Below are 72,089 nucleotides of genomic sequence, written 5' to 3'. Positions count from 1 at the left end.
ATCTAGCACAGTGACCAAAAAACTGTCATCAAACAACTGCTTGCAAACTGCAAGGTACAAGTTAGTGACATGCTTTTTTTCAGTCTTTCAGTATCCTGATGCTTCTAAAAAGGTTTCTTTGGGTGGAAATACATTTTTATTGTTGAAGTCAATGTTAACCACTATGTTGTGTTCTGAATCCTGAGTTTGTGCTTCTCCAGACCAGCACTCCTTAAGTTTATGCTTCTCCAGACCAGCCTCCTTGGCTTAACAACACACTCTACTACTTCAGAAACGCCCTGCATTTCCCCTGCACTGGCGCTACATTTAATAGGGTACGATTGTTTATGTGCAGAAAGGTCCCCTTCCTGCACATAAACAATATTGAAATGTCATTTTCTCGCTTCTATGTGTACTGCTTAATGCATCACACATGGAAGTTACAAAATGTCTTTTTTTTTAAGATTGTTTATGTGCAGAATGGGTCGCCTTCCTGAACATAAACAATCCAAGGCGTTTTACAAAAACGAGGAGAAATGAAGCATTTCTCATTGTTTCGCCAAGTTAAGACTAGGTTTTCCCTGGCCTTAATTTTGGCCCTTCTTCCCATTTACGCTACTCTTGTAAATAGGCGGCAGCGTCAAAATCAATGGGTGTCACAGAGGAAACGCGCATCACAACACGCACTGCCCACCACTTTCACGCTAAGAATTGTTTCAAAGGGAGTTTTATTTACAAGGGACCGTTAAGCCACGTTAAGTGGCTTAACGTTGTCATGTAAATAAGACAAAGCCCCTATCGCCACAGAAAACTCTCACAAAGTGATGTTCCCATGGTGATAGGGGCTTGTAAATATGCCACTAAAATCATTAGTAATTTGAGTATTTGTTTTGTGTACACATATGTGTTAATTTTTTCCGAATTACGGTTTTAATGTTTGAAATTTAAATCCCACCAATTGCTTGGGGGTCCCCAGCTTCCAGTGGTGACTTTATGGGGGGGGTCCTCACGAGTCACAAGTTTGGGAACCACTCCCCTACAACAAAAACACCAATGACTAGTCAACCCAGAACATGCCACTTAGATTACATGAAGTAACGTGGATGACAATAGCACTCTTTCAGTATACTCTTACACCAGTCCAATACAAGATGTAAATAAAGAATGTGCAACTTTGAAATGTTTATTTCCAACGCCAAAATCTCATGCACAGTCCCTTATATAATACAACCAAACATATTATCACAAATAAGACTATCAGCATTGTTACTATTCTATAGGATACAAACGGGAAAAGCATCCTATAATAATGAAGGTAAACAAATTTAAAATATACCTACATTTCACCCTCCCTCCCTTTCAGATTAGTTTATAACTACAGAAAGTCTCATAGGATTACATGGTCAGACCATACCTCGGATACTCAGCAGTAATACGTCACATTCAGTGCTCCACAAACTATCAAGTTATGAATGTTCTCCAACTGTGTGTAACTTTGCCTCCACAATGCATTATGAAAAGCGCAGGTATCAAAGGTGGACACAACTACATATGTATTATAGCTCGAACTTCCGAGGATCTTTCTGAACAGACACAGTATTCAAGCTAACTTTGATGTTCCATGCTCTCACTATACTCACAAAACTAGCGAGGCACTTTACAAATCTAGCATACCAAATTATTCTCATATAAAACAAAATACTCAGCCTTCTCTAAACAATATCACAAGTGTGTGTCACGTGCAAAGCAGAGCAGGAAAGCAAAAATAGCGTGTAAGCTTCTAATAAACCCATGCTAACTTAACAGGGTGTGAGTGAAAGCCTCAGCCCCACGGCACCCTTTCCTCATCAAAGCACATGATATAAACATGTGCCACTTAGAAACGCATACTCCAAGACTAAAAACCAGAGTCATGTTCACATTTTCCCAAAAAAGTTATTCGCTCTTTGATAGAAAGCAGTAGCTAAAAAATAAAGAATACGCAGAAAAATCAAAGAGTCTTAATCCAACAGCATGTAAGCACAGTATGTAGCAACAGCCTCCATCAGGAAGTCATTGTTCTCATCTGAAAACATTTCAGCCATCCAATTCAATAGTGAGAATGAACATACATGTTCCTCAACCACCGGAGCCTCTATCACCATTGGAGGAAAACTCAGGTCATCTTCAATGTAACTGCGTGCCAAGAACTCAAGCACCGCTGCAAAAACATTCCAACGTACCATTATTTCATGTGTCGCTGCTAAGGCCATAATCCTGCCACCAGAACAGAGCACGTCATGAACCACTAAAGGACTCATTAACTTGTCGTAATCTGCGTTGGGAGACAACGTACTGCAGAGATTCGAATCCAGGGCCCAGTCGAAATCACAGCTCAGGCAGTGGAAGACAGGCTGTACGCATGTGAAAAAGGAGAATCGAAACGATAATCCATAAGCTGCACTCAACGTTGCAAGAGGCAGTGCGCCATAGTAACTAAGCATTCGGTTTCGTACCAGCAACAACCGAGAAATATTGTCGTCTGCTGCAAGATGTGCATCTATTTTTAAGTAAACAAATTAATACAAGCACACTGGCAACTAATGTGACCATTAAGCACAATTCACCAAAGGTGCTGCAAAAAATGCAATGAAAAAACACTGATAAGACACCAAATATACTTTCTACAGAAGTCACAAGACCAATTCTTATAATTTTAAAAAAGTAAGCTAAACCCCTACTCGAGGACGCATTAAAGAGAGTCTAAATTAACTCCCTAAAATTCCACGGCATGTCTGTATTTAACAAAGCATAAACTTCTATGCAGGTGTTTGCTACATGAAGGACAAATGTTTCTCTAGCAGATGTAAGAGCAACCTCTTTTTGAGACAATAGCGCTCTTATACGACTCATTTGGTTGACTCTTTTTTCAAGGTCGAAATCGACAGCCAGATGGAAACATCCAGCTTCACATGCAGAGGAGTTAACACAACTTTTTTTTATCAAACCACACGCTCAGTTAACGTAATCATGTAAGCATTGCCTAACATCGCACAATAAGACACACAGCTGAATCAGATCACCAATAACTGACTACTTCTAACTATTCTCATAGCTCGCCCTGTGCTCTCATTTGACAGTGAGAGAGTGATTGCACCATAGTTTCTACTGCTAATCATTGTCAGCATACGCTACGAATACGATAAAACGTCGATAATTTTAACACAAGTCCTTGATAATATGCCCTGAATTTTGTAACGCGCCTGCATCGCAAAATGCCATGCAGGGCACGTAACGAAGCGGGCATAATATGAACAACATAAGGCGATACATTATCGCCGCTTTTATCGACAGAAAACTGCCGATAAAGCGGCAATAATGGGCTTGATAATAGGCCCTTATAAATTCCCATAGCAGCCCAGGTTCTGGTGTTAACCTGGGCTGCCATGGAAATTCACAGGGGCATAATATCAAGACCATTCTAGCTGCTTTATCGGCAGTTTCCTGGAGAGCATATTTTTTTTAAAAAGACCCGAGGGGTGCCGCTCCCCAAGACTGCGGGAAGTAGGACCATAACCCCCCTGCATACTTCAAAATAAAACCAGAGACGTGCCGTTCCCCAGTGCTCGGAGCACCTTACAAGCCCCCATTTTTGCTGAAAAATTGTCCCCGTAATTTTCCCCCCGGGACCTAAAGAATAAAACGGACTTCTACTTTTTTTTCTCACCTTTTCCACTGTGTACAAGTACTGCAGGAGTATCCCACTATTGTTTATTAAAAAAAAAAAAAATGTACACTAAAGAACCATGTACCACCCCCTGACCAAGACTATAGGCTCAGAAAGTTTCTACCCTGCCCCCTTTCCTTATTTCTCAACTTTGTTTTACTGTTTTCTTGTGACTCTGCTCTCCCGACAAACAACATGACGGCCAACACTTCCTGGTTTGGAGTATTGACAGCCAATCAGCATGCAGCTCCTGCTCGTAATTGTAGGTATTTACATGCGCGTACGCCGCGATTTTTCTTTAAACGAAAGAAAATAAAAAATAGAGCCTGAACACCCATGTACGACCCCCTGAGCAAGCCTAGAGGGTTAGAATGTCTCTACCCTACCCCCTTCCCTTATTTCTCAACTTTGTTTTACTGTTTTCTTGTGACTCTGTTCTAGCGAGGCACAAGATGGCCACCAACACTTCTTGGTTTCAAGTGTTGACAGACAGTTCACAGCCAATCAGCATGCAGCTCGCGCTCGTAATTCAACAGATTTCAGTACGCGTACTGAACTCCGACTCTAGATGTTGCTATGATTTTACTCAGAAACTACTGAACGGATTTACACCATTTATCTAAAAGCACAATCTGCGAACAGAACTCTACCTCTCTGCAAAATTTTGTGTCATTCCGTTCAGCCGTTTGGGCTGTAGCCCAGGCTAAAGGTTCCTATGGAAAATTGCATGGGGAAAACACGTTTTGAGACCCCCATTTGTTCTCAACCCCCGCTTGATGAATCACCCCCAAACTTTTAGAGAAGGAGCGGAACTGAGCAGGCCATTTTCTTGGAGAAATTCGCGAAGATTCGTTTACCGGCGCCAAAGTTATTCCAAATAGAATGTTTTGGATTACCTATGGAAACTAGGTCCTAACTATAACTACCTACTGGCGACCGCCAGTAGAAAATATATATTTATATATATACATTTACAGATATATATATATTCACTGAAAAAAACACATGTTTCAGGGACGTTATGGTTAGGAATTAGCATTTAAAAAATCTTGGAAATTCATGAAAAAACCACAGTGTACGGGAACGTTATAGTTAGGCTGATATTTCACTTGTACAAAACCTGTGAAATTCAGCTGTTACAGTTAAATGAGCTAACTATAACTCACATCCCCGGAATGCACTGCTGATGATGTCACATACTACATCACTCATGACATGGTCAGTGACATTACTGATAACATCACTGATGACATCTCAAATGGCAACACTGATGACATCATCCAGAGACTGTTTCTAAAAAGTTTATGAATTTTATATATATACACCAAGGTGTATTGAGGAACACTAAGTTCTGATATCAGGCCACGCCCCCTTTCTCCAGCACTATAATCTGCGCAACTGTGAAACACGTAAACAGCCTGATACATATCAAGTCAAGTCAAATAGTGCTTTATTCAAGTAATTACTCATAAAAGCAAGACATACACAAAATGTTAAAATACAATTAAATTTACAGTCAATCACAGACACAGTGCACTATTAAATCCATAAAATACGCTCAATTAAAAAGTTTCCCACAGTACTTGTTTAGCAAGTAAAAGAGATTAATACATTGATAAAAATAGCAAAGTTGTAAAAACATTAATGGTCTAAAAACAATAATAACAATTTCATGGAGACAGATTTTACAGACAGAGAATAGTTAATTAACTAGCAGTCTCTGTCTGATCGCCTATGCCCATCCAATATATTTTGCTGTGGCTATTAATATCCATGTAAGTGGGATCAAACATATAATACGCAGGGCAACAGAGCTACAGGTGGTCCCAAGGTTCCTGCACATAGGTGCTAACCAGACACGTCTTGGAGCACAGTAAGCTTTACAGGAAAACAAAAAATGTCCAAGTGTTTCCTTCCCTATTCCACAGGCTGGGCAGGTGTCACACCCCCCTGCTCCCCATTTTGCTGACAGAGATCTTACGGGGAGGGCTCCAGCTCTCAGTTGGAATAGGAGCTTTCTGTCTCCCGGCTTGGATATAATATCCCAGTACGACTCCAAAGCGGGATACAGTTTAACCTCAAGAAAACCCGCAGTCATGGACCCATTGCTAGATCTACTCAGATTCCTACTAGCAACGTTTTCCCAAAATATATTTTTTAGGACAGACTTAGTGGGAAATGTTGCACCTGCTGGATCTAACCATATCGAGCTTAGCCCAAGCTCAAACAATATTGCTTGCAGCGATTTGAACCAGCTAATTTTATGAAAACAGTCCGCCTTAATGACATCAATAAAACCTTCAGCGTAGTGAGAAAGCTCGGGAGTAGTCCAGAGCCTTCGCCAATACAGGATTGGTCGTAGTCTAGCTAGATCCATAATTTGTTTCCTACCAAGATCATATCTTAAAGGCAACAATGGAGTGCTTTTCGGGGTACCAGTGAGTAACCGTAAAACCTTGTTCTCTGAGGCTTGTAGGGTACTCAACTTTTCAAATCCCCACATCTCCGCACCATAAAGTGCAGACCCAATTGCCTTCGCTTCGTAAACCAGCAATGCTGGCTTGACGGGTTTGGTCAAAGACTTTCTGTGTTCCGAATTGATAGCACCAGCTAATTGCTTGTGTCGCAGAGTAGCAATGTTTATGTGCTGACACCACCTGTTGTTATCTGCAATATGAATACCCAAATACGTAAATGAATTTACCACCTCAAGAGGCCGACCACTCATGACAATTTTAGACTTAAAATAACAGTGTGCTTAAAAATCATGAGTTTCGTTTTGGTCGCATTCACCTCTAGACCGTGTTCCCCACAAAAATTTTGAAAAATGGACAGAACACGCTACAAGCCACTGTGAGTTTTAGATAGAAAAAGTGTATCATCCGCAAACATTAAAATAGGGATTTTTAGACCTGAAAGAGAGGGAGCATCTACTGACGCTGATACCATATGGGAGACAACACCATTAATGTATAAAGTGAACAAGGTTGGGGCCATTGAACACCCTAGTCAAACCCCACGCTCAACGGGAAAGTCGGCTGTGACCATCCCATGACCGCCCCACTGAATTTTAGCAAAGGTAAGATCGTGGAGACGCATTATCAAAGTCAATAGTTCCACAGGGACCCCCAAACTCTGTAAGACTTGCCACAATTTACCCCGTGGCACCAGGTCGAAGGCAGCCCGTAAATAGACAAAATCCGCATAGGCTACCTCCTCCCAGCACCACAGTCTTCCATTGCAGCAGTTGAAAGTGGAATACTTGATCCACCGTGCTTGTTGCCCTTCGGAATCTCGCTTGAAAGGGTGATAAGATGTTGTTGTCCTCTGCCCAGTCAAGGAGCCTATTTACGACCACACGGCCAATTATTTTTTGCACAGTGTCGATAAGGCTTATTGGCCTATAATTGCCTGGCTGCGCATGATCTCCCTTTTTACATATTAGTACACTGACACACATTCTTCTTCTTCCTTTCAGGAGTCATCTGAAATAACAGTCAGAGAGAGGAGGACAATCAGAGAGCAGGATGGAGGAGTATGTGAAACTAATGAAGGAGTTAAAATGCTCTTCAGATTTCATTGTAAAAAATGGAGAAAAACATCTATAAAAAAGCCCCAATTTAAAGAGAAGATGGTGGGAAGTATTTTGATTATACATCCATGAATACTGAATACCTAAAATGGAGTAGGATCTTACTCTGCGAAACAGCACTGCAGGGGTATCGATAGTGCACCAGAATCTTCAAGAGTTTCTGGTGGGGAGAGCAACTGATGAATTTGTTAAGGTGGAAACACTAGATCAGAGACTCAGCTCTCCAAGCAGATTATTTGGTTTGCAACTTCAAATTGAAGGTGATAACGTTTTGGGAGATCCTGAGATTTGGCTATAACATTCTATTGGCTGAAAAAGATTGGCCACCTGAGTTTTTAAGAGAAGCCCCACAATGGGAAACTGTGATACATCTGGCTTACTCCTGCCTTGTTATACAATCAGTTAAACACGTGTATGCTCTTGCACAAGCCCCGGCATAATATTGCAATCAGTTTGGCTAGGATAGCGATTCACTTTATCACTTAATACCCATAAGGTCTAGCCCATAAGTTCAAGCTCAGTATCCCATTAAACAGGGAGGCCAAAAGAGGAGGTAGAGAAATATTAGCACAACTTGAATATCAATGTGTCATTGAGTCTTGTAACTCACCAATGAACAATCCTTTTTTTCCGGTATGAAAACCAGATCACTCATCCAGATTAGTTTTAGACTGTAGACAATTAAACAGTCATACTCACACATTTGTAGTACGAAATGAGCACAGAACAGCACTAATGAATGACATAGTGTGCAAAAAATATAAAATCACATTAGACATTCCAAGTGGCATTTTCTTCCAAAACAAGCACCTGAAAGCAGTTATTTGATAGCATTTACTGTACTAGGGTCACAAAAACAATTCTGCCATTTGGCTCAAGGGTTAAAGAACAGCCCAGGTTTGTTCTCAGCTGTGTAACTGAACTGTTAAAAAGATTTACAATGAAGCACTGTCCTATGTCGATGACACATACGTTATGGAGGATGACTTAGATGCTAATCTGGTCAGAACAGATTGCATAATCCTGGGATTTGCTATGATTGAATACAAATTCAAAAATTTTAAATAAAAAAATGCTCATTTCAGTGTCCTATTCATCAGATGCAAATTGTCAAATGAAGGCAAAAGTGCTACACTTCTTAGAGAAATTTGTGCTTTTGCAGCCACCAACCGCAATAAAAAGGCTACAATTGCTTTTAGTTGTTCAAAATGTTGGTAGAACCAGATTATACAAAATGGGTAAAGCCATTTAATAAACAGACTTCTCATGCACATATTGGACATCAGAACACAGAGAGTTTGTGTACAGTAAAAGCTGATTTGCTAGCTGCAAAACACGTATACACACATGTAAACACAACAAAACAGGTTATCCATATCATTTGCGGGTATCAGAGGATACACATATGTCATTTTCAACAAGGTGTCACTGTATCAATAGCGTATAAATTGCAACTGTACTCCAATGCACCCAGTGACTTATTCCTTCATACACTCATTTGCCCACTCACAGACCTACTCACAAACTCACGCACCCAATCACAGTCCAACTGAGAGTCTCACAGACCTACTGACAGACACACTCAGACACTCTTTCACCTGCTCACAAATCCATTCAAACACTCATTCTCGTACTCACAAACCCACTGAAAGACTCACACACTCCCAGATCCACTCAGAGACTCACTGACCCACCCACTAATGCATCCACTCAGAGACCCATTCAAAGACACAAACACTCACTCACAGGCTCACTGAGTCACTCACATACCAACTCACAGATCTACTCAGACACTCACGCACCCACTCAAAGACCCACTCATTTCCCATTCATAGACCAACTAAAAGACTCATGCACCAACTCACATATTCACTCAGAGGAAATGTAATCTCTGATGTCGTGAGTGATGTCACTGACCAAGTCATGATTGAAGTAATATGTGAGGTCATAAGCAGTGCATTGCGGCCGTAAGTTAAAGTTAGTTCAGCTAACTATAACTTCTGAATTTCACATGTTGTGTATGAGTGAAATCTGAGCCTAGCTATAATGCCCCTGCAACCTTTGTTTTTTTCAATGAATATATATATATACACCACATGTAAATACATATACAAGCTTCTTGGCAAGCTGATGTGACAGACCATCAAGGTATTTTAATATTTGCATAATGACTGCCTATCAAATACTATTATCACAGACTAAAAAAGCATCGTAAATTGAAAGCACTTGTGCTCAATCATATTTTCTTGACAAGGCTTCATGTTGTTAAACAGCAAATTACCTATCATTGTCTCACGGCAACATTGTATAAGAGTTCCATTTTGGTCTGCATGTGGATTCAATAAATTTCCTTTGTAAGATTGCTGCTTCACACTCAGCTGCTCCCTAACAAAAAGTGCTCTCCTACACACAGACTGCACATAGTTGTTGAGCCTCAAGTCCGATGTAAATCTACCATTGGTTAACTCTCTTTTATGTCCCCACCACTTGGAGTCCTTATACAAGTTTCCTGCACAGTGACCAGCTCCGAACACTGGGTATAACCTGGGAGAAAGGGCTTACCTCAAGAAGTAAGAATGTGCCACATGGATCTTGAAACTCGAAATACATTATGATAAATTTTGACTTTTTGGTGAGGATTTCCTACAGGGCTCTATTTTAAGTTCCTGCATCCAATATATTCTATTGGAGGTTGATGCAGTACCAGTGGTTGGCTAGGAGTGGTGCCTGTTTACTTCAGGTCTGAGTTGGAGCACATTTACTACTGCTTTGGGCCATTTTTGCCTCTATTAATTTTAGGATTGCAGTTTGTGAATAGCAATGGCCTACCCGCCAGCCAGAATTCCGACACCTTAGGGCACAACCACACAAGATGAGTAAAATCTGCGGCAGGGGCAGAGCAGCTCATTCAACTATTGTCAGGTATGAGTCCCAGTTTATGTAGCTGAACAGGGGTGCGGTATAGTTTATACCCACCCCAGGAACCAACAACTTGGAGGAAGGGCTACATGGTTAGGAATGGGACCTATCCAGTGAGGGCATGGCTAGGCTCTGAGTCCTCTCCTACAGTGAAGCAGGGTGGCCAAGCTGTAGGGACAACAGACAGCATTCAGGTCAGAATTTACCAAAAAAGAAGGACACAACAGATCAGTTATTGTCACTGAGGTGGTCGACTGTAGCAAGCTGAGAGCCAGATGGTGACAGGTGGGATGATTTATCAAGTTCTTGGCAAATGGGAGGGCGTCTCTGGGATCGGGAAACAACAACGTTTTTGCGCCCTGTCGGACTCTCAGCTTTGCTGGGTAGGCCAATGAGTAAGCGACATCATGTTTTTGGAGGATCCCCTTAGCTGGGAGAAATTCTTGGACAGGGGCCTGGACTGCTAGAGTTTAATCAGGGTAAAATGACAGTGAGTTTCCTTGATGATTGATTTTGCCCTTCTTGCGTGCTGCACGAAGGATAGCGTCTTGATCTCGAAAATTTAATATTTTCACAATGATGGGGCGAGGAGGTAGTCCGGGACCAGGTCGTTGACAAAGAGAGCGATGGGCACGCTCAACAATAAAGACTGAGGAGAGGATGTCACTGAAAAGTTCCCCGACACGCTTTTCCACGAAATCCTCCATGCCGGTAATATTGGTTAAATCTGGTACGCCCGGGATGCAGAGGTTGTTCCGATGGTAGCGTGCTTCCAAATCCTCATTTTTATTTCGGATAATGTCCAAGATTTTGTCCATTGGCAATAATTTCTGATGATCCTGAGTGGCGGTGTCCTCAACGTCCAAGATCCTGGACTCTGCGTGGAGGAGGTGATGGTCGTGGGAGTCCACCCGGGCTTTGACCGAGTCCAAGCATGTGGAGAGTTGGTCAAGTTGTTTCACAATTCTGGTGACTGTAGACTTTACGTCGAGCATAATCACCTTCAGATAATCGTCACGAGCTGGAGGGGCCTCCATGTTAGCCGCAGAGTCGCCCCTGTTTGCTCCCAGACCGTCCTGGCGGGTCGATCTGCGCTTGTCGAAGGCGATTTTAGGCTGTTTAAGGTCAGACCTCCCCACGGCGAAAGGACACAGGCAGAAGGCGTTTTCAAAGGAGCAGCAGAGCTGAATATTGGTCAAGAGTGTCAGCAGCACAGGGCATGGCAGGCAGGCCCGCACTTCACAGCTGGTACAGAACAGTGTAGAAGAGCTGGCAAAGACCCCAACTCCAGGCAACAGCAGAAGCCGACAACCACAGGCAATGAGCACAGTGGGGCACTGGAGGGAAGCGGGACTGGGCACTCGGGTGACACAAAATAACACTGCAGCGTGGCTCTACAGAAGTGACCCCACAAGGTGCCAGAAAGCTGTCCAGGGGCCACACTGGGGCACAAGTCTGCAGGCGTAAAGCAGTCCACAGGGCCGGAGCAACACCAGACTATGGAGTAGGGGGAGCACCAAAAGCAGGGTGTTGAGGTTGCTGTGGCCTAGGTCTAATGGAAAAACAACAATTGATGGACAGAATGTTGCACAATGGCAAAACATTCACCCCCAGTCACAGATCTGGGTTTAATCTTTCGTTATTTTGCTCACCACACCACCTTTCAGACATGGCCATATGCAAATCGGTCTGACCCTGTGCCTCATGGGAACAGTCCACCCCGAACTGCCAAGCCATGTCTTCCCTGGACCGGAATCAAGCATCCTAGCACCGGTTTCTGGATATCAGCCATCATCAGCCAGGATAGCTTGATTCCAGTGGTATGGAGAGCACAGGCCTCATGTCTGAGAATACCCATTCCACTCGGGGTGACAAATGCAAAATAAACAATTGATGGACGGAATGTTGCACAATTTCAAAACATTCACCCCCAGTCACAGATCTGGTTTGAATCCATCGTTATTTTGCTCACCACACCACCCCAGTTCAGACATAGCCATATGCAAATCAGTCTGACCCTGTGCCTCATGGGAACAGTCCAGCCCGAACTGCCAAGCCATGTCTTCCCTGGACCGGAATAGCTTAATTCCAGTGCCACGTCTGAGCATACCCGTCCCACTCGGGGTGACAAATGTAAAAACAGCAATTGATGGATGGAATGTTGCACAATGGCAAAACATTCCCCCCCAGTCACAAATCTGGGTTTAATCTATTGTTACTTTGCTCACCACACCACCCAGTTCAGACATGGCCATATGCAAGTCAGTCTGACCCTGTGCCTTATGGGAACAGTCCAGCCCGAACTGCCAAGCCATGTCTTCCCTGGACCGGAATCAAGCATCCTAGGACCAGTTTCAGGCTATCACCTGTCATCAGCCAGGATAGCTTGATTCCAGTGGCACGGAGAGCACAGGACTCACGTCTGAGCATACCCGTCCCACTTGAGGTGACAAATGCAAAAACAGCAATTGATGAATGGAATGTTGCACAATGGCAAAACATTCACCCCCAGTCACAAATCTGGGTTTAATCCATCGTTACTTTGCTCACCACACCACCCAGTTCAGACATGGCCATATGCAAGTCAGTCTGACCCTGTGCCTCATGGGAACAGTCCAGCCCGAACTGCCAAGCCATGTCTTCCGTGGACCAGAATCATGCATTCCAGGACCGGTTTCTGGCTATCAGCTGTCATCAGCCGGGATAGCTTGATTCAAGTGGCATGGAGAGCACAGGACTCACGTCTGAGCATACCCATCCCACTCGGGGTGACAAATACAAAAACAACAAGTGTTCAATTCACTAATATGTATATATAATAATGATAATATCTATTGTTGTTATACATATAAAAATATTACACACAAAATTATTTAAAATATTTTAAAAAGTAATTTAATACAGTCAAATATTTTTGAAATTGCTTATATAAAACGTATACATTTTTTAATGATTTTAAAAGATATTATAATTAAAATATGTTTTACATTGTTTCTGCTGATAATTATAATGTAATTGTCATTTTTCCATACATTTTTATTATATTTAAAAATAAAAATTGGTGTTACTTTTTTAATTTTATGATTTTTAATTTTTAATTTCTGTTTTATTTGTTGTTTTATGTTTCCAAGTTTATGAATGATAGTTCCTAATTTAGAAATACACAAATTATTAATGAGGTTAAAAAACTATTTTATATTTTAATGTTTAAATATGAATATATAGGTTTTCAGTTTTGGTAAGTATGTTTTGTGAAGTACATTTTAGTTTTTTTTATATATCCTACATTGTGTGTGTGTATAGAATTTTTGTTTGTAGCACCTTGCTTAAAATTGTTCAACTTGGATTGGCAATTGTAAATTGAACCTCTTTAGTGTTCAACACAAATCCCTAAAATGGCTTAGATTGGAGTGGAAACAGTAAATGTCACTCCTTGAGTGTCCAAGACTTTCCCCAATTTGTTTTAGAATGGAGTGGTAATAGTACATGTCACTCCTTTACTGTTTAACACTTTCCTCAAATTGTTATTTATTGGACTTTGTATTGGAAACGTAAGCCCTTTAATTTCCAATGGCTTGCCCAAATTGTTTAAGATTAGAGTGGGGATAGTATATGTCAACCGTTAGTGTTCAACAATTTCTCCAAGTTGGTCTAAATTGGTGTGGGACTAGTAAATATTTCTGCTTTAATTGTCTTCCCTAAGTCAATACAGATTGAAGTGGGAATAGTAAATGTCACCCCTTTAGTGCCCAACCCTTTGTTCAAAATTATTTATTGGTTGAATGCGAGTTTGGTAGTCCATAGGACCGGCAAACCTGTGGTGTTGCCATGGCTACAGCCGCACCAGGAGTCTGACTGACCGTTTTTGCATTTGGCAGTCATACCACTGCAGGCCCACAGCAACCCTCATTCCCTGACAGTATTGCAGCAGTGTGAGGCACCATCAAGTATATTAGGAATTTCCTGACTGCCAGCCTTTTCATAGTGGTAAAGCCACCATGAAAAGGCTGGCAGTAGGTCAACCAGGGAAGCCCTACAAAGCCCCCTGTTGCTTCAGGCCATGAGGATGCATGTAGGGGGGCACATGTTGTACCCCCCTGTGTGCATGCACTCCCTTTCCTGCATGGCATGGGCCACAGTGTCCATGCCATGCAGGAACCACCTTTGGCACTCCCATTGCTGTGCCTTTTTTAAAGGCTTTGCTGTAGGATCGCCAAAAGACCGCCTGCCAGACAAGAAAACTAGTAATCTGGAGGGCAGCTAGCGGGGGACTTTGGCGGGGGACTTTGGCAGAGTGGGAGCAGGGTGACAGCTTAACAGCCTCGCTCAAACACCACCAAAGTCATATTCAGGCCCCTAGGTAAGAGCAGGGGTAGCTTATCCGATATAGTAGAGGTGAGTCACCCCCCCTGCCAGCTGGGTAAAAACAAAACAATATTAACCACAGGTGTATTATTGTTTTATTTTTCTCCCTGGAGTCTATGGGGTGGGGCCAGGGAGATAACAGGCACCCACGGGAAGTGGTACGCACTGTTATCAGTGTGCATGAAGGTTTGGCCGGCCATCTCAGGGAGGCCAAACTGCCATGGGCACTGAATCTCTCTCCCACCCAGCTGCATTGCTGGGTTGGATACAGCAAAACACAGGCTAGCAGTCTCCCTGGGAGCGCAAATCATCGGCACTCGGGCCTAGCCTGAAGTTGCTCTCAAGTATGAGATCAGCTTCAGGATTGGCCATCCGGGAGTCTGGGAGCCTCTGCCTGCAGTGGAGCCATGAGAGGAGCAGTAGACGGCGATGGGGCAGGCTACATGCACTTTTTTTTTCTCCTTTTCCTTGTTGTTTGTCATCTCTCTCCTCCCCCTCCGTCCTGCCCCTCTTATCTTCTCTGATACCGGCCACTACTCGATTGGAGTGAGATTATTTAATTTTTATAGTTTTAGTGTGCTATCCTTCATTTTAATTATATTTGTATGTAGTAGAAATACTTCGTGTTATTTAATATTTTGTTGGTGTTCGGCAGTATAATTAAGAATAGTTGTATGTTTGTAATAAATAATATTATGAATTACATATTTTTACATATAAAACATGTCTGTAAAATTTATATATGTTTTGAAAGTTTATTTAATTTATGTTTTCATATCTCTAAACATTTCTATTTCAAATTAAAATTAAACATTTATATAAAGTAAATAAATAAAGTATTTTAATGCAATTGTATTACATAAAAACTGCAAATCATATTTAAATTGCATTGCATGTAGTACATTTTCCACTTATTTTGACATGTATTACATGTTTAATATTTTTCAACATTTGTTACATATTTGTTCAACATTTCTACATTTTTTTCAATTTGTAAGGGATCCAGGTCGCAGTAAGGTGCTACTGTTTGTCTGAACAGGTTCTTGTCTGTCCGCCCCATAGTTGTGGAGCCTGCCATCATTTCTAGTGCAGGAGGCAGCGTATGGTCAGTGCAAACAGTTCTCTAGCCCCACCCATGTCGGCATCTCTCACCACAGGTCAGAAGGGGTACGTGCAGCTCCCTGCGAGGCCCCAGAAATCTCACAGAATCTGCACTTAGCTCCTGGAAGTGTTAAGCCAGAGCCGTCCCTGTCCCCAGGATACACCATAGGCTAGGCAAGCAAGTAATCCACCTAGTCCACAGGGCCACACACAAATGTAGTTCAAGAAGCGCAGCAGGGCACGAACAGCCAAAGTAGGGCAAAACGTGGGCCCATCAGAGTTTTCAATACACAGTCACTAGGGGCATGTAGCTAGCAGGGCACAGTAGCACACAGTACGAGGAGAAGAGAGTGCTACTAACACTGGTGGGACAATAGAGCTTTGCATGTGATAGCACGAGTGCGCGATTAGTGGTTTGTGGGCACTTGAATTAATAGAAATATTACCCAGATTTTCTGATATAAATGTTTGGAATATTTATTCAATTTTAGCCAGGTGGATATTTGTCATTTACGATTATTTCATGATGGCGTTGTTTTCGTATTAGTTGTATCCACAGTATACACATGGTTACGATGTTCAAGCCCGTAGCAACTCAGCTTTGTGTTTTATTTTCTCGGGCAGTGTATGTGTTGGACACTAGTGGTCTCTGTTATGGGGATCAGTACTTTGTGATATTTTTGCCTATTGTAAGATGGCGTCTGTCAAATTAGTGCTTTTACGATGTTGCGGAAGTAGAAATCTCGGCTTATGATGCATTAAATTAATACTGACATCAGCCCTCTATTAATATTTGAGTGAGCGTTTTTTGATCGGGGAACGTCTGGGATATTTAGATACAGGTCTGATGCTAGCGTGATTATTATCGTCACCTCTGATTACCAGACGATATAATTTTAGAAATATACCGACCAGCACCAGGATTCTGGTATATAATTTTTGTATTACACTTTTTTGCTCCGCTCATTGCGTATCGGGCATTGGGGTGATGATTTATTTGTTTATAAGTGCAATTATGAGGTGAAATGATGATTACAAGATGGCACCCACGTTTAAACACGCACTATATATGGAGTTTTCAATATGGCGCAATTGTAGAATGCCGGCTAAAGGGGGAGGACGTTGGATACACATGTCCTGACGGTTACATCGTGAGTTCTTTTCGCATGGACTTGCTTGTTTGAACGATGTTGAGGCATGAGATAGTACGATGGGGGATATACTGCGATGTAACCACCTATGTCGTGTGTTTGCAGGTTAACATATCGGAGTGACTTTTACCGATTGCTAGATCAGAGGGGGAATTTGTTCTGTCCTTTTGGAGATTGGAGAGGTGGTGGTTTCATGGTGTTGATATTTTCTCACATCTGTTGTGACGATAAGATGGGAATGTGATTATTGTTTACAGCATGTGCTTTGTGTGATTATGGTCAATGGGCCCCAGGGGGACTGGCGAGAGCCGCTGTCCCCCTGGGGTATTTCGCGTGAGGGATGTCCGCACGCGACCTGATTGGGGGATTGGGAGGGTGGGAGCGATTGTTCCAGGCGCGGGGAGGGAGAGGGAGGGCGACGTCACTCTGAGCGAGTGAAGGAGCGGTGGTGTTGTGTTTGACAGGAACTGCTGTGAGGTATTCCTGTCAGCGCTGCAAACTGTGTTTACGAGTGGTTTTTCGACGACATTCTCGTCATTAGGCGAATCATGGCGGCTGAGGAGATTGCCAGAGAGGCAATTAGAGCGTTGGTGGCTGCTGGACGTAGTGATTTACTACGGCCAGGCGCTATAATTGACACTTCTGTGGAAGTGAAGCGTCCTCGTCGCCTAGCGGCAGAAGGTGTGGGTCGTGCTGTAGCCGCCTGCAGGTCCGCAGCAAGTACTTCCACGGAGGTTGTGGGTGTTTTGAAAGCGCCGGCTGTTCGAGCGCAAAGGGCAAGATCTTCAAGTAGGGGCAGTAGAGCGAAGAAGCCCCCACCTCTTTGTTCTGCTTCTGCTCCTTGTGTGGTGAGTGGAAATCATATGGCATGTGCCCAGCAAGCCAGGAAGCGGGCTGGGAGGCGAGGAGGTAGAGCCAGCTGTTATTTTGATGCACGAGTGAGCCACATACAATTGATGGAGGCAGTTTCTGGCAGTGGAATTAGTGCTGGTTTCGGAAACACGTCTCAGACATCAGATGTGGCGGTATTGCATGGTGATAAGGAGCTGTCCAGAGTAATGCCTCAGAGGTCCTATGCAGTTTCCCAAGTGAACAATAGTGTAGACATTGCACCTCAGGTTTTCTCTATTGGGCAGAAATCGAATTTAGTGGACTATTCGAGTGACAGCGAGGAAGAAGAATATGAGCAATTGGAGGTGGTGGAATGTGATGGCCTCATGGGGGAAGAGCGAGCGTTGGTTGACACAAGGCAGCAGAAGAAAGTTGCGGATTGCCAAGAGGTTGTAATGCCGCAGCCTAGAGGCCCCCCAAAAATGTTCAATGACTCAGACTTTGGCTTTGAAGAACCCTATGCTTCTGGTGATATTTATGACTGCCAAGGGGTGCAAGGAACCTGGTGGGGTCAGCAGGTTGGGGAGAATCAAGGTTTGGGGGGGAACGCGGCGGGAAAGGTGCTAAAAGTCATGTCATGGGACAGTGTGTGGTATTTCCGGAATCTATGCCCCCGCCTCGGCATCCCCCAATGGATTTTGAGCCTGGTTTGGGTCCACAGCAAGGGCAATGGGTGTGGGTAAACCATACGGACATAAACAAACAACAATTGTCTGGTACCCCAGCAAAACAGGTAAAAGGTAGGTATGGAACGGTTTCACGCTGGAGCGGCGGGAACTATATGGCGGACTCTGGGCATATTCCTGAAGTTCAGAGTTCTTCTACTAACACAGCGAAGCAGAGTGCGGCTTTGGGGGGGAGGTGCAGTTCTCACAACGGATCTGGTGCGGGTTTTAGGCCAGCGACTAGGTGTCTTACACGGGGGCCTGAGTCTGATGAAATATGTCAGGATGTAGACATGGCGTCTGGCGCTAGGCCAGGTACGAGTTTTGAAATTACAGAAGTCAGAAATGTGCAAGATGATAGTTATGATGACTGGGATAAGGAAAATGACATGTACCCAAGATTTGGTGGGGTGTCTTCAGAGGTGGCGGCTGGTTTGGGCGACCAGGTGTCGGGAGGGAGGGGGGAAGGCCAATTCACCTCTGCTAGTGTATTACAGAGATCTGGAGCGGTTCTCTCATCGGAACACAGGCAACATGGCGGACATCATCAGCGTGATGGTCTGAAAGAGTTTTGTCAACGTGCTTCACAGCTACCAGCAGGTAAGGCAGACTGGTGGGCTGCGTGGACTCGGCCGTTGGCAAGTGGACCAGGTGTTGCGTCTGTGGAAGGGGGAAATGGGGTGTTGTCAAAAAGTCAAGAGTTGGGTGCACAGGTATTGGAGAATCCGCAGTCCACTTCTGGGCGGGAGGAGCAGAGGGATAAGGAAGGTAGGGCGAGCCCGGTGTCATCGGTATCTAGCTCAGTGCACAGTGAGAAGCCTAGAATTAGCCGTACAAAATTGCCATATATGGGGGTAGCTATGCCCTTGGGCACCCATTTGTCTCAGAGAACTAGGCAGAGTATTTGGAGCCACGATTATGTGGATATTTTTCGCCTTTTGCATAGAGACTTACAAGCCAGGGAAGGGTCTAAGGAGGAGGAGTTGGAATTGTCTCGCCGCCCCAAAGTGCTGAAAATTGGACGGCTGCCTTCATTATTTATGCCAGTGTTTATTGTGAGCATTACCCTGAAAGGGCAGTTTCACTTTTTAAATATATAGATATCATCAGAAGGGCAAATTTGCAGGCGGGGGGCTATGCTTGATTAAATTATGACGAGGAGTTTCGGGCTAGGGTGAGTCTCTTTAATGATAAACCATGGGGAGAAGTGGACCAGGAGTTGTGGTTACAATGGTTGTCAGGACACGCTGCTTCTAACACAATTCATACGGCCAGTGGTTTGCCAATAACTTATCGGCCCTTTCTGCAGCGTCTCGCCAAGATGGGGGCGGGGGGATTGGGGAGAGGTCAGTTGCCTACCAGGAGAGCTTGTTGGGGTTTCAACAGAGGCTCCTGTGTGCGCCAGTATTGTAAATTCAAACATGAATGTGCACAGTGTGGGGGTAGACATGCCATTTTCCAGTGCTTTCCTAACCAACAACACAGTGACCATGGAAGGGGACAGAGGGGACGTGGGGCACTGCCGCCTCTTATACCAAAAGGCTCCTACCCCAATTAAGTTGCAAGCGATGATGAGATACCTGGAGAGGTACACGGATGTGGAGGCAGCAGTTAAATTGATTTGGGGTTTCAGGCTGGGATTTCGGATTGGATATCAGGGTCCTAGAGTGTTGCGCTGGGCTGATAACCTCAAATCAGTGAAGGAATTGCCGAAGGTGGTACAGTGCAAGTTGCAAAAAGAGTTGGAATTAGGTAGAATAGTTGGACCTTTTTCTCATTGCCCCTTGCCAAATTTGATGGTGTCACCCCTTGGAGTTATTCCAAAGAAGGCCCAAGGTGAGTTTAGGCTTCTTCATCATCTGTCTTGGCCGGAAGGGCAGTCAGTCAATGATTTTATCTCGACAAATGACTCAACTGTGTCATATTCGTCAGTTGATGATGCTCTGAAGATGGTTCACAAGGCTGGGACAGGAGCAGAACTAGCAAAATGCGATATTCAAGCAGCTTTTCGTCTTTTACCCATACATCCCATGGATTTTGAGTTACTGGGTATGTATTTTGAGGAAGCATATTATGTGGACTGTGTGTTACCAATGGCCTGTGCTATTTCCTGTTCACTATTTGAAACGTTTAGCACATTTCTGGAGTGGTGTGTCATTGGTCGGTCCGGGCATTCAGCAGTATGCCATTATTTGGATGATTTTTTGTTTGTTGGGGAAGCTGGTACTGAACAATGTTCTAAGGTCATGGCTTGTTTCCAGGATATGGCAGCAGAATTTGGGGTGCCATTGGCGGAGGATAAGACGGAAGGTCCGACATCAACCTTGGTATTTTTGGGTATAGAGATCGATATCATAGCAATGTTGGCTCGCTTGCCTTTGGCTAAAGTGCAAGAGATCAAGCTTTTTCTACAGGAAATAATTGGTGCTAAGAAAGTACAGCTACGGCAGGTCCAGAGGCTTCTGGGTTACCTGACTTTTGCTTGCAGAGTAGTTATAGCAGGTAGGACCTTTTGCAGGCACCTGGGTTTTGCAATGGCGGGGGCAGTATTGCCTCATCATCACATACGCTTGACTAATAAAATCAAGGAGGATTTGCGTATATGGTTGAGATTTTTGGAGGACTTCAATGGAGTGTCTGTCAACTTCGTGGATGAAGACACAGTGTGGCAAGTGCAAATTTTCTCAGACGCCTCTGGAGCCTTAGGTTTTGGGTTGTTTTGGGAAGGAAGGTGGTGTGCGGAGCTTTGGCCGGCACAATGGTTGGAACAAGGTTGTAGCATCGCCTTTTTAGAGTTCTTTCCACTTTTGGTGGCACTGCATGTCTGGGGTAATGAATTTAAGGACTGCTGCATTTTGTTTCATATAGATAACATGGCAGTAGTGAGTCTGGTCAATGGCCAACGGGCAAAAAATGTGAGAGTTCTATAATTGTTGAGGGCTTTTATGTTGAGAATCCTGCAGTTGAATATTGTTTTTAAGGCAAAGCACATTCCTGGAGTGAACAAATCAATTGCTGATGCTTTATCTCGTTGCCAGTGGCAGAGGTTCCGGGAGTTGGCACCCAGAGCAGACAGACACAAGACAGCGATCCCTTCGAGCATTTGGGACCTGGGGGACTGAGGATTGCAGAGCTGGTTGAGCAGTAATTAGCGGAATCCACGAGACGAAGTTACCAGCAGGCGTGGTCTGGCTTTCTAGGCTATGCTTTGCAGCGCGGGATGGACGGTACAGCGGTGCAAAGTGAGCAGTTTGTTAGATTTTGTGTTAGAGTTGATGGACAAGGGTTTGTCCCATACGACGATTTCAGGCAAGTTGGCAGGTATTTCTTTTTACAGCCAGCTGTTGTTGGGGAGTGAGGTTCGGATAGGTTTCCTTTTGAGGAAAATGTTGAAAGGTTTTGGAAAAACCGAACGGCAGGCAAAACAGTTGAGGGATCCTATTACTTTTGATTTGTTACAACAAAATGTAGGTGTCCTGCCCGTTTGTTGTTACAATGAATGGGAATTGTTTCGATTTAGGCTATGTATGGTGTGGCTGTTTTTCGGAGCGTTCCGCATCTCGGAATTATTGTGGTTGCGGAATCAAGTTGGGATTCAGACATCAGATATTCACATTTTAGGGGGAGAGATTTTGAGATCCATTTGAGGCAGTCACAGACAGACCAAATGGGGAGTGGGTTTTGGGTGAGGTTGGGAAGGAGTGGGGTGGGGGGTTGTTGCCCGGTAGAAGAGTGGCAATTTTTTCTAAAGTCAGCAAGGTTTCAGGAGGGATCAATATTTTGTCTTGTGAAAGGAGATCAGTTGACTTGTTTTCAATTTTTGGCAGTTCTAAGAAAAACTTTGTTCTTGGTGGGGGTGAATCCAAGATGTTTTGGTAAACACTCTTTTAGAATAGGCGCAGCTACAGAAGCTGCTAGGTTGGGTTGGGAGAAGGAAAATTTGCAACACATAGGGAGATGGAAATCTAATTGTTGCTACAGATATGTGAGATTGTAATGTCAAGTGTCACTGTTTATCGTAGTAATATTAGTTTTTGTATCATAGGTCGAGTTCTGGATTTCCCTCGCAAAAAGCGAACGTGGATTATTGGGCATTCCATAGTTAAATGGGCAGCAATATTTGCTGAACAGCAAATTTGTGAACGAGGTTTAGGTTTGTATAGCAAAGACCATGAGGTGTGATGGAAAGGTGTGGGGGGCATGAAATGGAAGGATTTATTTCATTCGCTATCCAAGCTAGCAGTGTCTTTGGGGATTCCGGATTTGTTAATAATACACCTGGGTGAGAACGACCTAGTGGACTTGACAGGATTAACGCTCATTAAGCAAATGACCATTAGTTATAATGGGGTTGGCCCTGTGACCCTCAGAACCTGGGTTCCAAGTATGTGTATGCAAAAACGGTTCTGTTGGGAAGAAAATATTTCTTTTGTTCGTCCTTATGACAAAAATGGGGGGGGTTGGTTTGTTTGCACTGTTACTTCAAAGTTACAAATATCAAATTACAAACTAAATGAACACACCATTTTTGGATTTAATCCTATATATTTCTCATTATTTTCGACAACATTGGTTATACAAATATCTCTATTATACATACATATGAAAGGTTGTCCTAAACAGAAACTTCCTACAACCAAAACAAACACAAGCAATGGGCGTATACGTGATTAAAGTGCATGAAAGTGAAAACAACCATAAAGTGACATCCACTACAATTCAACATCTATACATATAGTACAAAATTTAAAAATCAGTCCAAGGATTACTGTGGATTGGTTACAACCCTCTTGTGCTTTTCTATTTGAGGTTGGAACTAAGTAGGGACTGATAGGTGTTAATACGTCGACGTTTCGATGCTGTTTTACGGTGCTTTTTTGCGCAACCAGCTCGGGTCTTCATCAGGACTACAATACGACTGGACAACCTATGGAGGAAGGAAATACTTTTAATATTTTAGGTGTGTTCTGGTTTTAAACGGTAAAAATATAACCATGAGGTTATCTCACCTGTCGCAATCAATAACCTGCGTCCCTTTGTATAAGATGAGGGAAGGGGAAATTTGTCAGCTGACAATATTTCTTGCTTCGAAGTAATCGCTTTTACGAAGTCTTTCTCTTCATCACATCTGCAATTAAGGTTAAGACATTACTACACTAAACCTTTTACACTTTTGGAGAAGGGGGGAAAGGGAGGGGGGTGGAGGGAGGGGGGAGGAGGGAAAGGAGGGGGAGGTTTACTTATTCACATAAACCAATATTTCTGGGTTTTGACTTAGTATTAATCGTACCTGCCCTCTGCTATTTATGCGTCTCATTCAACCACCAGCCGGTGGGAAATCTGGGAATTTATTCGTGTGAGTGCCACTTATCGGTCACCTACGAAGACACAACAGAAAAAGATCGAATCATGCTCTTTTGTAATTCCCAATTTATATAATCTTGATTAAATCTTCTTACTCCTGTTTTATGTAGAAAGATTATCAAAAAGCTACAGGTTTTCTAACATAAAACAAAAAATCCCTTAAAGTGAGAAATTCCATTAGAAAAGTTTGCACTTGATAATGAACTCGATCTCTGTGCGTTGTTATCTTAGATCAAAACCCTGCTTACTTCGAAGCAAGAAATATTGTCGGCTGACAAATTTCCCCTTTCCTCGTCTTATACAAAGGGACGCAGGTTATTGATTGCGACAGGTGAGATAACCTCATGGTTATATTCTTACCGTTTAAAACCAGAACACACCAAAAATATTAAAAGTATTTCCTTCCTCCATAGGTTGCCCAGTCGTATTGTAGTCCTGATGAAGACCCGAGCTGGTTGCGCAAAAAAAGCTCCGTAAAACAGGGTCGAAACGTCAACGTATTAACTCCTATCAGTCCCTACTTAGTTCCAACCTCAAATAGAAAAGCACAAGAGGGTTGTAACCAATCCACAGTAATCCTTGGACTGATTTTTTAATGTTGTACTATATATATAGATGTTGAATTGTAGTGAATGTCACTTTATGGTTGTTTTCACTTTCATGCACTTTAATCACGTATACGCTCATTGCTTGTGTTTGTTTTGGTTGTAGGAAGTTTCTGTTTAGGACAACCTTTCATATGTATGTATAATAGAGATATTTGTATAACCAATGTTATCGAAAATAATGAGAAATGTATAGGATTAAATCCAAAAATGGTGTGTTCATTTAGTTTGTAATTTGATATTTGTAACTTTGAAGTAACAGTGCAAACAAACCAACCCCCCCATTTTTGTCATAAGGACAAACAAAAGAAATATTTTCTTCCCAACAGAACCGTTTTTGCATACACATTAAGCAAATGAAGCTGGATTTAGCAGTCATTAAAGACAATTGGGTGGGTACGCGGGTGGTTTGGACGGAATTTTTGTACAGAAATCAATGGAAAGGTGCACTGGTGCATGCGGCTGTTGAGAGACCCCTCCGCAAGGTGAAGAGAGCGTTACAAAATTTCTGCACAGCTATGGGTATCACTGTACTGGCTCATGAGCATTTTAACAACGAAATGCTGCATTTATTGCGAAGTGATGGTGTACACCTTTTACAGATGGGCCAATCATACTATCTCATGGAACTACGGGATGCATTGGCTAACTTGTGGTGCGTAGATTTATGGTGATCACAGAAAGAAATTTAAAAAAGAAAAAAAAAAAAGGTGAGCTTTGCTCAAATTATATGCCATGAAACGCATTGATGCCACTTGGGTGTGGATAAGGTTTGGGTGGGGCAGGAAAACTCTGAAGGTTTTCCTGGGTGGCGTGTTTTAAGGGATAGGATAATCTAGAGCGGATTCATCCTTTCTCTAGGGGGAGGGTTGGGAGGGTAGGTGGGGAAAGAAAAGGAAAAATGGAAATAATACTGCTGGTTATAGAATAACAAGTTATGGATTGTTGCAAACAATAAAGCATTGGGGAAAGGAAATGTATACAATGGGAAAAAGGTTGGGGAAAATAGTACAAAGTTTGTTGGTAAAGTTAATGTTGCGGGTCTGTCTTTGGCTGTCCTAGTAATAAAGGTGACCTTTTATGCTAATAAAGCAGAGTCGTGTGGGAGTCCTTATTTGCGCAATGGGCCCCAGGGGGACTGGCGAGAGCCGATGTCCCCCTGGGGTATTTTGCGCAAGGGATGTCCGCACGCGACCTGATTGGGGGATTGGGAGGGTGGGAGGGGTTGTTCCAGGCGCGGGGAGGGAGAGGGAGGGCGACGTCACTCTGAGCGAGTGAAGGAGCGGTGGTGTCGTGTTTGACCCAGACACCCACCCTGGCTTTGAAAGAAGTCGGGGAAGGTGTTTTTTGTTCTATGTTGGACTGTATTGGTCTTGTTTTTATTTAAAAAAAAAAAAGATGTCACTTTAGGGCGCTAAAGGCAGACTCTCTTTTGTTATATGTTGTTGGCGTGTTTTAAGGGATAGGATAATCTAGAGCTGATTCATCCTTTCTCTAGGGGGAGGGGTTGGGAGGGTAGGTGGGGAAAGAAAAGGAAAAATGGAAATAATACTGCTGGTTATGGAATAACAAGTTATGGATTGTTGCAAACAATAAAGCATTGGGGAAAGGAAATGTATACAATGGGAAAAAGGTTGGGGAAAATAGTACAAAGTTTGTTGGTAAAGTTAATGTTGCGGGTCTGTCATTGGCTGTCCTAGTAGTAAAGGTGACCTTTTATGCTAATAAAGCAGAGTTGTGTGGGAGTCCTTATTTGCGCGATAGGAGTTACCGGTGTTGTTGTCTGAGATATTAAAAGACGACGTTGGAACAGATTTATACAGTAACTTTGGAGTTAAACTACCAAGGGGCAAATGGAGTTTTTCTTGAGTTATTGGGGTGTCTCTTTCTTCTGGTGGGATGACCTTTTGTGTATGATAGGTAGGTATTGTATAGATTTAGGCGAGACATATGGGGTATCTTTTGAGATTTGACGGTGCACTGTTATAAAATATTTAATAATATAATATTTTTTTAGGGAGTTGAGTTTTGGAGAAATGTTGATGCATGTACAGTGCTTTGGATTTTGGAGAATTATGATAACACGTGAACTTTTATAGTGCTTATTATGTTTTAATATTTGGTGGTGGATTATGTACTATATTCGTCTCAATATCTGGTGCTTTGAATACTTGGGATTCGGTTTCATTCTTTTCTTAAGCACAGGATTCTTTCTCTACTACATGGTTATTATATGTGTGATATATATATGGGTATGAGATTTTATTTATTGTTATTATTATTTGAATTGCAGCCCTGATGAAGTCATTGTGCTCTACTTAAGCACGACGAAACACGTGTTGGCTGCTGTATGGACTTATTTACAATTGGCTGCATCAATTTGGATTTGTTTGGAGAAATAAACTGACTTTGGAAACACAGAGATCGGGCACAGTGGATTTATACTTGGCGTTTATATTCCTGTGACTGTGTCATCTGATATTTGGACCTTTGTGGAGATTGTACATTTTGAGTGCTCGAGGAGAACTGTTCATGCTTAACGATTCGCCCTCGCGGATATGAGTGGGTGTGTTTGGTAACCACACCTTCCCCTCTGATAGCACCTGGACTATTCAGGAATTCTATATATACTATTTTTCCCTGTACTTTGCTGAGCGCCTTTTCGCTTGTTGGTTACCAATTTATAGTATTTAATTTCAACTAGGAGCAGCCGCGAAGAAATATGAATAGAGACAAGGCAGCCCAGGACTTATTTAGCAATTTACTGGCAGGTAGTTCTGAATGAAGGACTGAGGGAGAAGTTTAATAAACTTGAATCCCTGAAGAGAATGGAACTGAACAAATGGTGGGATGCTGTGACTTTGAAAGAGTACCTCACTTTAAACAGGATACCACATATGAGGACCTTGAACCCGATCTTCTAGATACATGGGAAAAGGAACTAATAAATAGCTCTAGAAATGTAATGAACATTTTTATAGAAAATGCTGAGAGGAAGATTACTAAGCTTCTCATAGAGATTCAGAAAATAGAGGATGAGATTAAGGAACTTAACCTCCCTGAAGCTACAATTAAAAACTACACGATCTTGGATGACTATTTGAATAATTTACAAGTTGATATTAAGGGCAGGAAGGCTAGGTAGCTTAAGCGAGATGAGAATGATTATAAAACAGGACGAGTTTTTACTTTCACCAAGCGTTTTGATTACTTGGTGAAACAGGATCGGATTTCTAAATAGAAAGTTCTTGCCTCCCTAGTCAGCGACATTGATGCATCATTGAGTAATATTTCAAGTAGTGAAGGAGAGGAGACAGAGTGCATTCAGGTCATGACTATTGTTGAGAATAATTTTTTAGAAGAGGTGAGGAGACTGAGAGTAGGGAATCGAGTCACGGGAGCCAGGAACAGAGATACAGGTATCAAAAGACAAGGAGAGGGACTAGAGGAAAGGGTGCAGCAAGGAGGGAGACTGGGAATGAGAACTAGATCTTGGAAGAACTGACTGTTATGGAAGAAGATATGGTCATCAGTGAGATTGAAATTATCAATCTGTCATCTTTAGTATTATCTCAGGATATGATTTATTTGTTGAAAAAAGTTTTAGGCTTCTGCCCAACATTGTTTCCTGATTTGTTTATGACTAAAATTGATTTATATAAGTTTGTAAGACTCCTGAAATTGAAGAAGATCTTTTCAATGCACCTGAGAAAACCAAGTGTATGGGAAAAATAAAAAACATGAGTGATCTAACTATTGAAGGGGTCAGTGCTACTGGGTACTGTTATCTTTGACTGAGAATGAAGAAGATCCTGTTACAATCGCTAGATTATTGGAAGATCTAGAAGTGAATATATTTTTAAGTGAAAGTATTGGGCTAAAACGGAAATCAAAGTGGACACCTCAATTGTCAACTGGGAGTACCATTGACGTATTTTACAGATCTGTCAATTATGACCTGGACAGGATTATAGACAAGAGTAGGAGTGTGAGACCGTATATGGGTAATGACAACTTATCTGTGGGTGAGAGACAGGCCCTGAAGGAATTAGCTGCCAATGAGGATATATCTATCCGCATGGTGGACAAAGGTGGTAATATTGTCATAATGGACACTCTGAAATATAATGAAGAGATTCTATCCCAGGTTAACAATGATATGTATTATGAATCATTGAGTTGTAATCCCTTAGAGGAATTGACATCCAAAATCAATGGGCATTTGAAGATATGGTATGAAAAATCACTTCTAGACTATGATGAATACAACTACCTAGTAGTTTCTTCCCCTAGGGCACCATGTATGTACATGTTACCGAAAGTGCATAGGAGCACATACAGCCCCCCAGGAGACCCATAATTTCGGCCATAGGGGGCCCGATCGAAAGATTGTTGGAATATATAGATATTTTTCTTAGGCCATATGTACAGAATCTGCCGTCGTATATTCAGGATACGAAACATGTATTGAATGTCATGTATGATTTGAATTGGGAGCCAGGGACGTACCTGGTGACTCTTGATGTTGTATCTCTATATTCTAATATCCAACATCATTTGGGGATTCAGGCTATTGAGTCATTTCTCAACAAAAGACCGGCAGAATTTTATGATCATACAAAGATGATCCTGCAGATGACGGAATTGGTACTCAAAAATAATGTTTTTTTATTTAATAACAGGTGGTACAGACAGTGCCTTGGGACAGCGATGAGTTCCAGATTCGCTCCGTATTTTGCTAACCTCTTTATGGGGTAGTTTGAGGTGGAGTGACTCTGGGGCCGTCGTGGACATGAATAGATGGAACATATCCACTATTGTGGTCGTTTCATCGACGACTTTGATGATATGGACTGGTACAAGGGAGAAACTGAAATAGTTCTTCTTGTACTTAAACACTAATGATGTAAATGTACGCTTTACAACCCAGTTTGACTTAGAAAAGATAGCATTTCTTGACATTGAAATGTATGTGTGTAACAATAAATTGTGTAGTAAAATGTACAGGAAAGAAACAAGTTGTAATGCATTACTACATGCTACAAGCTGTCACCCCAAAAGTCAGATTAACTCGATACCTTTTGGAGAAATGGTGAGAGCCAGGAGAAATTGCTCAGAACATAATGTATTTCAGTGGAATTTGGGAGACATATCACGCAGATTTGAGGCAAGGGGCTATGACGGCAGGGTTGTAGACAGAGCAAGGAGAAGAGCCTGTAGTTTGGAAGGGGTGCAGACCTTGTTACCTAAGGAGACTAATATGAGAGGTGAGGTGAGGGAAAAGGTACGTCTCATCACAAATTACAATGCAGAGAGTCATAAACTCTACACTATTATGAATAAACATTGGCATTTATTGAAAGCAGATAAAGACCTACTGCCATTTATAAGTGAAAGACCTGGTATCACATTTAGAAGAGGCAGGACATTAGCTAACAGTGTGAATCCCAGCTACCCCCTGAGGGGTTCAAGTATATGGTTAAACAATAAATTGAAGGGTTTTTACAAATGTGGATGGTGTAGTTCCTGTAGATGGGCGAGGATGAAGGTAACAAATTTTAGTTACAATGGAACTGGCCCTTATGAAATTGATGTATTCATTAAGTGGAGTGGTGTGGCTCACTGGTTAGAGGCGGCAGCAGAGGACGGCCCGGGACCAGGGTTCAATTCCCGACGCAGCAGGGTCGTGGATCACGGGTGGCAGGGTCGTGGACCAGGGTCAGCGGTCTCTATAATTCTCACCTCGGTGCCTACTCTAACCAGAGATCACACTCGGTAACTCTGGGCATTAGCTTGCCTCATCTCCACAACGGCCCCCCACATACGCCGGGGATGCCTGGTTTCACCTTGGAGATACCCAGTAGGGACCATCTCACAGGGAAAGCCAGGACGGGTTCCCCAGTGGTCTATTGCGCAGAGATACTCCTTCGGGAGTCGATTCTAGCGCGTTAGAAACCCACAATTAATTTAGTTAAATAATTAATTAATTAATTAATTAAACTGTGACACTACCTATGTAGTATATGTGATATATTGCTCATGTGGGAAAATATATGTAGGCAGTACGATTAGGAGACTTCGGGATAGAATGATGGCGCATTTCAGGGTGTGGAAAAATGATGATACGAGATATCCCATTGCAGCACACGCCGTCTGGAATCATGAAAATATGGACAAACATGTTTTCAGTTTTCATGGAATTGACCAGGAGAGACAGGAACCGAGAGGGGGCAACAGGCAACTGAAACTCAGACGGAGGGAGGTCCTGTGGTTGATGAAATTGAAAGCTGTGTAGCTCGGCATGAATATTGACAATAAATTCCAGTATTTTCTGGGACAAGAATAGAAGGGAATTATCAACGAGTACTTAGTTAGTGCAGGTATTACAATATTTATGTATAATATTCCTGCTCTCAACTGTGTGGTATGTGTGTATATTTTAGAACAGTTTGACTAGTATTGGATTACTTGATGGGATGTAAATAATATTCTTACTTAGAATTGATAATCAGGATGTTGACCCTGGCGATAGATAACCAATAGAATAGTGCGAATTTGTTAGAACTTATGTGACCCTGTATTTATATATGGTATTGCAAGACATGGATATACACATGTGACTGGACTTGGGCACCACATGTGTGTGGGGGTTGCTGTTCATTACATAAGTACTATGTTATAAGTAACAATTATTGGACAGTATGCAATGTATGTACATACCTCTTTTTAATCTATATTTTTTGTTCTGACCTCTCTACTATCCTTTTCCTTTCAATATTTGGTACTTCCTTTTTTCGTTTTTGGCAGTTGTTTTGGTAAAAAAGGAGAGGACCTTAGAACCACCACTCACTTGATTGGAGTATAACCTAGGATGAGTTCTCAAGAAATAAAGGTTTTACAAGGAGGGTCCCAGTGCTAGTAACACTGGTGGGACAGTAGAGTTTTGCAGGTGATAGCGCGAGTGCGCGATTAGTGGTTTGTGGGCGCTTGAATTAATCAGAAATATTACCCAGATTTTCTGATATAAAAGTTTGGAATATTTATTCAATATTAGCCAGGTGGATATTGTCTTTTACAACTTTTTCATTATGGCGTTGTTTTCGTATTAGTTGTATCCACAGTAAAAACGATGTTCAAGCCCGTAGCAACTTAGCTTTGTGTTTTATTTTCTCAGACAGTGTATGTGTTGGACACTAGTGGTCTCTGTTATGGGGATCAGTACTTCGTGATATTTTTGCCTATTGTAAGATGGCGTCTGTAAAAATTAGTCCTTTTATGATGTTGCGGAAGTAGAAATCTCGGCTTATGATGCCTTAATACTGACATCAGCACTCTATTAATATTTGAGTGAGCGTTTTTTGATCGGGGAATATCTGGGATATTTAGATACAGGTATGATGCTAGCTTGATTATTATCGTCACCGCTGATTACCTGACGATATCATTTTATAAATATACCGACCAGCACCAGGATTCTGGTATATAATTTTTGTATTACACTTTTTTGCTCCGCTCATTGCGTATTGGGCATTGGGGATGATTTATTTGTTTATAAGTGCAATTATGAGGTGAAATGATGATTACAAGATGGCGCCCTAGTTTAAACACACACAATATATGGAGTTTTCAATATGGCACAATTGTAGAATGCCGGCTACCGCGAGGACGTTGGATACACATGTCCTGACAGTTACATGGTGAGTTCTTTTAGCGTGTACTTGTTTTTTTGAATGGTGTTGAGGCATGAGATGGGGGATATCCTGCGTTGTAACCGCCTATGTCGTGTGTTTGCAGGTTAACATATCGGAGTGACTTTTACCAATTGCTGGATCAGAAGGGGAATATGCTCTGTCCTTTTGGAGATTTGGAGTGAGTAGGTGGTGGTTTCATGGTCTTGATATTTTCTCACATCTGTTGTGACAATAAAATGGGAATGTGATTATTTTTTACAGCATGTGCTTTGTCTGATTTTGGTCAATAGGAGTTACCGGTTTTGTTGTCTGAGATATTGAAAGACGACGTTGGAACAGATTCATACGGTAACTTTTGAGTTATACTACCATGGGGCAATTGGATATTTTCTTGAGTTATTGGGGTGTCTCTTTCTGCTAGCGGAATGACCTTTTGTTATGTTATGTTATGTTATGTTATGTGATTTTTATTTGGCGCACAGATGCTCCAGCTAAGAAGCGTCCTGGCGCCCGACAAGGCAGCTACACAACACAACTAAATAAAACAACACAAGCATACAACTAAGGGAATAAAAACGTTTTCACAGCACGACGAAAGGAAAGCAAATCGCTCATAGCGCGAATTGCCGGGGGTAAGGAGTTCCACAAAGCAGCTGCCCGCACTCGAAATGAGCGTCCACCGGCCCTACTTCGCTTGAAGCGCGGCACAACGGCCAATTCGAGGTCTGCCGATCTTAAGGGTCGTGCTGGGATGTAATTGGCCAGGAGGGTCGTAAGGATCGTTGCCGGGGACCCCTTCAAGATCTTATAGGCGACGCAGAGGACCTTAAACTGGATCCGCTGAGCCACCGGAAGCCAATGCAGCGCCCGTATGGTGCTGGAGGTAGGACAGAATCTTGGGAGGCCTACCACCGCTCTCGCTGCGGCGTTCTGGATCCTTTGCAGGCGCCCGATCTCTGCCACATTCAAACCGGCCAGCAAGGAACTCGCATAATCCAGCCTGGAGATGACAGTAGCTTGGATCATGAGTTGCCTGGTGGGGGCATCGAAGAACTTTAGCACAGGACGGAGCCCACGCAAGATGCCGAAGCAGCATGCAGCCGTGCGTTTAGTGTGGCATGCAAACGTAAGGGAAGGGTCCAGCCAGACCCCGAGGTTCTTAAGCTCGGCGACTGGGATGGGAGCAGGACCCAGCTCCTCCGGCCACCATCTCTCTCCCCACAGTTCCGGCTGTCTGCCAAATACCATGACCTCGGTCTTACTAGCGTTTAGCTGAAGACAATTGGACGTCATCCAGCTGGCGACCGCCCTCAGTCCTTGTTGAAACCTGGGAGCGTCGACTTCGGCATCCCCGCTGATCGTGACCGCTAGCTGGGTGTCATCGGCATATGATACCATGGTCATACCCCATTGTTTGACAACCTCAGCTAGCGGCCTTACGTAAAGATTAAACAGCGTAGGGCTCAGCGAGGAGCCTTGGGGGACGTCCAGGTTCAACGGATGGAATTTGGACTGATAAGGCGGGACGGTCACGCTAAAGGCCCGGTTGGTTAAGAACGACCGGAACCACTCGAGAGTAGTGCCGGTAACACCAGCCTCCTCTAGGCGCAGCAGAAGGATAGGGTGCGAGACGGTGTCAAAGGCAGCGCTTAGATCTAATAGCACCAGCGCTGCCGTTTGTCCCGCGTCAAGCACGGAGCGAAGGTGCTCCACCATATAAAGCAGAGCCGTCTCCGTGCTATGACCTGCCCTAAACCCATTCTTTTGTGTATGATATGTAGGTATTGTATAAATTTAGGCGAGACATATGGGGTATCTTTTGAGATAAAATATCTAATAATATAATATTTTTTAGGGAGTTGAGTTTTGGAGAATTTTTTATGGATGTACAGTGCTTTGGATTTTGGAGAATTATGATAACAAGTGAACTTTTATAGTACTTATTATGTTTTATTATTTGGTGGTGGATTATGTAATATATCCATCACAATATCGGGTGCTTCGAATACATGGGATTCGGTTTCATTCTTTTCTTTCTCTACTACATGGTTATTATATGTGTGATATATATATGGGTATGAGATTTTATTTATTGTTATTATTATTTGGATTGCAGGCCTGATGATGTCATTGTGCTCTACTTAAGCACGACGAAACACGTGTTGGCTGCTGTATGGACTTATTTACAATTGGCTGCATCAATTTGGATTTGTTTGGAGAAATAAACTGACTTTGGAAACACAGAGATCCGATGCAGTGGATTTATAATTGGACTTTTATATTTCTGTGACTGTGTCATCTGATATTTGGACCTTTGTGGAGATTGTACATTTTAAGTGCTCGATGAGAACTGTTCACACTCTTGTGTACCAGCCTACCGCGAATCGGAAACTTCCATTTTCAATCTCAACAGCGAGGCAGAGGAGACATTAAATTGTTTGTCAGCAGCCAGGGTTTAGCACGCCACAAAACTACACCATTCAGTGCAGCAGACAACTAGGTGCCCACAAAAGGTTCCAGCAGTCAACAGGGCCATGCGATGCAGCAGATATTGGGCGGATTGTGGCACGGCCAGGCAGAGCCTCACAGCATTGCGGCCATCTTGCTGTGCGCCCTCTAGCACCCCCGTTTGTCTGAACAAGTAAGTCATTTCTAAAGAGTGTTGTAAAGAAAGGGGATTGTAGGTGGGAGGCCTAGGGGTTAGTTTGGCGGTTTTTGGTCATTTTAGATTATTAGTACTGATTTTACTAGTGTGTAATTTGGGGTTTTCATACACTGTTTTAGTAATGTTTTGTTATGGTATGTTATATTATGTTATGTTACAAATGTTATGATGAGTTTGGTGGTCTTTGGTTGTGATCCTCACCGTCATGGTCTTAGGAAAACCGCAAAGACAGCTGAGCCTGTGTACTTGGCTTGCTGAGAGCGCATGTGCTGGCAATTGCTATTGTGAAACTCTTGTATGTGCAGGAAAGCTGCAGGAAAGAGCTACGCTTTTAATGCGCACCAGAGGTTGTAGGAGGGAATTGAATTTGTTTGTTGGGCTGGAAACCGCTTTACATTTTTTAACTGTGGAACGCATGGCTGCAGTGCCCGCTACTTCAAGCGGATCCGTTTTTTTCAGGCCAGTGTTCCAGTTGTTTTTACGCCCTGCCCCTACTTAACACCGGATGAGGCATTTGCGCAGCCTAAGACAGCTGAGAGCTTGAGTACTTGGCTTGCTGAGAGCGCATGGTCTGGCAATTGCTATTGTGAAACTCTTGTATGTGCAGGAAAGCTGCAGGAAAGAGCTAAACTTTTTATGTGCACCAGGGCGTTGTAGGGGGAATTGAATTTGTTTGTTGGGCTTGAAACCTTTTGTAATTCTTTAACTGTGGAACGCATGGCAGTGGTATCCGCCTGTTAGAGCGGACCCATTTTTTTCAGGCCAGCGTTCTATTTGTTTTTACACCCTGCCCCTACTTAACACTGGATGAGGCGTCCGTGCAGCCTGAGACAGCTGAGCCTGTGTACTTGGCTTGCTGAGAGCATGTGTGCTGGCAATTGCTATTGTGAAACTCTTGGATGTGCAGGAAAGTTGCAGGAAAGAGCTACGCTTTTAATGTGCACCAGGGAGCTCTAAGGGGGGAATGGAATTTGTATGTTGGGCTTGAAACCTTTTTTAATGTTTTCACTGTGGAAAGCATGGCCGCAGTGCCCGCCTGTTAGAGCAGACCCGCTTTTTCAGGCCAGCGTTCTTGTTGTTTTTACGACCTGCTCCTACTTAACACGGATGAGGAGTCTGCGCAGCCTAAGACAGTTGAGCCTGTGTACTTGGCTTGCTGAGAACCTGTGTGCTGGCAATCGCTATTGTGAAACTCTTGTATGTGCAAGAAAGCTGCAGGAAAGAAGTATGCTTTTTATGTGCACCAGGGGGCTGTAGGGGGGAATTGAATTTGTTTGTTGGGCTTGAAACCTTTTTAATTTTTTAACTGTGGAATTCATGTCCGCGGTGCCCGCATGTTAGAGCTGACCCGCTTTTTTCAGGCCAGCGTTCCAGTTGCTTTTATACCCTGCCACTACTTAACACCGGATGAGGCGTCCGCGCAGCGGGCGCCCCAAAAGCGAGCCGAAGGCGGGCTAAAGGCAAGCCCGTCTGCGCCCATCAGCGTCACAGAGGCACCAGGCGCAGGTCACGCTAACAAATTCATATGCTCCAGGAGGAAGACTGTATGCTACAGCAGAGAGGCCCTTATGGTAATTAGAAACACTATGAATTGTAGGCATGCTTCTGTTTTACCTATTGATGTTTTTATTCAGTGTTGTCAAGACTGTAAGTGGGATGTTTTAAAGATCTACCCGGAGAGTAGTGTAATCATTAGTCCCCCATATGAATCGGGTGAGACTACTAATAATTTAGGAAATATCAGTGCCATCCTGTTAAACTGTTGCTCCCTGAATAAACATGACCTTTATATTCATGATTTAATATGTGAAAAAGAGCCAGATTTACTGTTTTTAACTGAAACGTGGCTCACTGAAAATTCAAATGCAACAATAGCTGTGGCCATTCCCTCAGGCTACTCTATTATGAGGAAAGACCACATGGGTAAGAAAGGGGGGGAATTTTTAGTATCAGCAAGACCGATCTCCTTATTTCTTCCATTTCTATTGAAAGAATTTGAAGGGGCAGAATTTCTCAGTTTTCAGTGCACCTTTTCCGCTCACCAATGTTAAGCAGGAGTTTTAATATATAGACCCCCGGGACATGCAGTGACTTTTTTGCAAACTTTTAGTGATGTTGTTGCGTCACTGGCCCCCAGATTCAAACTTTTTTTGTCCTGATAGGCAGGAGATGGTTGATACTTCCTCCTCTTGACCACACTCTTGATCAAATCTTTGCTAACACTTCAATTCAAATTGATGCACCCTTGCCTTTACCATGGTCTGACCATTTTTAATTGGTTTTAAGATACAAAAATTAGGGAGATCCCATTTGAATCAGGAAAGGCAGGCTGCTGCAACATATAGGCCATTGCATAAAATTACCCCAGAAGCTTTGAATGAGGAATTAGCCAGGCATCAAATTATGTTGAGTGGTAACGTAGAGCAGAAAGCAGAATCATTGGAAAATAGGGTTAATCAAGGCACATGGGCTCCTGCCCCTTTGGTTTGACGACCGGCTATCAGACGCTCTGCTCCGTAGTTTAACTATACGCTAAACCAGAATAGAAATGACTGTAAGCGTCTGGAGAGAGCCTGGAGGAAAGACTTTAGTATAGAAAACAAAGAAAAATGTAAAAGTTCCATAAAAATCAATCATAAGAGGATTCAGGAGGAAAAGGAACAATTTTTTCACAGAGAATTGAATGCTCTGGGAATAAAAGTAGAGAACATTTTAGCATTGTAAAAAAAATGCTGCGTCCAATCATCCTGTATTCTCTGAAGATCGGATTAAACAGCTAGCTAATTTTTTGTATCAGAAAATAAAAGTAATTCAGTCTTCTTTTAGAGCATTTTATGGTCCTGTGATTAAGGACTCCCCAGGGCACAAATGTCAAACTCAGACAGGTGCAAGAATTTCCTTTCATGCTTTCCCCATATGCCCTTGGAAACATCATTAGGGATTATGAGGGACATGAAGTCGGGTTCCCCATCGGACCCTTGCCCTGCAAAATCTTTAGCATCAATGGCTGAGATATTGAGTCCCACAGTCAACAGTGTCCTGAATCTGTCCCTCTGTAATGGTCACGTCCCTGGTAATTGGAAATGTGCTAAAGTGATTCCTTTGTTGAAGAGACCCTCAGCTGACCAAACTATATTATCAATTTCTCTTCTTCAGTTTTTTTGCCAAACCGTTAGAGAAATATGTACACTTGGTGATTACCAACTTTGTTGAAGCTAACAACCTTCTCCATTCTAGGCAGTCAGGGTTTCGTTTTAACATCAGTACTGAGACGGCCCTTCTTGAGTTCTCAGAAACTACCAAAGAGTCTCTCGATCAGGGAGGAAAAGAGGTACTGATTCTCTTAGACCTCTCTGCAGCGTTCGACACCGTGCCACAGAATCGCTTATTGCAGAGGCTACAGGAGTGTGGCCTAGGTGGCACGGTGTTGAAATGGTTCTCCTCCTTTTTAAACGATAGGAAGCAAGGGGTCTGGTCCCCTCCCTTCGCATTCCTACTCTGAATGTGGGGGTCCCCCAAGGCTCTGTTCTGAGCCCTGTACTATTTAATCTTTACACAGCCCCCCTGGTTACTTTGGCAGAAGCTGGTGAGGCGAAAATAATATCCTACGCGGATGATACTCAGTTATTGTTTACGTGAAGGAAGGGGGAGGATTTCAATGGACAGATCAGAAACTGTCTGACAGAAATGTTTGCCTGGTTTCAACTCAATCAATTGAAATGTGTCTGGAAGCAATGATGGGCAGATGACATGTCATCTCCTCCGTCGGCAGTTAATACGGTCAAAAACCTGGGGGTAAAGATGGATGATATCCATGAAATCTCAGATGCAGACAGTAGCAGGCACTTGATTTGGACTGTTGAAAATGCTCAGGAAATTTCTCTACCTGTTGCCAATTCAGCATAGAAAGATGATGGTACAGGCATTTGTAGTTTCCAGATTGGATTATGTCAATGGTCTTTATCTGGGGCTGCCGGAGTATTTACTGAGCAGACTTCAAATTGTCCAAAACTCCGCCGCTAGAGCCGTCCTTAAGATAGGGACTAAAGAAAGAATTTTGTTGCATTTAAAGAAATTACACTGGCTGCCTGTGCGGTCCAGAATTCTTTTCAAAGCCCTAGTCCTGAAAATAAAACAATAAACTTGGTCAGTGTCCTCATACGGCTCAAAACATTTGACAATAACGAGCCATGAAGAAATAAAAAAATTAAAATAGATTCTGCATCTTTAAAGCTGTATGGACGAGTGGGCCCGTAGTCCTTGGCACTTCATGGACTGGGGGCCCACTACATCAGAAAAAGAGTCCTTCTCTACGGGCCACATAGATCGCTTAGATCAGCACATCATTATCTAATCAAGATATCCATGTTCTGTAGAGTCCGTTGTGACGGCCGGTCCCTTCAAGTGCAAGTTGCACCTGCTTGGAATAGTATGCCACTATCACTAATGCAGGCCATGACTCTCTTGGCTTTTAGAAAACAATTGCCATAGTGTATCAGCTGGCGTTTCGGTCTCTGAGTTTTAGTTCCTTGTCTCTTCTGTCTTAGCGCCGTAACACTCTGCTGAGTAGCCGTGCGCTCTACAAATTCTGTTTAACATAACATAACATACCAAAGCTCTTGGTGCACCTGCCTGCCAGATTATAAATGTAATCCAGGGCCAGCAGGTGGACTGTGCGGCATCGGTTTCAAAGAGACTGTATGTTTGGCTCATAAAAGAGCCTAACAAGCACACTGCCACAGTGAGAGAGCCTTCAGCATGTTCCTGCACAGTGTGGTATGCCCCATGTTGTGCATTTCACATTATCCATAAAAGAAGGTTCAATCCCAGGAGGTCACAACATGTGTCCCCCCAAGCACCCCCATGGCCATATTTAGCCCAGGGCCCTGTTAGGGCCTCCTAACCTGCATTTCTGCCACCCTTTTCATGGTGGTGTTCCCACCATGAAATGGGCAGTGAAAATGCAGGTTGTAATATGCTTGGGTTGCTGGCATTGACACCGCCAGCATATTCAGGCCATTTGAAGATCACCACCACAGCAAAATCCTTAAACCAGGCACAGTAGGCGGTCTTGTGGCGGTACCACCACCACACACATAATAGGGAGTACAGGTGGTGGTGGTCAGACGGCTGTATTCATAACAAGGTCTTAAGTGTAATGTATATGTATTTTTGGAAATACTCTGGCCCTACTTTCGAGTCTGGAGGTCCAAGGACTGCCAAACTCATGGGGCATGGCTGTAGCGGTTCAGGCACCATTGGTCCAACCACCACATTTAAAGTTGCCCGGTCACACCACCATTGCACTACCGCAGCCAACAAGGAACCCCAGTGTGCAGCAGTCAGGGCCTCAGACACATGTTGGTGGTGCTTCTGCGGCACCTCCATGCATAATACAAGTTTCAGAAGCCCCAGAGGTGTCAAGGAGGCATTACCTCCATGAAAAGGCTGGCTGTCCTGAAATAAAGGGCGCCCCACAGGGATAGGGATACATGCAGGGGACATGCACCCCAGTTCCTGCACAGCATTGAATTTATCTCCATGCCATGCAGGAACTTTTTTGTGTTCCCATTATGGTGCCCATTTTCAGGGGACCTGCCATGGGACCAACAAAAAAGCCATCAGACACGAGAAAACTCATAATCTGGCGAGCGGTGTGACCACAGGTTTGGCGGTGTAGGAGTGGCCCGCAGATGTGGTGGTCTGCTCCAGCGCTGCCAAACTAGAAATCCAACACTCTGTGTTTTTTGGGCACATTTTCTTGTTTAATATATATGTTTTGTCAATGAACGTTTTCTATTGCCATTGGAAGTTACTGTTTATATTTTTAAGGAAATCACTTTTGGTTTATAATAAACCAATATTTCTTTAGCTTTGATTCCCTATTTTTCAGATTTCAAGGAGCATTTCTATTTTTAAACACTTGTATTGGGTGTTTGATTGTTCCTACATATTTTGGACTGTTTTGAGGGATGTTGATTGGATTCATTTTATTTTTCCATTTGTTTTGGGGCTTTATCAACAAAAAAATTCCCATTTTTGGTGGATTATAACTTTTGACTACCATGATACAGAAGATGTTCCACAGTTCCTGAATGGTAAGTGATATATATTTTATATATTTTATTTTTTTTGGGTGGGAAATGTTATTTCATTGTTTGTGCAAGCATTGAGGGCCTCATTATGAGATTGGTAGTCTAGAGACCGCTGAACCCTTGGTTGCAGTCCGACCTCTGCGACCTCGGTGGTCCTACCACCTTATTATAAGTGCGGTGGTCAGACCGCAACCAGCCCGCTACAACACTGCCCGCAGCGCCAAAATCCTGCAGTGCTGGCAGTGCTCAGAGTGGGGAGGAAAGGAGTCTGTTCTAAGACCGACACCACAGTCCATATTAGAACTTCCCCTTTCACAAACATTTTCATGGCGATGAAAAAGCTGGTGAAAAGGAAAAGAACGGGCACAAAAACAGGGCACCCGGGCATCATTGACATTTAGTATTGTGACAAGGGTCACATGTTGTGCCCCCCTACTCTTGCACTGTGATTCATGCAGTATGTGGCATACATGACATGGTGAATGCAAGCAGTGTGTGCACGACAGTGCAGGTGCTGCTGGGCTACTGCATTGGCTTCAGCTTCAATGAATGAGCCAAAAGAGCCAAAGCATGCAGAAAGCGCATGACCAAGGCTGGCACACCACCAGCCACACAGTGTAATCAGAATTTGGAAGTCATAAGACCGCTGGTGCAGCAGTCTTGCAGTGTACACTGCTTCAGTCATCCAGAGGTCGGACCACCAAAGTTGTAATAAGGCTCTTAGTGATTGCTATTTGGAAATATATTGTTTATGTGTTGTATTTATTTTATGTAATAGGTTGAGTTTGTTTTTTCATATGTTCAGTTGGTCAGGTTTATATTTTTCATATAAATAATGTATATGTTATCTTAGTCTTATTTAATATTGGGTTTTAGTTCATGTTTAGACTGATGTGATAAAATGTAATGTTTATTGTTTATATCAAAAATGATTTGTCATCTTGATTTAGAGCTTGTGACAGTTTTTTGGGACTTTTGTAGGTTATTATTTTTTTCAATAAGCTGTTGGCTATTTTCTACTTATCTACTTCTTTGTTTTTTATAAAAAGGTTGATTTTAAATGATGTAGTTTTTAAAAGAGGGGAGGGTGATCAATCGATCAGCGGGGCACTCTTTACCACTTAGCAAAGTGGAAGGTCCAGTGTCAGCCTGTGCCCCCAACAAGTCTATGAAAACAAAGTGGGTTGCTGAACCGTTCCTGGTTGAGAGAATTATGTGTATTTGGTGTGACCAGGGGTGTACATGTGGCACCCTTGGGCATCCATTTTGTTGGATGTATTTGCCTCACACACCCGAATGGGTGTCATGCTTCATCATTGGCGTTGCTCCTCGTCGGGGAGGCGGTGCAATACCCGACGGGCTCACCTCAAAGAGGGGCTCTTTACCGGAGATCTTTTAAATCCAACTGCCTTATGGTGAAGTGCGGGTATGTGGGAAATGGAGCAAATAGCCTGGAGAGTGATTAAAATGTAGTAGGGAGTACCAAAAGTACTACTTTATTCTGGGGGTCTCCCGCTACTATTAAAAACGTGAATCCAACTCACTGGGTACCACCTGGTTAGGTATGATGGCACTAGAAGAGGTTGGAAAAGAAAATGGTCAACATGTTTCTCGCATCAAGGAATTAACCGCGATTCATCAGGACATATCAAGTGTAGAATTTATGGAATATGCAGTCATTCAACAGCATGCTAGTGTCATGTGTGAAGTACAAGCAATATAGGTTTTGGTTACTTCTGTAGTAATATCCTATGCCTCAGGGGCAGGGATTATGTACTACATGAGTGTTCGGCGGTAAGTAAACATCAGGGAAGAGCCTTTAGATGTGGCTCTATCTTCCTGTGTTCCTGCCTTGTGACCTACCCATCGCCGCCGAGCTCGGATAGATGATTTTAAATGATAGCATATCGCACATTCTTATGGTTTGTTTGGTAAATTTAGCTGTGTTTTGGTTAACATATTGCTCCATTCATAGTTGGTAGCATTGATCTTTTTGTAATGCTTCTACAAATCTATAGAGAGAAACTTGAGTTCTGTCTAGTGTGGATTGGAAGGCATTGTGTTCCTATTTTGGCTTCCTGTGTCAAGGGGCTGTGATAGACATTCCAACATGGTATTTGGAACTGCCAACCCTAGGGTCTTGGAATTAATCCTCTTGGAGGCTTGGTTTGTCTTAGTTTTGTTGGTCAAAAACGCCTCTCATTAGTAAATTCTTATGGTGAGATACCTCTGTGACAGGACATAGTCTAGTGCTATAATTTTTTATTTCAAAGGTGAACTGCGTGTGTGAAGCTTCCTCTACACATTAGGCCCTGATTACGAGTTTAGCAGTCTGCCCTCCATATGACAAAAACACTGCTGGGCTGGCAGTGTAGTGTTGGCGGTATACCGGCAACAGCATGCTTTGGCTGTGCCATGGCAGCGCCATTTGCATGTCGGGAGCACTGTGTACCATGCAGCATGTCATACATGGCACACATTGCATGTACGACAGTGCAAGAAAAGAGGGGCACAACATGTGCCACCATGCACACACTGCATGTGCTCAAAAATTATGGGGCTCTGTTTGGGGCCCCTTTCCTTGCCTTTCTGACAATCTGTTCATGGAGGGGTCCCTGCCGTAAACAGCTCATTGAAAAGGTAGGTTGTAATCTGCACAGCAGTGCTGGAATCAGCACCCCGCCACAGACCACTATTTTCATCATTGCTGCCCCGTCAGCATCCTGGATCCTGGCGGTGGCAGCAGTCTTGTGTCCTGGCTGGTGGCAGTCAGACAACCAAACTCATAATCGGGTGGGTCGGAGTGCCATCATGAACATGGCAATCTTGGGACCGCCATACTTGTAACCCAGCCCTAAGTGCAGATTGCTGAAGGTGTTTCCATATGCTGTGAATACAATGATAGTAACAGCCTTTTATGGCTGTGTGTGGGTACATTTTTAAAAAGGGCTGAATCATAAGTTGTTCAAAGTTTTTTTGTTTTTGTTGGTAGTAGTTATTTATTTAGGTTTAATCTGATTTAAGACTTTGTAGTAAGTGCTGCTTACTTTATTTGATAGGACACAAATCAAAGGGCTATTTGTGTTTTGATATGCACAATGCATGACGTATATCTGAATGAATGGTTTGGGACACATTTTGAATGTCCTTTCCATCATCCAGGTTTGATAATTGCTTAGTTTTAGTAATGTATTTGCTGTGGATAATATTAGGATTAATTTCTCATTGTTTAGGTTGTTATTTAAAAGGAAAGGTTCCTCATTATGTGTTATTAATGTTCAGATATTTCTATGTCTTAGTTTCTTCTTAGGGCAGGAGAAGTATTGCTGGAGGCTTTTTTAGTTTAAACAATAACTTTTTTAAAGTGGGTGTAAGTTGCCCTGTGATATGCTCAGGTACTTATCTTTTAGGATTTTGGGTGTGGGTGCCTGGTAATTAGTGCTTTCCTCTCTTATATCCTGCCATACCTCCCTTACTTATATTTCTGTCAAATTTGTGGGTGGGTGTTTTCTCTTCCATGAATTGCGACATTATATTTTGTAGTAGCCCTCCCATAGCATACATTAGAATATATTTGGTACATTTCTGGTTTACATTTTCTATCAATGCACTTCTTGATTTTAGTTGTAACCCATGTGACTTAGTAACTGATTTCCTTTCTAAATGCTTTCCTTTCTGGAATGGTATATATTTGACTTGATGTGTCTGAATGTAGTGCATCAGTATAGATAAATACAATTATTTATCCTGTTCGGCGCTAATGACGGAACGGTTTGGTCGTCAGCCACGGTGCTCATGTGCTGAGGATGGAACCCAGAGTGGAAGTGCTGGTTCTCCCCCTCTGGCAGCCCATTTGCAAGCCCCTACTGAGGGTATTAGAGGAAAGTGCTTCTGCTGTCACCCGCCCACCCATCGGCAATATGAAAATGTCATCGTGTGCAAGGCCCGCCATCTTCATCGATTGATGTTGAGACACACTGGAAATCATTTACTTTCATTGCCTCTAAGGAGAGGACTCCGTTAGACGTCAGTCTTTCTCCGGGGGATTTTGAGGCAGTAAATCGGCACAGTGGGAAAGGAAAGAGTTTTTCTGTTCCCCCTGTGCCTGTTTGAAGTTGTTTCCTACTCTATGATTGTGGTGAGAGCCATGATCTTGGAGCAGGAATTGAACCACTTGGACTACCAGGGATTTTTTAGTGCTGGTGGAGCGATTCCTTGAGCAAGGGTCACTCCCCAAGGAGCCTAATATTTTCCCATATTTGGCTCCAATGGGGGGTAAATCTCCCATGTTGTTTGGCCGATCTGCCCCTTGGGGGGCAAAACCCATTAGAACATCAGGGTTGTTTTTTTTTTTTTTAGGTAAAATTATTTATGGGGAGCCAACCGTTGGGCAAGGATTGCTACCTTAGGGGACAAATAATTTAGTTATTCATTACCCCATACAGCAGAATGGACACTTGTATGCGGATCTGCCCTGTGGAGTGGGTGGAAGGCAACTAGTCCACCAGGAATTTATATGCTTTGGGGGGTATTTTTATGTATTCTGCCGTCTACAAAGTACAGTTTGCCATTTTTAGGCCAATCTGCCATCTAGGGACGGGCAAAAGCCCACTAGACACCAAGAATGTTATTATTTATAAGTTGGGGAGTGGCCCCCTGGTGAGGATCACCCCCTTTATTTGGGGCAATGATTTGGCCATTTTGTGCCCACTCTGGGGGCAAATCAGCCAAATTTGTAGGCCGCTAGACCATAAAGGAATTTATATACAAGCAGCATAATGATTTGGTGAGCAGCCCCTTGGGCAAGGGTCACTCCCCTTTTGGGGGTGAATATTTTTGAAGTTTCTGACCCTCTTTGGGCAGATTGGCCTTATATTTTGAATTGTCAAAAGAAGTGGACAAGGCTGTTCCTGGTGGAGGTTAGTGTATGTGTGCTGGTTATCAGGAGGTGGGGAAGTGGTGGTTAAGGTATATAAGCCTACCACTGGGTATCTAATATGTTGGATATAGTTGTCTCACACAACTTTGCAGGTGTCATGCTTCATCATAGGCGTTGCTCCTCGTCGAGTAGGCGGTGCAATCCCCGACGGGCACACCTCAAAGAGGGGCTCTTTAGCGGAGATCTTTTTATCCAACTGCCTGTGGGTGAAATGTGGGTGTGGGGCCAGGAGGTTGTAGACGAAGAAGTGAATTAAAATGAAGCAAAGGGTACCAGAAACAACTTTATTCGGGTGGTCCCTTAAAATTGAAAGACAGTCTGGGCTTGCTGGAAAGAAATGTTTCCTGGCTCTAAACTATACTAAGATGTGTTAAAATTGGTCGACATGTTTCTCGCTTTTGTACATTGACTCGCGATTCTTCAGGACCTAAGTGGGAAAGTCTATATCGGTATCATATGCTTGTTACCAGTTGTGGATATGTAGTACCTCTGTTGCACTGTTCCTTGCCTAGAATGGGGAACAATAGAGGCTGGTTAATGGGCATATGTAGCTAAATGCCCACAAAGTGACATGCTAAACATGTGAGTTGCACTAGCATGTGTGAAGTAATAGGTGGGTGCTCACCACAGTGAGTAAAGAGGATAACATGCTCTTGTGGGATCGCATATATTTTTAAAAACATAGCAGACAGCCAAAATATGCGTTTGTATCAAAAGTGCATAGAAAGCACTGCATCAGCATCTCAATTTTTCCCAATCAACGGCCTAAAACTCACCTAAGGGTCAAGATTAAAATGCAACATCAATACCCTGCGGGTCGTACATCAGGGATGAGGCCTCTGTATATAAGTCTAGACACATGAAAAATAAATAAATAAAAGGAGGGTGGAGGGAGATCCAGTTAGAAAGCCAGGCTCGTAATAACTTGTGAACTCCTCCCCTCTATCCTTTGAAATATTACTTATTCTCATGTTGTTGTAGGATAAGGGTTAGGTAGATTAAATTAATGTCCATAGGGTATATCCTGGATCCCTACCCCTATTCAAGTGTCCCATGTGTGTGGGTTGTCTAGAGATTTCAATGTGGAGGAATCTGGGGGGGGGCGGTCAGGTTTATCCGAAAATAAGTTTGGAATATATTTTGAAGCCCATCTTCCTGCAATATAAGCGGTCCCTCCCACAAGACCATCAGGGATTTTATATAGATGGGGCCTAATGTTTTGGGGAGTAACCCTTGAGCAAGGGTCACTTCCCTTTTTGAGTTGAATGTTTGGCCATTTCTGCCCCCCTTAGGGGGAATATTTTCCTTATATTGTTAGGCCATTTGCCCCCCAAGGTGGGCAGAAGTCACTAAACCACCAGGGATTTTATTATATGTGGTGCATCATATTTTGAGGAGTGCATCATATTTTGAGGAGTGGAAACCTTCATTTTAGGGGTGAAGGTTTTGGCCATTTCTGCCTTCCTTGGGGGGATATTGGGGGGATATCTTCCATATATTTTTGGGACCATCTGCCCTCAGGGGAGCAGAAGCCACTAGACACCAGGGAAACTTTGTGTGTGAACTGTAGTTCGGCTGATGGTCTGCTTGATCTGGCATATAATTGGCAGTGTGTGGACTGGTGCTTGGCTCGCGGTGTGTTTTGCTGGCCTTTGGAAGGTGATATGCAGACCTCATAGTGTTTCATATTGTTAATTGTTTTATTTCCTGTCATCATTTGCACTTGCTGTCATAATGTTTTTTCTCCTTTTTATTCTAATGTAAAGCTTGTGTTTTCCTTTGAGTCTCCTACTTACTTGAGGCTTTTTCGCTGGTTGATCTGTACTTTGTGTAGTTGCATCTGTTTGATAAGAACACATTTTTTGTCATTTTTACTCCAAGTGAGTATCTTGCCCTGCATTAATCAATTTTTTTGTGAATGGTGTAATAATAGCAGCATATTTAGCTTCTGTCTTATTGTGTGTGAACTGCTCCTTGAATTTGTGCACAATGTGTATTGTTTTGTCCTGTTTCCTTTTCTTTCACCTTTCTAGTGGGGTATCGTTGGTGCTTGCTATGTATGTGCTGAGTAGGTTCTTGTGAGTCTAGCTGTCTCTGGCAAGTGAGTGGTATTGTATTTTCAAAATATAGGTCTTTGTGTTATTTGTATTGATTGCCTTTTTCTTTCAGACTAAAAGCAGTTTTACTTTCCCTTCGATAAAGCCACACTTCCTTTCTTGACTTATTTTGCACAGTGTTGGATATTGTTGACTTAAGTGTCAAGTCACTTTTCTTTGTAAGGATTATGGCTAGCCACAGGATTACCACTCTGCAGGTTGTTGAAGTGCTTTTTTAGTCTTGCTCTGACTATGAATAGTCGGACCACCGCCTCGGAAGAGGGGCCCACAGAATCCTGGGCGGCGGATCTTGCTTGTTTCTTTACAGGCAAGATCAAACTCATCCAGGACTCCTTTCTATCTGGTGGACCGGTTACATCGCCACTGCCCGAGGCGGGCACGCCTTCCCCAGTTATGCAAGGCGCCACATTGGCTGAGTTTCCATCTCTGCCAGCCTCCGCTTCCCTAGCGCTTATGGGCAATTTAAAATCTGGGTCTCCGCTTGACCCCTGCCCTGCTAAGCTCCTGGGTAAATTGGCGGAGGTGGTTAATCCACTGGCGCACCCTCTTCTCAACCTTTCGTTGAGTCTGGGAGTGGTGCCGCCAGTGTGGAAGCAGGCAATGGTCATCCCGTTGCTTAAAAAGCCGGGACTTGACCCGAAAGCTCCAGCCAATTATAGGCCAATTTCGCTGCTGCCGGCCCTTGTAAAAATCCTGGAGAAGCACGTTCAGTCGGTGCTCTCCAATTTTCTGGAGTCTCATGAGATCTTACATGACTCCCAGTCGGGCTTCCGTTCAAATCGTAGCACCGAGACCGCGCTCCTTGAGGTTTCTGAAACCATTAAAGGGGTGTTGGATACCGGGGGCAAAGTCATGCTGGTGTTGTTGGATTTGTCGGCGGCTTTTGACACCGTCCCCCATGAGGGCCTGCTCGCAAGACTCTCTGAGATTGGTCTGCGGGGGACGGTGCTCAAATGGTTTTCATCTTTTTTAGCCGGCCGCCGGCAAACGATCTGGACATCATCTGACACCGCTGTAATGCCGCCTTTGGGAGTCGGGGTCCCTCAGGGCTCTATACTGAGCCCGACCCTTTTTAACATCTTCATGACCCCTTTGGCGGCGGTGGCGGAGTCATTTGGTGCCCGGATCGTGTCGTACGCCGACGACACCCAGCTCCTCTTCTCTTGCGAGAGAGGGGCTGACTTTGACGGGGAGAGTATCCAGAATTGCCTTGGGGCTGTGTTCTCGTGGTTCCAACTGAACAGCCTCAAGTGCAATTCTGACAAATCTGAGGTACTCTTCTTTGGGTGCGATACGGAGCCTAGCTGGCAGGCCTGGTGGCCCATCGACATGTTCCCTCCGTCCGGCTCTTCTCCCAAAAACTTGGGGGTTAAGATGGACAAGGGGTTGACGATGAAAGCCCAGATCCTGGGGGTGACAGGCACCTGCTTCGGCCTTTTAAAAATGTTGCGGAGGTTTCTGCCCCTCCTGTCCGAGGAGCACAGGAGGCTGACTGTGCAGGCTCTGATAGGCTCCAGGTTGGATTATGCCAACATTCTTTACCTGGGCCTGCCAGAGTACCTGCTGCAGAGACTTCAAGTTGCACAGAACTCGGCGGCCAGGGCCATCTTTGGCCTAAGTAGACGCACCAGCGTCTCTGGGTTGTTGGTGACGTTACACTGGCTACCCATCCGCAAACGGATCGCCTTTAAGGCTCTGACTTTGGCCTACAAGGCGCTCCATGCCGTGGGAGCAAAACATCTCCAAAAGAGACTGACCTTTTACCACCCGGCGCGCTCGCTGAGGTCAGAAACTCTACTTTTGGCGGTTGTTCCGCGTGTGAAGAGGGCTCGCCTGGGGGGCCGCTCTTTCAGTCTGTTGGCCCCACAGATGTGGAATTCATTACCGCTCCCACTGCGGGGGGCGACTACGCTCCTTGATTTTAGAAGAGGTCTCAAAACTTGGCTGTTCTCCCAATAGGTTTGCTAGTAGTTCCTCTTTTTCTGTTCTGTTCGCCTTTTAACCTCTTTTTAACTGTGTTGTGTTATCTTGAAATCTGTTCTCCTTACCTAAAGCGCCGGGACACTCTTGTTGAGTAACCGTTGCGCTATACAAAAAAATAAATAACATAACATAACATAACATGAATATGAGACTGACTCTGCATTCAAGACAGGTGTGTTATGTTCCATATATATATACCCCAATATTGGCTCAGGTAGTCAACTACCTTTTAACCTATATTCTCCCCTACCATTACACTACATAACATTCTTAGTACTGACCTTTTTCCTAGTTACGGTAATGTCCCAAGATGACATGGGGTTTTCCCCGAAAAGCTTAAGCCTCATTGATTATGCATTAGGATTCTTGAAATCACAGCAGGACAGCTGGCCTACCATATCCTGCATAATATCTATGTATAAGGGACATTCGGGAAAATATCTTTCCAACACAGTCATTACATTGCAACATCCTTTACATCGCAAGTCATTACAACGCAGCCATTGCATTGCATGTCACTACAATGCATGTCACTACAATGCATGTCACTAAAATGCAGGCATTACAACGCAAGTCATTACAACGCATACCATTACAACGCATAGTACCCTTACACTATCCGACACTTACCCTACAGTTGAACTCACTGGAGTTAGAATATCATTTTTACCCCTACACTATCCAACACTTACCCTACTGTTGAACTCACTGGAGTTAGGATAGGCATTTATACCCCTACGCTATCCAACATTTACCCTACTATTGCACTCACTAGAATTAGAATAGTAATTATTACCCCTATACTATGTATGCATTGTAATGGTATGCGTTGTAAAGGTATAATGCGATGTAATGGAATACGTTGTAAACGTAGTTTCTGAAGATGCAATGTACTGGAATGCTATGTAAAAGAAAGCATTGTAAAGGATGTTGCGATGTAAAAACTGTGTTGTAAAGGCATGCATTGTAAATGTATGCGTTGTAACATCATACATTCGGGTCATTCCTTCCGTCATCCTAGTCCGACATGACACAGCAAGGTATATCTCCAGGGGGTACCACTTTGGGTATATATACACCATATCTTGCTGAGGTAGTCAGAGAAGAACAGGACTTCCATGCTGACTCATTGACGCGAGACGCTGAGGCTCCTGCACGCAGACATTCCAGCTCGCAGTGGTCTGACATCCATCTCGGGGTGTCCATCTCGAGACCATGATGGGGTCCTACAGTCTCTCACTTCAGGTAATGGAGTCGACTTTATCCTAGAGGGATTCTTGGCTTTTACACCTACATAGATGCAAGGTACACTTAGGAACATCTAGTTAACATTGCATCGTAGGAATACGCATTTTACTGTCATGTATTTTATATATCTGTCTGTATTCATTTTTTAGGATGATGGTATAAAATTCACTATCCTTTTACTCTGTTAGTGCTTATAATCATTTATATGTGTTACTGTCTAGTGCTTGTTTCACACACCTAGTTTACACTAGAATGACACAGGTTCAATGAATGTTTATTGAAAAATGTCCTCACCGTTTAGTCTGTATATCTTTCTAAGACAAAGTGAGCAGTGTTTCCATGATCCTGAGGGTTCAGGGTTGTCATGTTCGACAGTTGCCAAGAACTATTCTCTCCTTGGTAAGAGGGGATTCTGGTGGCACTGTGAGCTAGCTGATAATTAAGGCTAACAAACCTGGTAGTGGTGTCTAGAATCCGTTTGACACCAATCCTATAGTTATTTTGTCTAAACGTGGAGATCCTATATAGGTTTATAGGAAGTTAGGAAATACACGACATGGCCCCTCCAATGTTGGTTTGGTACTCATTTAACGGTCAAATCTGAGTAGTTCAGTTGTGCTATTCTCAGAGACCCCTACTCATATTTCCCCAGAGATGTCTGGAGTGGGAAGGGAACTATCCTATGTATTGGCTGTAGGTTTATCAAGCTTGAAGGACAAACAGTTCCTATTGTGCATAAAACCTTATCTCAGTTTCCTTGAAACTCTTCCTTGAGAAACCTTTGCCAACAATGGCTATTGAGCACAATGCTGGACAAGCACAGTCCGCTGCAGTCAGGGAAGATGAAGAGGAAGGTGAAATTAACATTTCAGTAAAAGTCAGAACTGCCCTTACTCAAGAGCTAGGGGTGCTACAGTAACATTTGTGATTGGTGAATGGTTCAACAATTATCTAAAATATCGTTCTACCACTGTGCATCTTGGTTCAATGGCAGCATGCAGCAGGTCAGTATGTATTGGAGTACCGCAGGAATCTATCTTGAGCCCTATGCTCTTCAATCTTTATGTTACGCCCTTGGACAAAATAATTAGATCCTACGGCTTTGAAACAGTGTCATATGCCAATGATACCCAATTGCTGGTCACCTTCGGCCCTGACCCTGGTCCGGTTTAAAAAATGCATGACCCACATCGACAACTGGATGGGTCATAATAAACTGCAACTGAACAACAGCAAAACTGAGATTATTTTGTTCGGCAGGGCTGAAGATCACTGGTCTAGTGACTGGTGGCCCCAGGCACTGGGCCCCTGTTCGTCCTCTAAACTAAGTATATGCAATTTGGGGATCACGATCGATAATAAGTTCTCGATGAAAGCACATGTCAATCGTGTTTTGGGCACTTGTTATGGCATACTACGGAAATTGCGGAAGATTTTCAAATGGTTACCAATTGAAACCCGCAAGCCACTCATTCAGGGCCTAATTATGAGTCGAGTAGACTATGGAAATGCCTTATTGGCTTCAGTCAATAATGACCTTTTATTCTAAATTAAATTCTAAATGTATTCAAAACACTGCTGCCAGACTGATTCTGGACCTATCCTTAAGATCATCTTCCGATGCCAACCTAAAAGCCCTTCACTGGCTCCCTATCAGGTTGAGAGGCCAATATAAAATTCTCTGCCTTACACATAAAAGTATCTATCACACAGGCCCTGGGTAACTAGGTAAAAAACGGCGAAAATATCAACCAACCAGAACCTTGAGATCCAGTTCTAAATTTCTTTTAACCCCTTTACGGACCCGCACTGTGAGATACGGTGGCCGATATTTTTCCTACTTTGCCCCCCATTTCTGGAGTAAGCTTCCCCCACACATCTCATCTATCCCAGACCATTTGTGCTTTTGCAAAGAATTAAAAACTTGGCTATTCCCTAATTAATGCGAGTTAAGAAACTAGGTGAGTCGATCTGTCTGCAAGCGCCTTGAGACCTAACGGTGACATGCTGGGCTAGACAAGACTTTTTGACTTTGACTTTGACTTTATTGAGGCTCACGAGTCTTATAGAACAGAGGTATTCTGTTCATGGGTTAAATTTCCACAAGCAGATGCACAATCAAATACATTTCATTCTGACACTGAAGATGAAACACAAAGTGAATATTACTGTCCGTATGAGGACATTGAAGTTACGCTCAACTACCAGGAGAATACAAACTGGTTTAAAGGTGTCCTCCCCCACACTAAAGACAAAGTAAGACTAGGTCCAGACGGAAGAGATAGAACCACTTTGCCAGTCTTAGCAGCCTACACTCCGCACCCAGACATTGACACAATGCCAGTAGCAGACCTAAGTCCACTTCACAAAGAAATAATAAAATATTACAGAAATTTGACACTGTTCATGATGATAACTCTCACACTTCAGCCAACAAGAGCTGCACAAACAAGTCAAATTCAGAGTTCAACAACTAAAATTACTCCACATATGCTATACGCAGTGATGGGTAAAATTCCCACTAAACGTGAACAAATGCCTTTCTGGATAGTTCAGAAAATAACACAGCTAGCGCCAGTATTTCCACACACAAGCCCTCAAGAAAAAAACAGAATGCTAACAATTTGCTTACCAATGGGGATGGTTCCCCAGATAGAGAATTGTACCACTTGGGGTACAGTTTTCTCTGCCATATATACCAGAACTTATGGTATACTGTCATTAGCAATAATGCCAGACGTATTAAGACAAGTACAAACTGAGCATGGAGCAGAACCTGCTCTGAACTTAGGGATGATATTATTAGGTAATTGTGCCCAGGTATGAACTATAATATTAGCAAATATAAAAGGGGAGGCAGCAGCGGTGGCAATGCGCCAACACCTGAGGGATTTCACTCCTTTACCACAGGAAAGTGAATTACCTCATATTATCACAGACACCTTTGCAGAATTAGGTAGGGATAATTTGGAAGCTAGAGCAACAACACCTCAACTTGTGGGTAGCCCTGAAAAAGAGAACACTGAGCAAGCACATGATTCTTCCACGAAGAAATGGGATCGATAAAATATATGTCTAACTAGGAGCGGTTCTCCTCAACAGGAGTCCTCCGAAAGGAGATACAACCTTAGGAATAGATATAACATTAAAAAATCAGACAGGTATCAGGATACTGATGCATATTCCTCTAGTTCTTTTGAGGGTTTACCAAGAAAGCCAGAGAGAGAAGGATGGTCAGACACAGTCAAGAAGAGCGTGCGAAGTCGAGACATGCAACGTGTTTCACACTACACTTCTAAAAAAGAAGACAAGGCAAAATCTAAACCTCAATTTAATAAGAAGACAGTAGCAGGTCTTAAAGTTAGACATGCTCAGAATTTTGAGGACTCAACTTAGGAATAGCTCACCAGAACCTAATGGAATTTCTGGTGCCAGCGGAGTTGAATGAGCACATCATGGAGGAAACACCTTATGAGAGGGTGAGTGTCCCACAAAGGTCACATGAAATAACACTCCAAATTGAGGGGGACAAACCCAAAAATGTTAAAGGTCTCTTTTGGGAAAACTTGACTAACGGCTATGATATCCTTTTAGCTGAAAAGGATTGGCCGCCTGCAATTGTTATGGATTGCTCAAAGGGAGAAACATGAATTTTACCAGCTTTTTCTGACCACGTTCCAATAAACTTAAAACACACATACGTGCGGGTGTGGGCGGTAGCCCTTTCTCCAGCACTCTATCGCAACCATGTTGTGTGGGATGATGAGTCATCACACCATGTAATGGTCAGGGAGATCTTAGATCAACTTGAATACCAGGGTGTAATTGAAACTTGCACCTCTCCAATGAATATCCCTATGTTTCCCGTAATAAAACCCGGAAATTCATACCATCTAGTTTTAGACTACAGACATGTGAACACATGCACAAAAACATTTGTAGTAGAGAATGTACCTAGTGCAGCATTAATTAATAACATTGTACAGAAAAATACAAAAAAACACTAGAGATCTCAAATGGATTCTTCTGCCAAAATATAGCACCTGAAAGCAGGTATTTAACCACATTGTCAATTTTGTCAACTCCCCCGAGGGTATAAGAATAGCCCCGGGTTGTTCAGCACTAGGGTCAGAGAATTACTTCAGAATTTGGATGAGGAGGCATTGTCATATGCAGACAGTATTTATCTGATGGATGATTATTTACAGGATCACTTGACCAGGGTGATCACCACCATTTTGGGGTTCTCCACTGAGGGCTACAAATTCAAGTTTAAAAAATAAAAAATAGTTCACCTCATTGTGCTACTTTTAGTATACGAGTTACCTAGTAAAGGAAAAAGCCTGGCAGAAAACTTTTTAGAAAAGTTTGCACTGCTCCAATCTCCTAAATCTTTGAAGAACTTACAATCCATGTCCATCGGATTTTTAAATTTTGGTAGAACATACATTTTGGATTATGCAGAAAGAGTAAAACCTTTCTACGACTTAATAAGACCTGATTTCTCAATTAGGCATTGAACACAGGAACCCACAGATAGCCTTTATTCCCTATAGGCTGACATGAAAGCTTCAAAACACTTGCAGACACGTGTAAATGTATGCAATTTAGTGATCATCATTATAGTGGGTCAATCTGGGTATATAACCTTCAATGATGGTGAAACAGTTCCCATTGCATACAAATCACATTTGTACACAAACGCTGAGATGCGCTTTGCTTATACAGAAAAAATACTGACAGCAGTACAGACCGCTGTAGTTAGAGAAAGAGCATTGGCTCAGGAGAAACAAATAATTGTCGTAATTCCGGTACCAGCCTTAGAGGCTGCTTCAAATGCAAGAGTTCCTAATGCTAAAGCCTTACATCCAAGATGGATACAATGGGCTAATTCTCTCACTGCAATGGATGTAGAATACAGATATGACCCAAGGCTAAAACCACAAGCATTTTTGCAACATGATCAAGAATAACCTCTCCCAAATGAAATAATGCCTCTAGATCAGTATGAATACATTATTTAAACTGACGGATCTGCTCAGCCAGCCATAGGAAGTAAAAAGCAATACAGCATCGCTTGTGTGATTGTAAAGGGTCATGTGCAGGATGACAAGTTCCATCCAAGCGCTACGAAGACACAGGGGCAGATTTACAAGCCCCTGCACCACCAGTACATCACTTTTTGTGATGTACTGGAGACCCATTTCACATCTTCATATTAACAAGGAGAGGAAAAGGCACCATGTGTGACTTTTCCCCTCCTTGTAAGTATGACCCCTTTACACGCAGCACTTTACATGAAAAGGGCGTTCAATGGGTGTTGCTGTTGGTGTTCCCACACAACACCCATGGAACCAGTCACATTTCAAGATTTATTTGGAATCGTAAATCTGGAAATGTCTGTCAATGCTATGCCTCCCAAAGGGAGGCATGGCGAGGCGCAATGGGGAGAAATGTTTTAATTTCTCCTCCTTTCGCCTCTTTCAAAGCGTGCTGCATTCTACAGCATGCATTGAAAGAGAAAAATGCCTGTAGTGATTGTTTTTATGCAGGAAGGGGCACCTTCCTACACAAAAACAATCTCCCCATGATGCCAGCATTCTTGCACCATGGTGCAATGATGCCTGCGCCGGCGCATGGCTGCAGTTTGTGCTCCAGCGCAGGGGAGAGCACAGGAATGCAACATAAAATTGTACATATGTCACATTTCTTTGCTTCGGAAGTGCTGCAGCATGGCGCAGCCAAAGAGCTTTCATTGCCACGCTGCAGCACTCCCTTATAAATCTGCTCCACAGTCTCTAGAAGCCTGCACGGCAAAGCTAGCAGAACTAAAAGCTCTTTTACTGACACTAATAAATACGGAACTAGAATTCTACACACTGATTGTATGCAATTCTTTTTATTGTGGCCAGTCATGTCAAACAAAAACAGCCCAGCCTTACTGAAAGGTTTTCCACTCAAGTACTCCTACAAGTTAGATGCAAACAACAATTCGTGTGATCAGATTTCAGGAGTGGGGGATAGAGTAATACCAAACCTGGATCGCCGATTAGGCCTTATACTACGCATGAGGGTCTAGGTTCTGCACACGCAGGAATTACCGCCACGGTTTCATAATTGAAACAATGCTATTGATGACCTGGTTTAACAAAAGAGATGAAGAATTTTGTCTTAAAATGTGACATCTGGCAACAGATGAAGGATTCCACCGTGGCACATCCAGCAAAGACACCACTACTAATATCAGACAGACCACCAGCTTGTGTCTCTTTGAATCACTGAGGCCCCCTACAATCAGATGGGGCTTACAAGTATATCATGGTGGCAGTGGATTAATTCTCCAGATTCCTATAAGTATAGCCTCAGCACTCGGCTTGTACTCAAACTGTTATAAAAGATTTACGAGTCTTTATTGGGACAAACGCAGCTGGCATATTACATTCTGACTGTGGGCTAGTATTTAGCTCTAGGGCTTACAAGGAAGCCATGGTCAGTTTGGGTGTAACATTGCGGTACTCCTCCCCATAACATACTGAGGAAAATTCAATTGTGGAGAAGAAAAACCAGGACTCAAAGCAATCTTTAACAGCCAGAGTACAGCAAGAGTATTAGGTTTGGGTGGTAGTTGGATCAAGCACTTATATGGGGTGCAGTGAGCCATTAATAATGTGCCAAGAAGTACTCTAGGGGGTGTCGCACCTTACGAGATTTTATTTTGGACGAGAATGTGGGCACCTGATCTCGATTTTGAAAGCACAGTGGCGAATGATAAACCATTTGACATCAATAAACGTTCGGCTGTTTTACAGGATGTAAATGAATCCCTGGCACTACTAAGGAACATGCAGGTCAAACGCATCTCCACTTGTGAAGTAAAATTAGTCATGGCAAGACCTGTCTGGATCCCAAATGACTGGGGTCAGGTCAGTGACAAGATCGAGGAGAAGAAAGAATTTGGGCCATCATACAGAAAGCCTTTACCCATCCTGGCTATCGAAGGAACAAGAACAGTACTTCTTCTGTCTGTTGCTCGATTGATCTGATCAAACTACACTATGTTGCCGATACTGAATAGTAGGCCTTGTGGGCTCCTGGGTAGATGACGCTCTCCTCTCGCTACCATACAGGAAGTTCAGACAGAAAGACTCATAACATTTGAAGAGTCACTAATACAAAATGATAGAATTTCCAACAATGATATGGAACTCATTCCTTTGGAAACAGAACTTCCAACAACAAAGAAAAGACAAATTTCAATTCGACCTAACACCAAAGTCTTCATCAATATGCCTCAACAAGAGACACCTGCCGGTTCTACACAACCTGCTAAGCTACCAAAGATTGATCGAACTGCAATTGGCTACTTCGTTGATTTTGATACCTTCTCTCTTGATCCTAGTGAACCTGAGACTACACCAGCTCCAGTTTCCCGTAAGCAACAAATTCGTACATTTTACACTTTTCTGAAAAAGACCTATTTAGTTTCACCTTGGCTCCAGCTCTTTATAATATATGGACTATTGTTTTTTCTGTTCTGGATTGGCCTAGTGACTGTCTTTTTCCTACTATTGAATGGATAATATCTCCAGGAATGCTCTGCAGTATCAAATGTGGACTTGGTCCTAAAACCTCATATTTCATCTCATCGTGAGCAAAGAGACTTGTTTTATGTGAACATCACAGCTGTTCCAATTCCTGATGGTATTGTTTGGGACAAGGTTGATTATGATGTATTAGGCCCCATTGAACCATTGAAGATTACACATTTAATTAAAGTTTCTCAAAATTATAACATTACCTCCAGTACATTTTCGGATGATTGGGATTTTGAAACTGTAAATTTTATTTTGTCTGATTTGGAAAAATCTGCTGCATTTTCAAACAATGAAATGTTAGAGGACACATCTGGCTTTGATAGATTGTTTTGTTACCATCATTATGGTCATCACTTTTTACACAAATCCAGTATCCCACGTAATGTTTTCACACACCACCAATGGGAATATTGCCCGACACCACCAAAAGGTAGTTCAAAAACGTTTGCACAGAAATGTTCATATTTTTCAGGGTTTACCACTTCTGACCGGGCCTCATATTACTATAAGGTTGCTCCTACAACTGCACAGAAAAGTATGCTGACTAACACCAAACAGATTTATTCTATATTCTTTATTTCCCAATTGTCTGAACATGGTTTTGATTTATGGAAGGACACTATAGACACAAAATCAGTCTGGGGTTCTTAAGAATGGCAAGTTCAGGGAACAGAAGCACTTTTTAGAGCGTGGCTAATTCCATAGCAGATAATATTTCTGAATGAAACTGTGCAACTGACTTCCCGTCTTGGACTATCCAAGAATAGTGATTTGAACACAACGCGGTTTCCCACACCTTCACAAAGCAATTTTACATCAAGTGGAGAGGATACAATAGATAACATTGTGCAGCACAATCCTTCAGACCCAAAAAAGAAGTTTTGTATCCATAAGCCAGACCCAGGATACGTACAAAGAGAACATCCAGGGGTAGTGACATCCTACAGTGTTGGGAAGTTGTGCCTCGATTGGCTAACACCCTCAACACTGTCCCAGGTGAAAGAGCACATATCCTTACTCTCGGATGAGGTGGATTTAAGGATTTTTTTATTAGGTCCCCGAAAGCCACGTCAGAAATTTTTCTATTATGCTGTTTATAATGAAATCTTTAAAATCTCTCATCAAGAAAATGCAGAGCGACTTCGTGAAATAGATAGAATTAACCTAAAAGGCATTAGTTGTAGTTGACAATGGTAGGACTACATTAACATCCAGGGTTTATTCACTGAATGGCTATCAGTATCTCATTGTTCGGACCATATATACAAACAAATGTATTACAGATTTCTATTGCATGCACTAATTTTCTTTTTAGCATTTTTTAGAAATGTTATATTTTTTAAAGTACTATTTTTAATGAACTTATTAATAGTTGCGTACCATGTTTAGCCATTTTGAAACCAAATGCCAGAAAGCTGCAAGAGGTCACACAACATTGCTCTGGCTGTTCAGCATTGTAATGCAGCTTTCCCCAAATGCTCCAATACTCGTGCTCTCTGCCGACACATTTCAGGGATTTAAGCCCCTTCTTGTTTAGCCATATGTAGAATTATTTGTATGTCATCCAGTCGGATGAGGAGTGGGTGTTATGTTCTATATAGGTACCCTAATATAGGCTCAGGTAGTCACCTAAGCGTTCACCTATATTCTCCCCTACCATTACACTACATAGTGGTTCCTAGTACTGACCTTTTACCTAGTAACTATAATGTCCTGAAATGACATGGGGTTTTCTACGAAAAGCTTAAGCCTCATTTATAATGCATAAGGATTTTTGGAATCACAGCGGGACAGCAGGCCTACCATCTCCCCCATAATAACTATGTATAAGGGTCATTCATTCTGTCCTTCTTGTCCGACATGACACAGCAAGGTATATCCCCAGTTTGGGTATATCACTTTGAGTATATATACACCATATCTTGCTGAGGTAGTCAAAGAAAAAAAGGACTTCCATGCCAACACACTGACGTGAGACGCTAATGCTCCGGCATGCAGACACCCCAGCTCGTAGTGGTGCAGTGCGCAGCTGTTCAGGGAACTATACAAAGTGAAAAATCCGCTTAAACCATGAAGGTTACCCAAAAGTGCTTGTTTGTCAAAAAATCTTGAAAAGGAACAATGCAGTGCCTTGCTTAGTTTGGAACTTCTGCCTGTTAATGTATCTGACAGTAGAGATTTATACCTGCTGATTACCATACATGATGAAAGTACTTCACCTGTGACTGTTTGGGTCAAGTTGCTGAAGAGCGCATACCTGTGTTAAATTTAGACTACAATAAGCACATGGGAGGTATCGATAGAGTAGATCAGAGATTGGAACCTTTCACAGATGTTTGTAAGGCTTACTTTTGGTGTAAGAAGTTTGCAATCCATTTATTAGATTTAGCAACCTTCAATTTTTTTGTTGTATTCAAGGATTGTTCTCCAGAGGCAAAGATGATTGTTTTTCAGTCTCAGCAGTTTGTGATAGGCAGCACTGTTGTAGTGGAACAGGCAAGATTCCTAGAGTTGCAGTAGAGGAGGATGTAGCTAGATTAAAAGATCGCCACTTTACTGATCACACTCCTCCCATGCCCAGGAAAGACTCACCGAGTAAGAGAAGATTTTGTTTAACCTGTATCTTCGTCCTCTTAGTGTCCTAATAAAATCATTTTACATTGATGTCATCAACTATGTGGATGACACTCAGCTTGTCTTTACTGTTGAGTGCAACAATGCAGTGACGCTGGAAAAATTTCATAATTGCATGCACAGAATGGCAGAATGGTTGAAAGTGAATTTCTTACAATTTAATGAGGAAAAAACTGAAGTACTGTGCTGTACTGCAGGTAGAATTCATCATCATCTTCTAGCAGATTTTTGGCCTGACTCGGCTAACAAATCCTTAGTGCCCGCTAACACAGTGCGCAATTTAGGAGTGCTGATGGATAGTAATCTACAATTGGACTCTCAGGTGAACAAAACGGTGAGCACCTGTCTATCTCTGCTTCGAGCTTTGTGGAAGATACTCCCATTTTTACCACGACTGTTAGATCTCAAGTGGTACTGAGTATTGTTCTAAGCAGAATAGGCTACTGTAACGCTCTAGTTTTAGGTGCACCAGTCTCTTTGACAAAGAAATTACAAAGAGTGCAGATTATGGCGGCCAAGTAGGCATTAAATCGGCCACGTGGAGCCTCAGCCTCCCTGGCCCCTAAGGACCTACATTGGCTGCCTGTTGTGCAAAGAGTCCAAATTAAGGCACTCTGTATCGTCTATAAGGCAATACACAAAACGGGCCCTAAAGTACTACAAAGGAAATTTGTATGGGACTCTCCTGTTAGATCCTTGTGCTCTTCCTCTGTGAGCTTGGTCTGTGTCCCTCATGTCAAGCAAGTCTGTATGGGAGGCAGGTCTGTGATCCAGAATGTGGAATGCACTGCCTCTGGAGCATTGACAACTGAACACCTTGTCACGCTTCAGAAAGGAACTGAAAACTGGACTGTTCCCCAGACAATAGTTTCTTGCCTATCTCAGTTTTGCCACTCGCTGATTGGTAATCTAAGCGCCAGGATACTCTGGGGTTGCAGTAGCGCTATACAAGTGTACCTTACATTACATTACATTACAAGTGTTAAGTCTGTGCCTGAAGAGTTATGCGGAAGAAGACTTGCATTTACTTCCCTGGCTGTCCTTCTAATCATGGGCTGTGTGTGCCACATGTTTTAAATTGTACCACATCCACCTGAGTTTTTGGTTGCAACTGTGATCGTAAAAGTAAACAGACTGGTCTGTATCATTTTATATCTTTTGTTCAGATTTCATGGTTGGCATTTGTGTGATGTCTTTAGTTAGAGCACTTGTGTTTGCAGTTATAGTTTTGTATCTATTTCCAATTGATTTGTGTTTTCTTTTTTTTATTATGATGGTGGTGTATGTGGGCTGGAATTTGGCTGGTGGTCTGCATGGACTGTCTCTTGACTGGCGGTGTGTGTGTGTGTGGACTGGTGTTTGGCTGGTGATGTGTTTGGATTGGCAGTGTGTGAGAACTGGCCATTGGCTGGCCTTGTGTGTGACCTGGCATTTGGCTGGAGGTGTGTGAATAATGGCTTGCAGATAGCCACTACACACACTGCTAGCCAGCTGGTGTGATTGCTGTGTCAGTCATGTGGGTGTATGAAATTGATGGGGCCTTGAATGGCACTGTCTGTTGATGTGAGTGTTGCAATATGCTGGGCCCACTGTTGGTGGTGTGAATGATCATGTGTGTGTCACATATGAAAAGTATGTGAATGGCCTATAAAGAAGTTGGTGCTTTGTCGTGGCACAGATTTCTTACAACCCAGCATTACCCTTGGTTTCCCGATAAAAATGTTACCTCACTTGTGTGGGTGCCTGATGCAGAGTCAGCTTGAAAATGTTTAAAAAACAATTGCGCTTATCAACATGCTGTGATATCCCCTCAATCGCTACACTTTTTTTGTCCCTTCCTTGTCACAAGCTCTTGGGCCACACACACAAGTGATGTACCATTTTCTCAGGAGACCGAGGAGAACACTGGGTGGTGGAAAATGTGTGCCCATGTTGCATTTTGGGCTGTTTCCTGTTGTGGACACTAGGCCTGCACACACAAGTATGGCACCATTTATATTTAGAGACCCATTGTCTTTCTCAGCATTTGTGCCATCCAAATGTAAGACAGTTTGTAAAAAAGAATAGGGCTGGGCAGAGCTACCTGAAAACTTCAACAAATTCTACAGAGTGCCCGACCATCCAATAATCCACATTTTTTACTTTCTCTCACCTCCTTTTCTGCCATGAAAATGGGTCCATTAGGCGATTACACACCGGTAGAGACCTCCTTTACTAGGGGCGATGTCTTAATGGGAAAATTAAACCCTGCAAAAACCATTACTGCTTTGACCTGCGGCGGAGTACAGTTAAGCCTAATATTCATACTCACAATCGCCATGTAACAATGAATAGAAGGTGTATCTGCCCCCTCAGTAAGTATGGGTGGAAAATGTGTTCCGCTCGTGGATTTTGCAAATTTTTGGCAATTTTGCGATCCCCGAATCGCGCGAAATTTCCCAAAAATCTGCAATTCGCGAGTTGGCAGATTTTTTTTTCTTGCTTGCGCTTCAAACATACAATCTTGCGTGCGCTGCATTGACTTACCATGATTCTGCATTCGCTGATGAGTTTTCCTCCCTGTTCGCATGCGCTGCAAGATTATAGTAGCTGGCCGAGGGACGCTGCGAACACGTCATTGCGATCTGAAACAGGAAATTGCGAACGCGAACACATCATTGTGACCCGAAACACGAAATTGCGAATGCAACACGTCCTTGTGACCCGAAACAGGAAAAAGGCATCGCGAGCAGGCTGGTTAAGTGGAAACAACATGTTTGTGACCGTTGCCACCGCATGCGCAAGTTCTCGTTCCCGAACTGGTAAAAAAATGTTGCGAACTCACAAAAAAAATGTTGCAAGCTCGCGGAATTTGGCGGATTTTTGCAAATCGCGATTACGAATTAGCACGAATTCGCATATCGCAAATTTGCAAATTCCGTCATACTTACCCCTCAGTCCTGCATGTGCCCAACAGTAGCTACTCACAGTTCCTACACTTGCTGTGTCTGCCACATGGGGGGTCCCAAGCTACTTGTGCTCTTTAAGAACGCCGCTGGCTTGGGCTCTGTTGCAGATGGAGTTTAGCCCTTGCAGGTAGCCTCAGCTCCGGTGATGAGAACAAAGCAAATCCACTCAGTATGTGAGTGCTGCACCCACTCCAGTCCTCCAGACCCTGCCGTCCTCCGTACCGTGGGCACAGCTGATGCTCAAACCCCTGTTCCGCTTGCTGACCGGCAACACTCATGAGCGGCTGGTGATTTTAACTTTATGTGTATGAGTGGCTAAATTAGAGGGTGAATCAGCCCAAGCAGAACGGTTATATCCCCCTGGACCCTGCCTGGTGTCAGTGGGAAGGAGCGTAGCGTACATAGCTACTGTATCATTCTGCGCATGCACCCGTTCTGCCCTCCTTTAGGAAGACATCTAAGTCAAGAACTAAACGGTATGGGTGAACTATGTACTGGTAACTCCCACCCCTAAAAAATAAGTAATTTTGAAAAACGCCCTCTAACTCACATGCTAGTATGGGTGACTGTAAATTCCCACTAAAATGGCAAAACTGTGTAGAAAAATGTAGCTTTCCGACAAAAGTCTGAATGTTCCTGAAAGCTGGGAAGATGGAGATTTTGGAGGGAACAAACAGACGGTTGCTTCTCCAGCACATTTTCCCCAAAACCCCAAATTTAACAGTATTTTGGCTGATTTCTCTGGCCCCTCCAGGGGAATCCTTTATGAAGGCCTTGCGTCCGTTTTTCGCCGCCAGTGCGTCACTTTTAGTGACGCACCAGCGGTGTAAAAAATGCTCCTCGTTGCGCCACATATAAAAAGTGACGCATCTAGGTAGATGCGTCACTTTTTAAACCCCTGCGCCACATTATACCTGCGTCAGGTATAATGTATGCAGAGGGGGCGTTCCCCCGCAAAAAGCCTCGTAATAGTGACGCAGTGAAATTTTAGGACGCTGTTGCGTCAAAATCTTGCGCCTGCCTCACAGCAGGCGTAAGACTAACGCAAGCCCTTTCACATGGGGCTTTCCCCATGTGAAAGGACGTATTGCTGGAGTTGCGTCACTTTTGTGACACACTCCAGCAATACGTCACTTTTGCGCTTACAGATACGTCATAAATACTGACGTATCTGTAACTCCTTGCGACATGATGCGTCATACATTAAATATGACGCATCAGGAATGTCGTAAGGAGTGCGCAGTGAGAAGTGACGCATCGCTGCTTTGATGCAGTGATGCGTCACTTTTCATAAATGAGGCCCCTTATGTGGCCAAATGTTATGGGGTCCTAAGCATGAACTACCACAACTGGCCATAAGAAGGCATAGCACGTGGTGGGGGGAGGCCTAAAAGTGACGGGGTTAAAGTTAATTCATTTATTATTTACATAGAAATTTAGGCAACTACTTCGAATTTTATATATTTACATGTTTGTTCTTTTTAGGTGTTTTAAACTGTTTACTACCTTTTCATTTGGGGGTGTTGTAACCTGAAGCAGGTAATTCCTTTTCTGTTGGAAGAAAAAAGTTCTGTTGTTATTTCAAATATTTATTTGCTGTTAGTTTGTGGAGGTTGAGGTTGTTCAGGGTTATTTTCATTCACTATTGGGGTGAGTTTATATTTTTAAATACATTTTCACTTTGTCATCAATGATGTCATCAGTGATGTCCCTGACCACGTCATAAGTGATGTAATATGTGAAGTCATAATCCGTGCATTGTGGGGGCATAAGTTATAGTTAGCTCAGCTAGCTATAACTGCTCAATTAAGCAGGTTTTGTATGAATGAAATGTGAAACTAACTATAACATCCCTGTAACTTTTGTTTTTTCAGTGAACATATATATAGCTATGTATTTATAGATATATAGGTCTATATATCTATTAGATAAGCAATTCAGGGGAATGGGGTTATAGAAGATTGCACCTATCTTACATCCTGTATTTGTACTGATTTTTTGGTGCCACGGACCGGAGATTCAAAGTCCCCTAAATCTCCCAGGGCAGAGAACTGTCCTTACATACAAGCACAATACAAAATTGGTCCAGCACACTTAAACAGAAAATAACCAAATTCTATATATACATATTAATTATTCAAAGGCAGAATCAGTGGTCTTGTGGAAGTTCATTCTTTATTAAATCTTCATGTAAAAGTCTGTAGCCATAGCCAACGCGTTTCGTCCTTCACGGACTTCTTCAGTTCGAAATGAGTCTGTAACATAGAGTGGTCATACGCCAGTTTCAGTGTGTCCTCTTATGAACGACAGTCATAGAAAACAGGTCTCAAAAGAAAGGGTTTGAGGTTCTCCTTATGATAGTGCTTCCTCAAAATTGGTGGTATCTCGCTTTCACGTTGGTTAATAACTTCAAAAACAGTAATTCCTTTAGGAGGTCATTCTTGTTCCGATATCAGCCGGCTCCATAGCGTGGAGTCCTCCGTGATGGTATGCCATTTAATGTCAATAATTCTTGTTATGTTGTAATGAATTTTAGCCATATATTTTTGGGGTAGCTTGAAATATTTTGTTTATTTTTGGGAGCTATATCCTTTCCTCTGAGCTTGCACTAAGATCTTTGGGGGTCCACCGACAGGCACCACCAGCTGTGATTGATTTTTTGGCTCAAAGGTTTGGAGTGGCTAGGTGAGCAAAAGGGTGTTGGGGAAGTATCATCTGGGAGGGAGATCTAATATATAAAAATTAAATATGTAAATAATATAGAACTTTAATTCGCTTTTCCTCTGTTACTAATTGAGATGAACATAAATTATTAAGCTGTTTCTTGGGGGAGTTTTGGGGGTTATTCTGAAGTAAGGAGAATTTGCATTGCCTCCAGAGTGGCTGCTGTAATGCCAAAACAGCACTGAATTTTAGAGAGCAAAAAAGATGCAACTTGAGTGAAGCTGAACATAGCACACTACAGTCACTGGCTCGCAACGCAGACATTGTGTTCGAGAAAGTGGATAAAGGCGGAGTTTCGGTGATGATGGATGCAGCATTACCTTTATTTTCTTCAACTGAGCGGTGCATCAATGGGATTTGCAGGAGCACCAGCATACTCCAATATTTTCATGGCCAAGTTTGAACATGACTATATGCTCACTAAGAGAACGGGCTCATAATGACATTACTTATCAGTAATCAGTGGTGATCAACAAAAAGCATGCGTAGGAATCACAATATGTAGCTTACTACAACCGTTGGTGCATACATGGGTGCACAGCTGCTTTTACTTCACTTACAAATATTTTGTGTATATGTCTATGATTACAGTTTGTGTGTTCCTTTTTTCTGATAAAACGAGCTGGCAGAAAACTGTAAATTAGCTTTGGGATTATGAAAAAGCAAATTTGTTTTCTCTCACTGTGCGCACCTTAGAGTGTGTGCACTTATTCACCCAAGGCTGAGTTACTAGCCCCGTTTTTCTACTTTTTCCCGGTCCTGACAAAAGCCAACAAATGTTTCACTTCCGGCTAAAACATGCAGACCACCTTTAGGATATAAGAGTCAGGTGATTCTCTACAATATCCCCTTTTTCATTTTTAATCCTGTCATAGAGCCCCACTAATACATAAATTCTCTTCGAGGGGACCATATAGATAGTTCTAACTTACCTGGCACAAAAACTAAGAAAAACAACTCAATTCAGGCATCATAGCACACCCGGAATGTACTTGCCAGGTAGGTTGGTGGATGAGGGTTCTTCTAAAAAACCAATTGATTATTTTTGCACAAATCAGTTATCTGACTTATAAGTAATGTATATATGAGCCCGTTCTCTTTGATTGAAAAAGTTTACCAAGGGGAAAGGAACGAGCTGCTTCTACTTTTCTTTGCTTTCTCTTTAATTATTTATATATGCTCACTAATACACAGTTTACTTTTCTTCTGTTGGTACATCGATGATATCTTTTTAGTGTGGAAGAACAGCCAATCCAGTCTTGAAGATAGTATTGATTCTCTAAATACCATGAATCCTAGATTCAAGTTCACCCACACCATCTGCAATCACCAATCACTGCCACCCAAAGTTCTCTCCATCAACAACCCTCCCTCTTCCTGACACCACTACTTCACTCCCCTCTCCCACTCACGCACACACTCTAATGACCTGACCCCTCCAACCCCTAATAAAACCCCAGCCTTCTTCCCTGCCCCAAACCTGTATCCCTACACTTCCACCCTGATTCCCCTATCATACCCCCTCCAGTCCCTTCATCTCCTTCTCTGAACCCATTATCCCACCCCCAAATTGCACACTATACCTTAACCTTGATGCGGTATCTTTCCACACTCTTCACGTCCTTATCACTTCCATGACCACATCCCCAGAGGTCCTTAATCTCCTGTCCCTCCTCACACAACCCTCCACGCTGAGCAGCATTTTCACTTCTCATTGCACCTCCACTGACCTAATCACACGCTACACACCTCAGTCCTCCTCCACAGCTAGCACAGCCCATTCCCAATCCCCCTCCCCAACAGTATTCCCCCTCACTCTAATAACACAGAGCCTACACAACATAGAAGGAGATCTCTCAAGATTGTACTTACATCAGCTCCAGAACCCTCCCCAACCGTACAAATTCCCCCCACTTCTGCATAAAATCCCCCACTAACTACAATCATTGGAGTTCATTGGAGAACCCTGCTGTATGCATCGGCCTTGCCGTACGTTGAGCCATCTCTCCCCATCTGACCTTTCCGACCTGTGCAATTCTTGCCTTCCTAGTTCACCAATCTCCAATCCTCAAGTCCCCTACTCTAACATCCCCGTTATTATGTGGATTAACAGTAAACCCGACCTCTCCCTTCTCCCTCAGACCCTCTCCTCAACTCACCACTATCCACTCCTGCCCACCCCCCAAAAGCAACCCTAAACCCCTCGCCTGCATGCTTGTGAACTGATTGATTGGCCATCCGACACGCCACTGAAACTTCTGAAACTATCCTTAGTGAATCCATTGACATTGCGTTCATCACAGAAACCTAGCCCAAATGACCCCTCAACTAGCATACTTAACCTACTGTCCCTTCTCCTGAGACTCTATCCTTAGAAAATAAAGAACCAACAGAGTAGGGGGAGGTTTAGCCATAATCTTCAAGAATAAACTTCAGCTCTTCCTTGATAATAATTCTGTCCACTCCTCCTTCGAATACCTGGAAGCTGAACTAAAAGTACATGGTTCCAACCCAATTCGAATGCATAACATTTATCAGCCTCCCAGATACCCCCATCCCTTCATTGATGAATTATCCGACCTACTGACACAATCCTCACTATCCAACTCAAAAAATCTCTTCTTTGGTGATCTCAACCTCCAATAGAAGGCTACCGACTATCCCACAATCACCCTCTTCACTAATCTGCTTGAGATTAATGACCTCAAACAACTATGCCAGTCCCCAGCCCACACCAAAGGAGCCATCCTGGATGCCATTATTACCAATAAGGATTTGGCCTTCTTGAAAAATATCATCCCCATCGACTGGTCTGACACCACCTCCTACTATTCTCCAATGCTACTGAGACAGGTTAGCTATATCTTCATACAAGAAAAACATTTTTAACGAAAAGGCATCTTTCTTCCGTACTCAACTCAATCGGGCCAAACAGACCCATGGAACTGTTCAACATCATTTGCAACCAAACATCCTCTGCACCTCCTTATCCGATGGCCTCGACTGCTAGATGTGAAGAAATTGCCCACTTCTTCTCGGATGAAATCGCCAAAATAGATCAATCCTTCCTCTTCACTATGATTCCAACCAACTCCCAATATACCTGACATCCCCTCCAATGCTCATACCACACTCCCCATACCCCCTGATCTGGCCTCACACTTGCCCACTACTGCACCTCACCCCAACTACTCCTTAACTTACCTACCACTACGCCTTACCTAAACTACTCCCCACACTTACCCTCAACTACACCTCTTGAAAGCAACCACCCTAACTCACAACTAAAAAACAATGCCTCCTTGCTTAACTTCCTCCCTGTAACCAAGCATGAAGTCTTTAACATCATTGCTAAACTTAAACCGTCTTCCCATCCTAAAGATCCACTCCCATTATTAAAAACCCAATGCTAACCCCAATGACCAAAACAATCTCTGCCCCATCTCTAACCTCCCCCTTCTTTCAATTCCCTTGAAAAATGTGTCCTGCTCCAATTATTCTAACACAAACGAGGAGTAGAGGGTCTAAGGGAGTTTAGAGACCTGCCCAGGCTATCATCCCCTTTATAGTCATACTGTAAAACACACAAAACCTGGGGGTCTAGAAAAAGAGTCAACTATGTACTCTAAACTAGTAAGACTCGAAGCCACAAAGGTGCAAGGTAAGAAACCATAAAGTCTTAACATAAGATAAGCAACCCAATGCATCCAACCACTAGCATCAGTAGGTGAGACCCAAAGTCCAGAAATGGATTCCCATCAAAATCTTGTTAGTGATCTAATGTTTTCATCTGGTTATCCAACGGTTGGGCTGGTATGTCTCTAGATCATTGAGACTACTTCCAGGCCCACCATGTAGGACTGGCATCAAACCCACAATTGCCTGTAGACCATGTGTGTCATATCAGCAGAACCTGTGTGTCATTCCTGGTTGTATGGATTGTGCTCCATGAAACAGGTTTACAAACAAGCTTGCACAGGAAATAAACTGGCAGAAACAGCACCTTGTTAATCCAAAGGTTTCATCCTCCCAGTTTAATCAATAATGTATCTTACTCTTAATTCATCAGAATTAAGCATATCATCAGATTTGATAACCTGCATACCATCCTTGAATACTCAAAAAGAAAATTTCTGGTTGAGAGGCTACCCTCTTAAACTCCTGGTAGAACATGAGCATTGTGTACTATATATAGATCGTAAGAAATGTTTGCAAAAGAAAACCACTGTCAAACAAAATAGGACAGTATTTGTGTCCACATTTTCCACTAAATCAAGAGAGATCAAAAAGATCATCCACAGACGATGGGAGTTACTATAAGAGGACCCGGATTTCCACGCCTTGTTTGAACAAATACTGTTGTTAGAATATGCTAGATCGAGAAATATATAAGAAATTCGTTTTTTCGTGTTTTGGCAGCTCGTGAACAAGAGCAATGTGCATGCTGAAAACGCGTATGGTTCATTTGGGGAGCGGATGGCATGCTGTGTGTATTCATGAAAATATATCTCTTGCTCGCCGCAAAACGACCTTGCTGCATTTTAAAACTCCTGTGGCATCTTCTTGCTGCTGCTGCCTTGCCTGCTGACACCTCCCCCCGCCGCCGGTGCCTTTGGACATCGGGCGTGGCCGCAGAGCGGGGGAGGCTGAGGACCACAAGCCCCAGGAGCCCTCAGTGCCTACACGATCCTAAACGCGCCCGGAGGCACTTACAAAAGACGTGCCATTGCTGGGAGAGCGGGTTGCTCTCCTGCTCGCTGCAAAACGACCTTGCTGCATTTTAAAACTCCCGGGGCATCTTCCTGCTGCTGATGCCTTGCCTGCTGGCACCTCCCCCCGCCACCGGCGCCGTTGGACATCGGGTGTGGCTGCAGAGCGGGGGAGGCTGAGGACCACAAGCCCCAGGAGCCCTCAGTTCCTACACGACCCTAAACGCGCCCGGGGGCGCTTAAAAAAGACGTGCCATTCCACGACTCACAGGACGCGCGCGGGACTAGCCGGGCTGAGCCCGGGCAGAGGGCGGGCTGCCTGTGGCCGTCTGTGGCCGTCTGTGGCCGTCCGAGGCTGGGCTGGGCCATCCCACTGACATTTGGATCCAGGACATACAATGCT

Source organism: Lissotriton vulgaris, chromosome 5 (genome assembly GCF_964263255.1).
Source record: "Lissotriton vulgaris chromosome 5, aLisVul1.2, whole genome shotgun sequence".
In the NCBI taxonomy this organism is placed as follows: Eukaryota; Metazoa; Chordata; class Amphibia; order Caudata; family Salamandridae; genus Lissotriton; species Lissotriton vulgaris.
This window is presented reverse-complemented; position numbering follows the sequence as displayed.